At 53.8% G+C, this 57791-nt stretch overlaps 4 protein-coding genes across 6 annotated transcripts; 2 read left to right on the top strand and 2 right to left on the bottom strand.

The window, feature by feature from the left end:
* Positions 1-18633: 18633 nt before the first annotated feature.
* On the top strand, positions 18634-43885 carry KCP (kielin cysteine rich BMP regulator). Its single transcript, XM_081038719.1, has 40 exons — positions 18634-18757; positions 21053-21204; positions 21762-21951; positions 22037-22113; positions 22757-22841; positions 25322-25404; positions 25636-25729; positions 26695-26777; positions 29158-29251; positions 29383-29462; positions 29539-29632; positions 29977-30062; positions 30134-30215; positions 30459-30611; positions 30701-30807; positions 30885-30978; positions 31621-31794; positions 31928-32010; positions 32169-32262; positions 32352-32540; positions 33565-33735; positions 34997-35173; positions 35950-36035; positions 36309-36399; positions 36531-36613; positions 36692-36785; positions 37204-37377; positions 37607-37689; positions 38282-38402; positions 39345-39424; positions 39612-39711; positions 40205-40293; positions 40638-40740; positions 40833-40975; positions 41191-41363; positions 41445-41556; positions 41648-41749; positions 42528-42692; positions 43112-43418; positions 43555-43885. The coding sequence occupies exons 1-40, from the start codon at positions 18679-18681 to the stop codon at positions 43836-43838; spliced, it is 4911 nt and encodes a 1636-aa protein (XP_080894845.1). The 5' UTR covers positions 18634-18678; the 3' UTR covers positions 43839-43885.
* Positions 43886-46129: 2244 nt separating this feature from the next.
* On the top strand, positions 46130-51393 carry LOC308492771 (uncharacterized protein). Of its 3 annotated transcripts, none has more exons than XM_081038154.1 (6): positions 46130-46227; positions 47067-47128; positions 47501-47604; positions 49158-50859; positions 51084-51175; positions 51258-51393. In XM_081038154.1, the coding sequence occupies exons 4-6, from the start codon at positions 49441-49443 to the stop codon at positions 51358-51360; spliced, it is 1614 nt and encodes a 537-aa protein (XP_080894280.1). In that variant the 5' UTR covers positions 46130-46227; positions 47067-47128; positions 47501-47604; positions 49158-49440; the 3' UTR covers positions 51361-51393. The 3 variants fall into 3 exon arrangements, with proteins under 3 accessions (XP_080894280.1, XP_080894281.1, XP_080894279.1); XM_081038155.1 differs by lacking the exons at positions 46130-46227; positions 47067-47128 and having other exon boundaries at positions 47565-47604; positions 49158-49225; positions 49528-50688; positions 50770-50859; XM_081038153.1 differs by lacking the exons at positions 46130-46227; positions 47067-47128 and having other exon boundaries at positions 47565-47604; positions 49158-49225; positions 49528-50859.
* Positions 51394-51500: 107 nt separating this feature from the next.
* On the bottom strand, positions 51501-53933 carry SPMIP1 (sperm microtubule inner protein 1). Its single transcript, XM_081038156.1, has 2 exons — positions 53188-53933; positions 51501-51646 (listed from the first exon to the last, which is right to left on the bottom strand). The coding sequence occupies exons 1-2, from the start codon at positions 53606-53608 to the stop codon at positions 51537-51539; spliced, it is 531 nt and encodes a 176-aa protein (XP_080894282.1). The 5' UTR covers positions 53609-53933; the 3' UTR covers positions 51501-51536.
* Positions 53934-54163: 230 nt separating this feature from the next.
* On the bottom strand, positions 54164-56886 carry ATP6V1F (ATPase H+ transporting V1 subunit F). Its single transcript, XM_081038152.1, has 2 exons — positions 56657-56886; positions 54164-54630 (listed from the first exon to the last, which is right to left on the bottom strand). Exons 1-2 carry the CDS (start codon positions 56812-56814, stop codon positions 54429-54431), a joined length of 360 nt encoding a protein of 119 aa, XP_080894278.1. The 5' UTR covers positions 56815-56886; the 3' UTR covers positions 54164-54428.
* Between the last annotated feature and the right edge of the window lie 905 nt (positions 56887-57791).

Here is a 57791-nt window from a genome sequence, read left to right as displayed (position 1 = left end):
TTAGTTTCAAGCGTACAACATAGCAACTGGACATTTATATAACTTACAAAGTGATCCCCCCAGTAAGTCTAGTACCCAGCTGGCACTATACATAGTTATTACAATAGTATTATCTACTATATTCCTTACGCTGTATTTTATATCCCTGTGACTGTTTTTATAACTGGTAATTTGTACATCTTAACCAATGGGACTTTATTTTTACTGCACTATTTTAAAACCACGGAATTCAAATTTATATAAAATGCAATTACACTGCGCTAAGAACTATGTTACTAGTTACCTCATGTAATCCTCCTGAAAGCTTTATGAACTAGGTATTATTTTTTTTCTATTTTGCAAATGAAAGCAATGGTGCTTGAATAAGCAGGTTAAATCACAGTGGTATGGTTTTGTTTGTCTCAAGTTTGTCTGACCGAACAAGCCTTTCAACTTTGTAGAGAGTGTGAATGATACCCCCTAATATTTGGATGAAAATAAATGTTGTATTTATTATTCTCCAACATCAGGTCCCTGTTGCATGTCCCCAACTATTTGGCAGCTAGTAAATTCAATCTCAATTGTGAAATTCACTTCTAATCCCCCCTGGCCCCTGCTCCACGTTGGGCACGTCTCAGAGGTCTCTCAGCCCAAGTACCCAAGAAGAGCACTGAACTTAAGTTCACACTGGCCCTCACACCTGTGCTTCCTAAGCTGACTCAGTCCCTTGAAACCAAGAGGCTCCACAGTTTCTAAGTCAAGCCTGGGCACAGGGACCTTCCCCATGGCACTCAAGGCAGACTTCTTGGTGGTCAGCTGTGGCCTCCCAACGGTGCCCGGGACAGGTCCAGTGACTTCTTAGGAGGGTCTGCATGGGAATGTAGCACTGGCATCTGCTATAAGCTTCCACTCTTTCCCAAAGGCTCCGAAACTCTTGCACCCCAGACAACCCTTCCACAGACTGATCCAATTCCTCTCTCTAAGACTAGGTGTTTATATGGGGCTTGTTTGGCTTCTGGTGGTTGGCAACTTCTGCTTTTGACTCTGCCACGTAAATGTCATTAAAGGACTCAAACATTAACACACAAACCTTGCCTTCCCATTTCTTCTGGCAAGAACAAAATAAAAATTAATAGATTATTCTCCAAGTGCTATGACATGCTCAATGTGCGTCATTTTGTTAATCTTTACAATTTAGTGAGTTTGCTGTTATACCCATTTTTTTGTAATTTTTATTAAAATACAGCTAACGTACAATATTATATGAGTTTCAGAGGTACATCATAGTTATTCAACATTTCTATACCTAAAGAAGTGATCACTGTAAGTCCAGCAATCATCTGACACTGTACCATGTTATCACAACATTATTGACTATATTCCTCATGCTGTACATTATGACCCCAATGACTTATTTGTTTTATACCTGGAAATTTGGACCTCTTATTCCCTTTCAACTTTTTTCCTCCTTTTTAAATTTTTCAATTACAGTTGACATTCAATATTATTTTATATTAATTTCATAGTGGTTAGGCATTTGTATAATTTAAGAAATGGTCCCCCTGACTAGTACTCACCTAGCACTATATATAATTATTACCATAGTATTAACTATATTCCCTGTGCTTTACTTTACATCCCCATGACTATTTTATAACTACCAATTTGTACTTCTTATTCCCTTCACCTTTTTAACTCTGCCCCCAGCCCCCTCCAATCTATCAACCTGATAAATCTAGTACCAATATGACACCATACAGAGTTATTACAATATTACTGACTATATTCCTTTATGCTGTAGTTTACATCCCCATGATTACTGTGTAACAACCAATTTGTGCTACTTAATCCTTTCCCCTTTTTCACCCATTCCCAGCCCCTCTCACATCTGGCAACCATCAAAACGTTCTCTATATCTATGAGCTTGTTTCTGTTTCTTTGCTTGCTTGTTTGTTTGTTTTGTTATTTAGATTAGACATATAAGCGAAATCACATTGCATCTGTCTTTCTCTGTCTGACACTCCATTCAGCACAATACGCCCCAGGTCCATCCATGCTGCCACACATGGCAAGACCCATTCCCTTCCCTGGCCGAGCAATATTCCATTGTATATATGTACCACCTCCTCTTTATCCATTCTTCCATTGACAGACACCCAGGCTGCCTCCACATCTTGGCCATTGTAAACAATGCTGCAATGAACATATGGATACACACATCACCAAGAAGTAGTGTTTGGGTTTCTTCAGATAAATACCCAGAAGTGGGATTAGTGGGTCCTTCTTTGACTCTTGTTATAGCCTTTGTTTTCAAGTCTGTTTTGTCTAGTATAAGTATTGCTACCCCAACTTTTGTTGTTGTTGTTGTTGTTTTCATTTCCATTTCATGCAAAATCTTTTCCCATCACTTTATTTTCCATCTCTGTGCATCTTTCAGTCTGAAGTGATTCTCTTGTAGGCAGCATAGATAAGTGTTTTGTTTTCTTATCCATTTAGGCCTCCTATGTCTTTTGAGTGGAGCATTTAATCCATTTACATTGAAAGTAATTGTTGATAGATACGTAGCTATTAACATTTTATTATTCATACTTTTTGAAAAAGATTTTATTGGGGAAGGGGAACAGGACTTTATTGAGGAACAGTGTGTACTTCCAGGACTTTTTCCAAGTCAAGTTGTTGTCCTTTCAATCTTAGTTGTGGAGGGCACTGTTCAGCTCCAGGTCCAGTTGCCATTGCTAGTTGCAGGGGGCGCAGCCCACCATCCCTTGCAGGAGTCGAGGAATCTAACAGGCAACCTTGTGGTTGAGAGCACACTGGCTCATGTGGGAATCTAACCAGCAGCCTTGTCTTTAGGAGCACGGAGCTCCAACCGCCTGAGCCACCGGGTTGGTCCCCTATTACTAATACTTTTGATCTTTCTTTCTTTCCATCTTAAAGAAATCCCTCTAAAATTCCTTGTAATACTGGTTTAGTGATGATGAACTCCTTTAGCTTTTTCTTGTCTGGGAAGCTCTTAATCTGTCCTTCGATTGTAAATGATAGCCATGCTGTTTAGAGTAATCTTGGTTATAGGTCCTTGCTTTTCACCGTCTTAAATATTTTGTGCCAATCCCTTCTGGCCTGCAAAATTTCTGTTGGGAAATCATCTGACATTCTTATGGGAGCTCCCTTATCAGTTACTAGCTACATTTCTCTTGCTGTTTTTAGGATTCTCTTTGTCTTTAACTTTTTCCATTCTAATTATAATGTGTCTTGGTGTGGGCCTGTTTGGGTTCATCTTGTTTGGGACTCTGCATTTCCTGGACTTGTATGTCTATTTCCTTCACCAGGTTAGGAAAGTTTTCAGTCATTATCTCTTCAAATATGTTCTCAATCCCTTGCTTTCTCTCTTCTCCTTCTCCTCCCTATGATTCGTATGTTGTTGGGCTTGTTGTTGTCCCAGAGGTCTCTTAAACTAGCCTCATTTTTTTTTTTTTTTGGATTCTTTTTCTTTTTGCTGTTCAGTTTGGGTGTTTTCTGCTACCTTGTCTTCCAAATCACTGATTCAAGTCTCTTCTTCTAGTCTGCTGATGATTCCTTCTAGTGCATTCTTCATTTCAGGTATGGGATTCTTCACTTCTGACTGGTTATTTTATATGGTTTCTGTGTCCTTTTTTAAGCTTGCTATCTCTTTGTTCTCACTAAGTTCCTTAGTATCCTTATAACCATTGTTTTGAACTCTGTCTCTGGCAAATTCCTTGCCTCCATTTCATTTAGTTCTTTTTCTGGAATTTTCTCCTGTTCTTTCATTTGGGATGTATTTCTTTGTTTCCTCATTTTGGCTGCCTCTCTGTGTTTGTTTCTCTGTATTAGGTAGATCTGTGATGTCTACCATTCTTGGCCAGGTGGCCTTATGTAGTAGGTGCCCTGTGAGGCCCTGGCACAGTCTCCCTGGTTACTTCCTTCAGTTTCTCCAGGAGTGTCCCTTGTGTGGTTTTTGTGTGTCCTCCTGTTATATTTGAGCCTTGATTGCTATTGGAATGTCAGCAGGTGGGATTGACCCTCATGCTGATTGGCTGTAGGGTTTGGCCACATCCACAGCTTACAATCTGCTGTGCCAGGGTGGGGGACTTATCCCACTGAGTGGGGTTCACCCTATCAGACTCTGATGCCTGTTGAGACCACCTTTTGTGTGTGCCGCTTGTGGGGCTAATTGGGTGATGCTCCTGTGGTCTGAGCCGACCCCCAAGTATGTTGGTTCTGGAGCTTCTTTGGAGGGGCTCTGGTATGGACTCAGGTCACCCATTCCTTGTGACTGGCCAGGGACTACCTGGTAGAAGCCACAAAACCATCTGTGGTTGTTCACTCCCTGTGCTACCCTGTTCGTGCATGGAAGAGGACGTGAACTGAGGAAGGCTGCCACCAGTACCCGGCCTGGAGTAGCTCCACAAAATGCCAGGACATCCCAAGGCCTGCTGCCACCTGCTGGCTGCCTTAAGATTTAGCCACCAATAAAGCTTCATGCAGTACACAAGTTGGGTGAGGTGGAGAGTCACTAGAGTGGGAAGAGTCGTGATCAACAGGTTGTAGACTCTAGTTTGGTGCCAGTGCTGAGCCTGGAGCTACTCAGCAAAAGTCTCAGAGCACACCAAGGGGCCCATGGACTCTGATAGTTTTCCAAGAAAGAGTGCAATGCAGGTGAGACCAGCTGCTCCCAGAGAAAGTGCCTCCGGCATTAGGGGAGTTGGATGGGGTAGGCTCTGAGTAAGTTAGCAGGGTGGAGCTCCAGAGCTCGCCAGACCAATCAGATTCAGATTTGGCCATAAGTGTAGGGGGCAGGCTCAACACATTAAAGATGGCGGCTGCCTGCCTGACTACACAGGAGAAGGATCTCACACAGGGAAAATGCCAACTCTCCCCCAGCCCCGGCCTCAAAGCCACATACCTCAGTCTGCTCCCTGTGTGCTTCTGATGCCCTCTGAATCACCGTTCCACCACTCGAGCCCAAGGTGAGTGCCTGTGAGCAAGTGAATCTGTGCATGGGCCTTTTAAGAGAACGTTTGGGTTTCCCACAGCCTTCCATTTCACCCAGTCGGTTGGAATCCCCACTTTTTCACAGCCAGATGTTGTGGGGGCTCTTCTTTCTAGCACCAGTACGCTGGGCTGGGGAGGCCATTATGGGGCTGGAGAGGCCGTTATGGGGCTGGGGTCTCTCACTCCTCCTGGGGAAACATCTGTGTCTGAGATATCCCTACTAGTTCTCAACCAACACACGGAGGTTTGGAGTCAGCTCGTTTCACATCTCTGCTCCTTCTACTGGTCTGACGTGACTTCTTCTTTTTACCTTTAGTTATAAACTTCTGTTCAGGGAGACTTTAGATGGTTCTCCATGTTGATGGTTCTATAATTTAGTGGTAATTTTAATGTGTTCACAGAAGGAAGCAGGCACAGTGTTTATCTACTCCACCATCTTGGATCTGTTTGAACCTCAGTGTTTTGAAGCTCTCCAAGCCAAGAGACATCTGAAACCCTGATGCCCATCCAAGACCCCATGCTGGGTGGACTGGGCCATCTGGGTACTGGTGGGCATGTGGGATTCAGGGGTCTCTGCTGATTTGTGCCAGTCTGAGGACTAGGTCTTCCTGTTTCTCTCAGCCTATCCTCTTCTCTCTCTCTCTCCTGGGATACGCTGTTTCCTGAAAATAAGACCTAGCCAGATAATCAGCTCTACTGCGTCTTTTGGAGCAAAAATTAATATTAGACTCGGTATTATATTATTATATTATATTATATTATATTATATTGTATTATATTATATTATGTTATATTAACCCCGTCTTATATTATATAAGACCCAGTCTTATAGTAAAATAAGACTGGGTCTTACATTAATTTTTGCTTAGATGCATTAGAGCTAACGGTCTGGCTAGGTCTTAATTTCGAGGAAACACAGTAATGGCTGATTGCGGCAATTAAACACAATAACATGTGAAAAGTGCTTAGTGGTGTCTAGTGTATATTGAAGCCATATTAGCATTATCTGGTTGTATTTGCGCCTCTGGTCAGCTCAGCATGTGGCCTGCCCCCTCCAGAATAACACATCCATAACGAATAGGGCCTTAACCAGCATGGCCTTTCAGCCTTGAGCTGAGCTGCAGCCTGTCAATGAGCACTCCTGGCTCATCTCCTCAGCTTAGGATGGGCTGTTTCTCTTCAAGGGGCCCACTGCCCTACGCTCTCTTTCTAGACCCCTGTGCCCTCAAACTGCAGTGACAACACAGGATTGAGCACACTTGCTCTCTAGACATCTGAGTTCCAGGTGGGACCCAGTGCGCCTGGGTTCCCTGTCCCCTTCCCCAGTCCTTTTGGAAACTCCTGTGACCTATTATTGCAAAGCAAAGCCTTCTCAGTGAGTTGGGAGCCAGTGAAGAAGCCCCCATAAGCTCTTTCCTGCCTGAGCAAGTATCCCTTTCTTCTTCCTGTCTCACCCAACCTCCACCCCCATGATGGCCCCTGGACAAGCTGTCAGTCCATGTCAGCTTTGCAGCTTTGGAAGTGCTACAGTGTTTCCCCGAAAATAAGACCTAGCCAGACAATCATCTCTAATGTGTCTTTTGGAGCAAAAATTAATATAAGGCTTGGTCTTATTTTACTATAATATAAGACTGGGTTTTTATAATATAACATAACATAACGTAACGTAACGTAACGTAATATAATATAATATAATAATACCGGGTCTTATATTAATTTTTACACCAAAAGACGCATTAGAACTGATGGTCCGGCTAGGACTTATTTTCAGGGAAACACAGTATGAAGTCGGCATTATATTAGTATCTCCATTTACAAAGAAGCAAGCTAAGTATCTTGCTAACCTTTTGAACTTGAACAAGTTAGTCAGCATACTTCTTTGTATTCTTAGTATTATCTTTGATATTCCTTAGCTTATAGAAGCATCACCGTGATCTCTGCCTTCATCTGCACATAGGGCTTTCCCTTTGTCATACCCTGTGTCCAAATTTCCTCATTTTATAAGGACATCAGTCATATTGGATTAGGGCCCACCCTAATGACTTAATCTTAACTCGTTACATCTGCAATGACCCTATTTCCAAATAAGGTCACATTTTGAGGTATTAGCAGTTAGGACTTCAACATATACATTTGGGGGGACGCAATAAAACCCATAACACTATTTAACAAGTAACCTACTCTGCACCAAACACTGGGGTCACATTTGATTCTCACAACAACTGTGCAAGGCAGAAATATCTATTATCTTCCTTTTATACATGAAGATACTAAAGTTCAGAAAGGTTAGGCACACAACAAACTAGTAAAATGAGGCCCTGGTATTTGAATCAGATTAAACCCTGAGTGACATGTGATGATTTGAGAGTCTGACAGACCTGGAATCAGGTCCTAGCTGTATGACCTTGGGTAAGGCATTCAGCTTTTCTGAGTCTCGGGTCCTAATTTATAAATACTGGGGTTAGTACTGTACTGTCAGCAACACAGAGCTGCTGTTCAGTGGAGAGGGTGGGGTCTAGCCCCAGGCCTGGCCTGCAGGAGAAGTGATAATAATAGAAACACAGCAGTCACTGCTCCATAGGGCACATCCTGTCTTCTGTTGGTTCTGGGCAGCTGCCTCACTATGACCAGCTGTCCTCCCTGAGCCCCTGGAGCAGACAGAACCAGGAGGCACGAAGATTCCTGCTCTGGCAGCCCAGAGCTCCCTGGGGCTATTCTCCACCTAAGAGGCCCCCACACCCTGACATGCCCCTCACTCTTTCCCTCCACTGGGAGGGTAGAGGGAGTTGTCTACTGGTGGCCTCCCTCCTTGCGCTCAGGCCCTGGGGTGTTTGTGTAGACATGGTGGCTGGTGTGCCCAGGAAATGATCGTGGCCCCTGAGAGAGGTTGCCCACTCCCCAGCTGCCTCACCCTTCGGGGCAAGCCCACGAGAAACTATAGGATCGGAGAACAGCCCAGGGGCTGGGGTATGGGCAGGGGTTGACCACAAGGTGCAGTATGAGGTGATGGGAAGCGTTGATTGTGGTGGTGCTCGTACAGCTCTCTCTGCATTTGCCCAATCTCAGATCGATACACTAAAAAGCGTGAATTTATTGTATGTAAATTAAAAATAAATAAAAATGTAAAAAGCGATTCAGAAGATCCAAATTCTAAATGTCAAGAAGTTTTAGCACCAGCTCAACAAATGTAGTTTGTTGTTTCCTTTTTATTCAAGCCTAAGACCAATACTACACTCATATATGATAAATATGTCTTGAAAAACTCTTTAAGCCTAAAGTAAAACTTCTAAGTAATTAGAAAAAGAAAAGAGAAGAGAAAGAACAGGCCCTTCACAAAGAGGCGGGGGCCTTGCCCCGACCCTCTCTGTTTCATCCTCCCAGCTCTCAGGGCTGAGCATTGTCTCTGAGGGTTTGCTAACATTTGTCAGGCTCCTTGACTGCCTCAGGGACCCAGAAAACGGGGCCACTCTCAGTGTGGTCAGTTCCAGGTGAGAGGTGTATGAATCATGGTCCCAGCAGGACACAGGTGACATGTTTAGAACATTTTCAGAGGTGCAAACAGGGTTACAAAAGCCACTAGGGAACTTCCACCCAGGGTTTAGCATCAGCAGGGAGCCATTAGCACCCCCAGAGGGGCTGCCCTCAGCAAGGTCAGGGATACTGTCTGTTCCACCCTCCTACTCTCATTTTGCCAATGCCTCTCATTAACCAAGTCTACACAGAATCCAGAGGCCAAGGGAGCCAGGGTCATGCAGTTCAGGAAGTCAGCTGCTTTAAGGCCCAGAGTAAGGCAGAAAAAAGCGGAGGATGGATGGGGGAGGAGGTGGCTTGTGAAGAGAAACCAGAGCCACTGGGAAGGAAGGACTCTCATGGGGAAATGGGGGGACAAACCCTGGGCCCATGGCTACCTCAGGCTTCTCCCCAGGGACAGCCAAGTGTCCCAGCTCCTCTTCTGGGCAGGGAGCTCCTGAATGAATGAATGAATGAATGAATGAATGAATGAATGAAGAACTTGAAAATGGTTGAATGACAGAACGAACGGTGAGGGAATGGTTCCTACCAGCACTAAGAACAAGGTGCTCATTTTCCCCAGGATTCCCACCCTTCCAGAACTTTCAGGACTAGATCTTAAGCACCCACTTTAGGGCACTACATAGGACCCTGAGCAAGAGAAGCAGAGGCACGGGGTGGGCAGGATGGGGGCAAGGTAAGCCACCAGGCACTGGGGAACTTGCACAGTCCTGCAGGGTAAGAGGCCTGGTTCCGCCTCACCCATCCCTGAAAACCTACTCAGGGGCTGCTCCCTCCAGGCCATACCTTCTCCATCTGGGCTACTCAGGGATATAGGTCAGGTGCACGGGGTTCAGTCAGGCGTTGGTGCTGCAGGGGAGGGTAAGGGACTTGTCACTCTGATTAGTGTAGTGTGCACATCTGCAGAACAGCTGCTATGCTCCCCAGTGTGGGCTTCCTGGTGGGAGGAGCAGAGCCGGGCCTTGGGACTGAGCTTTGTTTTCAGAGTGCCCTGGGAGTTAGGGCTGGGGGCAGCTCAAGGGGAGTGGGAGGCTTTCCCCTCAGTAACTGGGGGGCCAGGAGGGACCTGACACTGTACTGGGTACATGCACCCCTGTATGTGTGCATGCCACCCGGCATGCTCACACCCAGGGTCCTGGTCCAGCTGTAAACCACCCCTCCTGCATCCTGCACACCCCTCAGTGGGGATTTGGCAAAGGCTGTTATGAATCCAAGGGTGTCGAGGAAGAGAGGTGGGAAACCCCAAACCTCACGGGGAAGATCTTATGAGGACCTTAGGATCCCTGAGGTCCAAGAGCCAGCACTGGGGTTGGGGTGAGAGTGAGGGTAGGAGGCCAGGAGGCCTAAGGCAGATCCCTCCCTGAGGGTCTCTTCTGGAGGGTCCTCCGACATCATACCCTCCACCTCTACTTTGGAGCTTGGCAGACAGAAACTCCTGCTACTGGGCATCAGCTGGGATGAGGGTTAAAAGGCAGGGTGCCTCTCATTATACTTCAGTTTTGCCCCCACCAACCAGGAGCTGAACTCTAATCCCCAAAGCCCTCAGGCTGGGCCCCCGTGGAAGTCTCATGACGTAGCACGAGGCTGTATCCCCAGTGAGTGAACTGATCTTTGGTGTGTAGGAGACCCTGGGTCTTCACTTGTTCTGTGCTCTACCTGCTCCCCGCTCTCAGGTTTAAAACTAAAGATTTCCAGATGTACTCACAGTGGGATTCCAGTAGTGCTGCTGGCTGAACCAGGAAGGCAGAAGCCTTCAGCATCCCTCCACTCCCAGTGCTTTCTCACTTTCATATCCCCCCACTCCATCCCTTTGTCTGCCCTCCAGCAAATTGCTCTAGAGCAGGGCAGGGTAGCCACCATTCCCACAGCGTGTGGGTCCCTGGGGGCAGAGGGGAACGTGCACCAGTTCTGGAGTCCACACTGGGAGGTAGTCAGGTGCAGGATGGATAGCAGGGGCAGTTGCCAGAGAATTCCGACCACAGAGCTATCAATAAGCTGTGCCCACACCTTAGGACACTTGTTTTCCTGGACCTGGACACCTGTCCTGACTCATAGAATCCGAGGTGCAACTCCACACAGCTCCATTAAAGCTGCAGCCTCTCTGACGCTCACGGGGGCCACCGTGCAGCTAGCTCAGTGCCTCGGTCCTGTCTCCCTGTGACCCCCTCGTCCAAGGCCATTCTTCCTTAGTCGACTTTCCTGCTCACACGCTCTACCCAGGCCCTTTCTTGGAGACAGTTTACCTGGGAGGCACAGGAAGGCAGTATCGTAAGTTGTCCACAGGTAAACCACAGAACCACAGAGCGGCCACTAAGAAAATAAGTAAAAAAAAAAAAAAAAAAAAAGGCAGTGAGAAAAAATCACTGAGGGAATAATTTAAATGTTATACTAGAATATATTCACTTAATGCTGAAGAAAATAGTCTGGGAGAAAGAGAGGAACAAAAAGACATGAGATATTTAGAAAACAAGTAAAATGGCAAATGCAAATACAACTCTGTCAATAATGTGAATGGATCAAACATCCAATCAAAAGGCAGAGATCATCAGACTAGATTAAGAAACAAGATCCAACAATGTACTGTCCATAGGGGACACATTTTACATTTAAAGATACAAATAGATTTAAAGTAAAAGCACAAAAAAAAGTTATATCATGCAGACAACAACCATACAAAATCTGGACAAAATACATTTTAAAACAAATACAGGTTCTAAAGGTAAAAAAGGACATTTTATAATGATAAAAGAGTAATTTATCAGAAAGGTGACAATTATAAACATATATGCACCTAACAACAGAGCAACACATCACACCATATACAAAAATTAACTCAAAATGGATCAAAGACCAATAAGTAAGAGCTAATACTATAAAACTCGTAAGAAAACATAGTGATAAATCTTCCTAACCTTAGTTTAGGCCATGGTTCCTTAAATGTAACACCAAAAGTATAAACAACAACAAAAAAAATTAATTGGACTTCATCAAAATTTAAAACTTTTGTGCTGCAAAGTGAAAAGACGACCCATAAAATGAAAGAAAATATTGGTTAGCCATATACCCGATAAGTGACTTGTATCTAGAATATGTGAAGAACTCTTGCAACTGAAATAGTAGGAAGACAAATAACTCAAAACAAATAACCCGTTAAAAAAATGGGTCAAGGATTGGAATAGTCATTTCTCCAGAGAAGATATGTAAATGACCAATAAGCATGTGGGAAAATGTTCAACATCATGAATCTTTAGGGAAACACAAATCAAAACCACAATGAGACCCCACTTCACATCCACTTGGGTGACTATAATGAAAAGTCAGATAATAATAAGTGTTGCTAAGGGTGAAGAAAGTGCTGGTGGGAATATAAAATGATGCATCCACTTTGGAAAACAATTTGGCAATTACTCAAAAGGTTAAAGACAGAGTTAACCATATGATGCAGCAATTCCACTTTGGGTTATATAAGCCAAAATAGATATTTTAAATATTAGATATTAAAGCACGTGTCTACACAAAAACTTGCACATAAATGATCATAACAGCATTATTCATTGTAGCCAAAAAGCAGACACAGCTCAAATGTCTATCCACTGAAGAATGGATAAACAAAATACAGGATATACATGCAATGGAATATTATTTGGCAATAATAAGAAATAATAAGAAACAAAGAGCTGATACATGGTACAGAATGAACCTTGAAAACATTATGCTAAGTAAAAGAAGCAGACACAAAGGACCACATATTGTATGATTCACTTTATGAAATATCCAGAAGAGGCAAATCCATAGAGAAAATGTGTATTGATAGATACCCATTGCCTAGGGCTGGGGAATGGGTGGTAGTGGGAAATAGGGGCGAATGTTAAAGGGTACAGGGCTTCTTTTGAGAGTGACTGAAATGTTCTAAAATTAATTGTGGTGATGGTTGCACAACTCTGTGAATAAACTAAGCTGTTGAACTGTGTATTTTAAATGGGTGAATTTATGGTATGTGAATTATATCTCAATAAAGCTATTGAAATAAAAAATAAAAAGAGGGAAGCCGGATAGCTCAGTTGGTTAGAGCACGAACTCTCAACAAGGTTGTTGGTTCAATTCCTGCATGGGATGGTGGGCTGTGCTCCCTGCAACTAAAAATTGAAAAGAGCGACTAGACTTGGAGCTGAGCTGCACCCTCCACAACCAGATTGAAGGACAACAACTAGGAGCTGATGGGCCCTGGAGAAACACACTGTTCCCCAGTATTTCCCAATAAAATTAAAAACAAAGAGGGGGAGAGAGAGAGAGAGAGAAAAGAAAGAAAGAAAGAAAGAAAGAGAGAGAGAGAGAGAGAGAGAGAGAGAGAGAGAGAGAGAGAGAGAGAGAAAGAAAGAAAGAAAGAAAGAAAGAAAGAAAGAAAGAAAGAAAGAAAGAAAGAAAGAAAGAAAGAAAGAAAGAAAGAAAGAGAAAGAAAGAAAGAAAGAAAGAGAGAAAGGGGAACCTGAGGTCACTACTGGCACCACAGATGGCCCCAGCTATGGTTTTGATCCACTGGCCTCTGCCACCTCGCTAACTGATTCCCCTTCATATTACCTGGATTGATCGGCTGCCAATCCCCGACCCTCAGCTCCTGTTTGTCTCTAAACTGTGGGGTGGGGCTGCGGTGCTGGTGAGACCAGGCCCTTGCCCCAGGCCCTTTGGCTAGTCTTTGCCCAGATGCCTGCGGAGTAGTGTCTCCTCTGGCCAGCCTGCATGTGAAGGCAAGCGAGCGTTGGCAGCTCAGAGCCTGACTGCCAAGAAAGTCAAGGGCATGCCCGAGGGGTGCTGAGCTAACCCAAAGCAGAGGGCCCTGGGCAAGTGTAGGCAATACCCCTACTCACCAGGCTTCATCCAGCCCTTTAGAACCACAAACAAGGTTGGGCCAGTTCAGAGACAGGCTGTTCCATCCTGCCAGGCCTTGCCTTTGTTTGGGATCTGAATCCTGGGACCCAAACCAGCATCACAAGGACAGTGGTCAAAGGAAACTCTGAGACTCTGTAGCCCTCATCCAATCCTAGGATTTTGCAGCGGGATTGAGGCAAAGGAAGGAGAGACCCGAGTGTGCCCATCTACTTATTGGTACCTGCCACCTCCTGTGGCCATACCCTGAGATGAGAAGGGAGGGAGGGGCAGAGCTGACAAAACGGACCTGCCCTTGGGTGCTCTCAGCTCCTCGAGCAAGGGAGAGTAAGGGTGAAGACCCAGTGCTGCTGGGGCAGGAGGGCGTGGAGACGCAGTTCTCAGTGTGAAGAAAAGTCACGAGCGGTGGGAGAGCAGCTCTTGAACTTTCCAGAATGGTTAGAAGCCAGAGCTGGGTTGGGGTACCAGTTTCTCTACACTCCAGCTGCGTGACCTTGGTTGAGCTGCTTAAACTCTCCAAGCCCCAGTTTCCTTACCCCTAAAATGGGGACCATCATAGCATCTACTTCCTAGAGCACTGTCAGCATGCATTCTGATAATCCATGTGACCTGCCTGGCCAGTGCCTGGCTGCCACTGAATACTCCCAGCAGAGTAATCACTGCCACTGCCATTCAGGGACGGGGGCCTGGAGCCAGGGCTGTGCACCACACAACTCTGGGGCCTCATTCACATGGCAGCCACTGTGGATCTATTACAAAACTTTCCCAGCCAATGGAAGGAAGGAAAGAAGGAAAGAAGGAAAGAAGCTGTTTTGAGAAGCTGCACTTTTCACTAATTTGCACAGTGTTACCTTATGGTCTAAATATGCGCTGTCCAGTACAGTAGCCACTAGCTACATATGGCTATTTCTATTAAAACTAAATTAAAAATTCAGATCCTTAATTTCATTAGTCATATTATAGGTGCTCAGTAGCCTCATGGGGCCATTGTATTGGACAGTACAGATATAGAACATTTCCAGAAAGCTCTGTGGGATTGTGCTGATCTATGTGATCGTGCTGCCGGCAGCCTGCCCAGCAGGCTTTGTTGAAGCTGGAGAGCAGGGCCAGGAGGGATGGGAAGAGGAGAAAAGGGTGGGAAGAATATGGAGTTGCAGGCAGGACGTCACACATGTCTCCTCTCTCTTTTCCCCACCTTCTTAGCTTCTCCAAACCCAAATGGGATCCCTGGGGATCAGTCTTTGAGAAAAGAAAGTCAGAAAAGAGACTGGAGAAGCCAAGGCAGGCATAGGCACAAGAGGCAAGCTCCCCTCCAGGCTGGAGAAACTCAAGAGTGGAGGTCCCTGTGTGGGCACCTGGAAATCTGCTCACTCCCTAAGTTTTGTCCCTGCTGTGGCGTTCAGATTTGCAATCTGATTGCATTGGTCTCTCTCTATGCAAAACCAAAAAAATGCACACACATTCCAAAAACCCCAGCAAATGTAATCACCCAAGGGAGCCATTGCCACCGCCTGGGCTGGGGGACAAAGGGAAGGAATAGGGTTCCCACAGGAGCCCAAGGCTAGCAGGAGGGAAGAAATACCCCAACCCCTCTCCTCTCCTGCCGTCCAGGCTTACCCGTGCCTCTCATTGCCTCTCACGGGCTGACCCATCAGGAAGCCAGAGAGTAATGCAGTCTGTAGGTAGCCGAGAGAGGGGAATGAATGGGAGAGGAGAAGTGGAGAACAACCAGCACAGGCAGTAACTGGTACAGGAGTTGAGCTCAGAACGCATTGATCCTAAGCCCTGAAGCCCTTCTGCTTCCCTACATAGCACCACACTTTAGATGCCCACACACCCCTGGGTCCCCACAGCACTACATACGTGGGGACTCTTCTGCCAAGTAAGGACTCAAGCCTGGGCCCAAGTCGTTCCTTCTTTCTCTAGTCAGAACGTTCTTCTAAAGAAAGGGCGGGGTTTGGGCCAGGATTCAGCATCTGGTTCCACTAGCTCAGCAGAGAAATGTGAGCCCTTTATTCTGAGCCTGACGTTAGTGTATACCTTCGGTCCTGTACTCATGCCCTTCCCTCTTCCAGGGACCCCTGTCCCCGCTTCCCTTGGTCTGTGCAGGCATTCTAGCCAGGCCCATGTTGTGTTCGTCACTGTATTGTTTTATCTGATTCGATAGCGGGCAGAAAAGAAGATCCCAGGGACCACTCACAGGGGAACTCAAATGCCTCTCCAAATAACACCCTTTCCTCAGGGTTCTGGGGTTTTATTTCATAGAGTAAGTTTTCCAGAAGCTTCTCAGCCTCCTGTTGCAGATAAAGAATGTTAATATTCATATTGGCTGTTCAGGTTGGGCCTGAGCAAAAGATGGTGATTATGTTAATAAAAATAATAATATATTTTGGATGCTTAAAATGTGCCGAGCACTGTAAAAAGTTTTTTATGTGCATTGTCCCATGCATTGGACCCCTCTTATGCAAATCTCAGCTGTACCTTATTCCAGTTGTACGCAGGCTGCAAGCAACTCTGCAGGTACAGCTGGCAGTCTTGCCTCAGGTTCTGGCTGCAAACCTCCCCCTTCTTGCTTTGGAATTCTGTGGTGCACGGCATGGGACATACTGGGAAATAATACACTGGGGCACTCACTCATGCTCCAAAGGGCCACCTTGACCAATGGCACACTGATGCCAGGTGATACGTCCTTCCACTTTCTGCCCTGAGCTGCTTTCAGACAGCTCAGATGGTCCCGTGGGATTGGACATGCAGACACCCAGAGCAGTGCCCAGCCCCTCCAAAGCCACTTTGGATTGGAGCTCTATCCCTCCCTGCTTTGCTCTCCCCACCCCTCATTCCTGCTCGCTATGGTCATATTCCAAAGTGAACTTGCATGTAAGCCTTTGTTTTAGGCTCTGCGTTCAGGGAATCCAGGCTAAGACGATCCTTATAACAATCACGACAGAGGTACTATTATTACCCCTTTTCCACAGGGAAGGAACCTGGGGCTTAGAAAGGTTCAATTACCTGCCAAGATCATACAGGGCATAAGGGCGGAATCACTGAGAGGTTTAGGAAGGAGAGGGTTTGAGGTGTTCTTCTCAGGGACTGGGACGTAGGGTTCACCAGGGCTCTGTGGTAGGATTTCTGGCAGTGTTGCATGTTGAGGTTTGGGGCCATGAATTTGAAGTGAAACCGGTCAGCCAAGTGGTGGGTTGTCCTGCAATAGCACTCAGGTGCTCTGATGGAGGCAGGAAAAGGCAGGTGGGGGCCTGGATTAGGCGAGTGGGGGGAGGGCTGTGGGGACACACAGAGCAGTAAGCAGCTGGGAGTAAAGGTGACCCAGATGGCTGGGGAACCTGGGCTCCTGGTGACGAAGTTGACAAGGAGAGGTACCAGAAGGCCAGTCCTGGCAAGTGCTCTGGGAAAGATGACCCCCAAAGCTGCTGGAAGCATGAGCCCCTTTCCTCAGAGTCTGGTCAGGGTCATGCCAAGGGTGAGGCCAGGTTGTGGGGCCAGAGATCAATGTGGACAGGCCTGGTCAGGCCCTGGGATCCCAAGGACCTAGCACTGAATCTGGGCTCCATGTTTTATTCCCAGAGTGACTTGGAGCTGCTTTCCCCCATTTCTCCCAGATTCCACCTCTGTAAAATGGGAAGAAAGACTCACACCTGCATGTGTGGGGTGACCATTAGAAATCACACAAGAGAAAGTAATAAGAGTTAATGCCGATGTGCCACGTGTCATGCTGAGCGTTCTTTCCAGCCTTTGGAGAACTTAACTCTCCTTAACCTTCACGAACATTCTATGAGGTGGGTGCTATTAGAGCTGCATGTCACAGTTAAGAAAAACGAGCCTCTGAAAGTTAAATGACTTGCTTAATGAAAGTCATCCGCAGAAAGCATCAGCTCCAGGGTTTGATTAGCCTCTCTCTCCTCCACCCAGCCTTTCAGCGTGTCTGCCTTATAACAGGCAGCAGTTTCCTTAAGGGAACAGAGCTGCCATTTCCTTGTTCCTTTTCTGCCTGCTGTCCCTGGCTTTCCTCTGCTCCTATGAGCCCGCTGAGGCCAGGCCTCAGCACTGGACCACAGCCTCCCCTCCCCCTGCTGCCAATAGCTCAGGCCTTATTAGAGACCCACACTCCTGGGGAAAGACGCTGCCCTCTTTTAAGGTACAGGGAGAGTTTGCTGGGGGAACCTTTGTTCCTGCCTGGGCTGGGGGGAGGGGTGGCCTGTGACTTGCTGGCCTTTATGGCTGGGGGGAGGCTGCTTTGGCAGGATTCATGGCTCCACCCTCGATGTCTCTTTGCCTGCAAGCTTGGGGCCCATCCCCACCTCCCCTTGCTTCCCAGCTGCACTGAGAAGTTTTCCAGACTGGGGGCCCATGTGGCCAGTTTTCTCACTTCCTCCCAGTGGCCCCCTCCGCCTGCTGAGCCCAGGACCCAGCCCTGATCCCTGTCCAGGCTCACCCCCCAGGCTAGGCCTGAGCTCAAGAGCTGGAAAATGGGCTGGGATCCCCCAGCAAAAAGAGGCTTTGGCATTTGGGGCCAAGCCTGGGACTGCGGAGGTAGAGACAAGGGTGGTGAATAGAGTCCAGGAAAGAATGTATAAGTGGGAAAAGGAGGTGGAGACTGGGAGCCTGATTTCAGAGACAGGGAGTAGCACCTATTTTTGTTATTTACTGAGCACTTAGCATGTGCCAACCAGTACCCTAAATTGTTTATGTGCGTAATCTCACTGACGCCTCACTGCAAGTCTATAAAGTGGATATTATGACCCCTAGTTTACAAACAGGGAAACTGAGGCACAGAGAAGATACAGGTCTAGCTAAGGGCATATGGAATTGGCTGAGCGGGGATTTGAACCGAGATGAGTCTGCTTTTCCTATCAACAGGTGAGAAAGGGAAACCGCTGAACTGGAAACCACAGGGGTTGGAGTAACCAAAGCGGGCAGGGAGACCAGCTGTCCTAGAGCCCCAGAGGGACAAACCTGTGTTTCTTTTCAGGGTCTCCTGTGGCACCGCACGCAGATGTTGCCCCCAGCCCTCCCAGCTTCCTGTGGGGCTGCTCTCCAGGCCACCGCACCTCGGAGCCGGTACTGGACCCCGATGGGACCGGCCCCCAGTCAGGGTGCCCGGCAGGGAGGCAGGCGCCGCCCCCGCAGGGATGACAGATTCCAGAAGCCCTCCCTGAACAAAGACTGGGTGGGAGGCGGCCTGGTGTGTCCCCACCCCGCCTACCCCAGCGCCTGCTGAGCCGCGACCACAGACAGCAGCCAGGCGGAGCGAGCATGGCGGGGTCCGCGGCTGCTCTGCTGCCCCTTGTCCTGCAGCTCATGAGCCTGACTGCAGCCCGGGAAACGGGCAGAGGTAAGTCGGGGCACCGAGGGCTTAGGGGCGGCCGGGCAGGACCCTGCCCTGGCACAGACCAGTCTGAGCAAACGCGCTGGGGCCGCGGCTGCCTCTCCGGCCCTGCCCTGCAGCCTCTGTTCGCCCGTCGGTGCAGGAGTCAGCTTGGGGGGGGAGCTCGGAGGCTGAGGCGTGGGGTCCAGAGGAGGGAGGGGGCTTCCTGCTATGGCCTCCGCAGGAATTCCTGCAGGCAGCAGTGGGGGAGAAACTGCCCTGGAATCCGGGAGTCTGAAGTTAATTATTTGTGTTGAGAAAGGGGAAAGAAAGGAGGCCTGCTATGGGAACTGACTGAGTCTGCGTCTGGCTCTCACCCAGCGGGATAGGCGGGAATAGAGCGGTCAGAGAGGGGAAGTGAGGACAGCTCCATGGGGAGCAATTAGGCTTTGTGTGACCCTCAGGGTTTGTTTCTGTGGGTCTCTCCAGGCAAGGGACTAACCTTATCTTCCCTAAGGGTCCCAGAGGACCCCCGGCTTCTCCCTGACCCCCCAATTGTTCCTGCTGAAGCAGGTTTGGAGGAGGATCATGGGGGATGAGAGTCAAGCTGGGGTGGAGGGTTTAAGGCGCTGAGACCCCCTCTTTGGCCACTCTTCATGGGACTGGGAAGGAAGCTAGGTACAGGAGCTACACCAAGACTAGTTGCCATTCCAGGTGACCCTGTGCGAAGGAGGGAGGGGGATGGCAATGTGCACAGCTGGTTTGGGTGCCTGCATTTGTCGGGGTGTTAGAACCCTGGATGTGGCGGGTAGCAGGGCAGGCTGAAAAGATGGATGGCACTTGTGAAAGGGCCCACTTGGACATGCTGCTGGGAACCTACAGATGTGTGATTTGGAAAGGCCGCGGAGGGAAGAGCAGCAGGTGGAGGCTGGCGGCTCTGTCTTCAGCCCCCTGAGTGGAGACAGAGCGAGAGGAGAGGATTGGGGAATGGGTTGGAGAGGATTGGGGAATGGGTCGGGGGACGACTGGCTGAGACCAGAGACTGATGGGATTTGGGAAGGGTACACACGGAAGGCCGAATCCCAGGTTTCTGAGCAGGTAGGTATGCCATTAACCAAGCCAAGGAACTCGGGCTCAAGTAGGTTTAGAAGAAAAGAGGACAACTTAGGTTTTGGACTAAAATCTCCAATCCCCCCGGGTGGTGGCAGTGGGGTGCTGGGTGGAGTGGGTGACCTTGTTTCCCCTGCCTCATAGAGCTAGTGTCGCAAGAAAGCCTTTTAGGCACCCCAGGCCGGCCTCAGTAATGAGCGAGCTCTGTAGGAAAGACCCTCCCCTCTCCCTCCTCCTCTCCCTCCTCCTCATGCCCCTCCTCCAACAGACCTTCCACTGCCCTGCCCATCCCCATTAGCTTGCCCTGCCTCGTGGCCTTTACTTTCCTGACCCAGGAGAAGGATCTAAGCGAGGTGAAAGTGGCTGTCCTCAACCTCGCGCCTGAACCCAGAGCACCCCACCTTCCCTCAACGTAGTGTCCCCTAGAACCAGGGACAGGCTGTCTTCATTCTGCCCGACACCTTGAAAGTTAGTGGAGGTCCTTCCAGCACCTTCCCCAAACCCTTCAAGAAATGCAGCCAAATCTCACTTTCCGGAGCCCCCCCTGCCCAGGGTGGTATCCCCAGGCCTCTCTGCCACAGGCCTGGAAAGAGTAGCCAGGCTTAAGGGTGGGAACAGCGAGAGCAGTTGCACACACACACACACACACACACACACACTCTCTCCAAAAGTGGTGCCCTTTCTGACAGGTGAAGGCAGGTAGTTGGCGGCACGGTTTGTTCACACCACACCTCAGGCGCTTTCAAGCAGCCCCGCCTCTCACACATCTGTCTCCTTCTCTTGCACTTCAGCCTGTGTGTTGGCTTCTGGGCCTTCCCAGCCTGACACATCAGCTCCCCAGGCCGCCCTTGTCCAAGTCCCTGGCCCAAGTGAGGATGGGTGACCCTGACATGCCACCCATGGCTGAGGACCCCTGCAGAGTCAGGCAGGCTACAGGGAGGCCCTGTGCCCCCAGGGGTCAGGGGCCCTGGGGCTGGTACCTGACTAGAAGGTTTTTGCTACTTGGAAAAGCTGGTTGGGTCACTTTTGTCCACTCAGGGCTCCCTCCTCCTCCTTCCTTACTTTTGCCCCAATACCCTCACAGCACTGTCTCCTTCAAGGGATGGCAGATGGGCAGGCATGGGGCACAGGGTGACATCACCTGGAAGACAGAACCCAAGAAACTTTGCTAACCCCTGACCATAGGCCCACGCTGGATTCTTGTGCCTTCAGATGGGGTGGTCCTCAGGGAGCCCCTGGGGCTGGCTGACATCTATGACTACCAGCACTCCTCAGCCCCTGCTGGGGGCTCCCAGGAGCAGTGGCGCCCCCTGGAGGAGCGGCTGAGAAGACTGGAGGCTGAGGTGACCCAGCTCAGAGAGCAGGTACCATTGGAGGTGGGGCAGGCCTTGTATTGTGGGAGGAAAGGAGAGAAGAGTTGGGTTTGGGGGAGCGGGCCAGGCGACCCTAAAATAGAATTTTGTTTAAATGTACACGGAGACGGTCTTATCTGAACATTCTTAACATCATTTTTCCCCCCATAAAAATGAAGAACCTCCAGGATATCCGTTTTGTCAATCCAGACTTTCATATTCTTTCATGTATTTGCAAACATCATGGAACACCTACAATATGTAAGGCATCATCAGGAAAGGTTTTGGATGGATAAAGGTCTTTAACTGCTGGGACGTGGGGATTGGGTCCCCTTCTGTCCAAAGGAGACGCCTGGGGGCCCCATGCTCCCCTGGGAGCCTGGCCAGTCCCCAGGCCCTGAGAACTGTGAGTGAACTGGATGCTGACCGAAGGGGACCCACCTCTGCTCTGGAACGGTCAAATTTCCTTCTCATCCTGCCTCAGCTTTCACACCCCACTAATCTGCCAGAGATGGTGTGGGAAGCTGAGCCAATGCCTCCAACCCCTTCACCCACATTTTCCCCCCCAGAACAACGACCTGCAGGTGAGGGTGAGGCAGCTGGAGTCCTGTGAATGCCGCCCAGCTTCTCCCCAGTGCTGGGCACTGGGACGGGCCTGGCCCGAGGGGGCTCGCTGGGAACCTGATGCCTGCACAACCTGCATCTGCCAGGATGGAGCTGCACGCTGTAACCCCAACCCTGGCCTGCCCCATTGCCATGGTGAGTGCCATCCCGTCTGCCCGCTGGGACCACACCAGACCTGGACATGGGCTTAAGTGCCAGAGTGACAGCACGATTTCCTCAGGCTGCAGCCACAATGGTCAGGTCTATGGCAACAAGGAGACCTTCTCCCCAGATGCCTGCACCACCTGCCACTGCCTGGTGAGTTCCCTGACCCACCTAAATATCCCATACCTGTCCCCTTCACCTGTCTGCCTCACTTTAGCTACCTGTTGCTGCAGCCTGGTGTGCCTGCTGAATGTCAAGTAATGGGGTCTGCCTGCCTGTCCCCTCAAGCCTTGCTACCCATGGCCTTCAGCTGATTCTGAGTAGTTCTACTTCCTAGAGTTCAAGCCCCATGCACATGGTGGGGGCCCCCAGACCCCTTTGCTTTGGGCCTGGCAAACAGTGGCAGGGAGGACAGAGAGGATGACGTTGCTCATATTCCTACATCACCCCCTCACCCGTGGATGCTTCTCCATCTGCCGCTGTCAGCTTCCTGGCTCCACGTCCACCTTCTTCCAGGCTTTCCTTCCTCACTCCTCCACTAAGGAAGGCCTTCCTAGACTCTTTCCACCCTGGGAATTTGGTGGCACCTGGAAGAGATGATTTCTGGGGTCAAGAGTGGCAGGAGGTGATGGGGGTGGGGATAGGATGTCTCTTTTCTGCTCTTGGACCAAGGGTGGCTCATGTCCCCTGAGCTAATTCAGCCCCTTGCTCCTCTGGCACGTCCCAGCCTGGGGTGAGACTTCGTTTCTGGAGGCCCTGCCCTCCAGGGTTCTGATGCCAGTCTGCCTCCCCACAGGAGGGAGCCATAACCTGTACCCAGAAGCCATGCCCAAGAGGACTCTGCCTGGAACCAGGAACATGCTGCTCACACTGTGAGCCAGGTCAGCCTCCTGCCAGTCCCGGCCCGACCTCTTGCACTTGTTCTGGGGCCCCCAGAGCAGTGGTCTGACACCTGCCACATGCCCAGAGGGTGCCTGCCCACTCACTCTGGCAGTGGCTGGGAGACTTCAGAACTGAAGCACAGGCAGCAAATGCACTCTGGCCTGGGACTGAACCAGAGGCTCAGTATCATCTTTTCCTGCCCTCAGGGAGCTTCTAATCTAATTGAGAAGATAAATTTATAGCTAATATAATGCAAGATTTAAGATCCAGTAAACAGATTAAGAGGAGATGTAGAAAGGCAATACGTGGTGAATTGCCAGAGGAGAGGGCAGGAATGTAGGAGAAGCCCACCCAGACTAGGTGTCTGGGTAGACTTTGCAGACAATTGGCTGGATCTTCTCGGGAAAGTGGAATTTCACCTGAAGGAGACAGTACTTAGGCCCTCGGAGGAAGGAGACCTTGGAAGGAGACCTTGGGCCCTCGGGGCCCAAGGACAGGATGGGGAGAAGAGTGTCGCAGAAAATCAGTCTGGGAAGGCCGGTGAGAACAGACTTGCAGTAAGCCTTGCAGTGTGGCCTTTCTTCTGCGGGCAATGGGAGCAATAGAAGGATGAAGAGCCAGAGTGTGGCATGTTCAAAGAGGTATTTTAGGAATATTCATCTGGTATGGGCTAGATGCAGAGAAAGCAGGTAGGGGGCTATGACAATAATTGTCTAGCTGTGGAGTCGGGGATGGAAGTGGGCTGCAGAAGGAGGGGTATTTCTAAAGAATGGGCAGGAGCTGGTGACTGGTTGGACCCCACAGAATAGGCAGTGGTGCCAGTGACATGAAGAGAGCTGTGAGGAAATGGAGGCCATGCTCTGCTGGGGGTGTCGCCAGCTCATGGTCAGGGAGACGGGGCTGCCAGATTTAGCAAATAAAAATAGAAGATGCCCTGTTAAATTGGAATTTCAGATAAACAGCCTATACGTTTTTAGTGTACACATGCAATTTGAAACATACTATACTAAAAAGGTATGGGTTGTCTTATCTTGTTAACGTAAGAAACGTCCAAATCTGTAGAGAATGTCTATGAGTTTATTTGAGTCAAAACTGACAATTGCCAGAAAGCAAGATCTCAAATGCTCCCGAGAATGCCAATTTTGCAGTTTCTTTTATGCATTTGAAATTAAGGAGGGAACATAAAGCAGATTACATGAAGGTGGAGAAAGCAAGATGGGGATTGGATTCAGGATAGGTAAGGTTATGTGCTCTCTCAAGGGTGGTTATTTCAAAGGTGTGTTAACCTAGATGCCCAGAAACAATGAGCAGGACTTGCTTAAAGAAAGGTAAATGTTTTACTAAAAAGTTACATGTTTAGGTGTGACTCCTCACTATGTCCTTCCTGCCCAGTTAGGAATTTATGATCAGATCACCATGTGAGGTTACTTACCAGAGAACCCTTTTTTTCCATCCACAATCTGAAATTCGAATGTAACTGAGTGTTCTGTATTGTATCTACTCTACCCCGGGAAGAATCTCATCTGGGAGTGGGAAAGGTGGAACAGGCTCAGGAGACAGTGAGGCCTGCACATGCAGCCTCTGAGTTGGCCAGAGATGAAGAGTGAAGTCTTAGGAGTTGACGGATCGTAAAGAAGAGGGGGGGACACACAGTCTGTAGGACATGTGGTGCCTCAAGGCCACTGCTAATCCATATGATGTCTTTGGGGAAGTTAAAAAAAAAAAGGCACCCTTTCCTCAATACTTCCGTCTGTTGTAAAATAATGAAAATCTACTGATTATGTTAGAGTCAGACACTTTACTGCCACCTGTTGGAAAGTTGTAGTAAATACCAAAATCTCAGCCATCTGTCACCTGTCACCTGAATGGTGCCCCTTCCTCGTGGTGCCGTCGGGTACTTTTGCCCCAGTCCTCTGGGTCTCTTACTTGGGGGCTTGGCCTTGATTTTGCAGGCTGTCCTGGAGGTCACAGGGCTGGGGAAACATGGCAACTGGAGCCCTGTGTCACCTGCACCTGCCAGGTAAGGGAATCAGAGCCTGGCCCTAGCCACCACCCATGTCCCTGCTGCTCGGCATACCCCCAGCCTGGCAGTGCCAAGCCCAATCTGGGGGGCAGATAAGACTGCTGCTGCCGCCAGGCATTGAGGCCTGGAGCCTGCGTGTCCTGCTAGGCCGGCCAGCAGAGTAACTCACAGTAATGGGCAGTGGAGAGGGAGGGAGGGCTCAGTGTCTGCCCTGCAGGCAGGGACCGTGCGATGCCAGGGGCCCTCATGCTCAGAGCTCAACTGCCTGGAGAGCTACACCCCACCTGGGGAGTGCTGCCCCGTCTGCCGGCCAGGTGACCTCCCCAACCTGCCTTATCCCTCCATCCCCTCAGCCCCAGAGGGTCCAGTACCTACTGGGGGCATGCCTTCCCTTGGGTGATACCCACCCACCCTGCTCACTGCTGACAAGCCTATCATCCTGGCAACCCTCCCCAGGCTGTGAGTATGAGGGGCAGCTTTACGAGGAGGGGACCAACTTCCTGTCCAGCTCCAACCCTTGTCTCCAATGCTCCTGCCTGGTGAGTCCCCCCACAGCTTTGCCCAGGCCCTGCTCCTCCTTGGACACCCACTGCCCCCACTGAGGCCAGCCTTTCGGCCCCTCACATGCCTTCCGAGCCCTGGTACAGTGAGGTTCACTCTCTGTCCTGCCCCTGTGCTCCACCCCTCCAAGGGTGCCCGACACCTCCCTGCCCACCCTGCTCTCTCTGGGAGCCAGACCCAGAGGCTTTACAGCTGTTGGTGTATTACAGAGGAGCCTGGTTCACTGTGTGCCCATGAAATGCCCACCCAGCCTCTGCCCTGAGCCGGTCCTGAGGCCTGGCCACTGCTGCCCGGCCTGCCAAGGTGAGCCCTGACCCTTCCCTGGTGGAGCTCCAGCAGGGCTGTCACACCATTTTTTCAACTCCAGAGCCCTCTCTGCTGGCTCAGACCTAGGGGTTCTGTCAGGGGGAATGATGCCTGGCCATTCCAGTGATGCCGGGAATGCCTGAGCTCAAATTCTGCCTTTGCCACTTCGTGGTTTTGGGCCTTTAAGTGAGTTACTCTGTGCCTCAATTCCCTGTTTTAAGGTGTGGAGAATGATATTCTACCTTAATAATGTTCACTATTAATTGCTTTGTGCGATTGACTCGGGTTGAGCCCTGGAGGCTGACCACTAGAGGGTGACAGTGAGTCACACACCAATATGGTAGTGGTGGCCAGAATAGAAGCAGCAGGGTGTGTCCTGGAGGCAGTGTGACCTGAGCGAACCTTAAGGATAAAGAGCAGTTAGCTAGGTGAAGGGTGCAGTAAGGCAGAGCGCATCCCAGGAAGACAGGGCAGCTAGAACAAAGGCTTGGGACCAACACTCAGTGTGAAGCGGATGGATGTTAGGTGGGAAGATACAAGAATATGCGATTGGGGAGACACCAGTTAGTTCCATTGGTTAGAGCGCGGTGCTGATAACACCAAGGTGGTTGGTTCGATACCCGCATGGGCCTCTGTGAGCTGCGCCCTCCTCAAAACAACAACAACAAAAGAATATGCGAATGGCCGAAAATGACAATGAGAGGTGGGGAGGGGTGGGAGAGAGGTGGGGGGAAGGATGAGCGTGGCCATGCTGGGTCCTGGGAGGCCTGGAAGGACAGGCTAAGGAGCTTGGCCTGACCCAGCCTGGGACACTAGGAGCCATCAGGGGGTCTAGGCAGAGGCACGACCTGGTCTGGAGCGTCTGGAGAGCTCTCAGAGGGCACGTGGAGGGGCAGGCTGAAGCTGGGCTCCAGGCTGGCTCCCAGCAAGCCTCCTCTCTGCCCATCTCCCCCCAACCCCAGGCTGCACAGAAGGTGGCTCTCACCGGGAACACGGCCAAGAGTGGACTGCACCTGGGGATCCCTGCCAGATCTGCCGGTGCCGGGTGAGTCCCGATGCTGCTCCTGGGCTCCCCTCCCCCGCCCCTCCAAGACCACCATTCATTCCTTCATCCCACTGAGCATATCCCAAAGGCACTGTGAGGGGACAGAGGTGGAGAGGACCTCCTCCTGGGCACTGTGACAGCGGGGAGGGGGTCGTGCCCATCTGGATGCCCAGCTCTGAGCACACTGGGTGTGCAGCATGGGTTTATGAACCAAACTCAAGGAGCTGACAGGCCTCAGAAATGAGGCAGGGCAGGATATGACACGTGGTGCAAGCTCCAGGGAGGGAGGAACGCAGATTGACGTGGGGCTTCCAGAAAGGTGCTGTCTGATCAGTAGCAACTGCACGTGGCCACTGAGCCCTTCACATGTGGCTGTCCAATTTGAGATGGGCTATAAGTATCAAATATACACCGATTTCTAAGATGTAGTACGAAAGGAATGCAAGGTAGCTCATTCGCCCTTGGTGTCGATTCCATGTTGAAGTAACATTTTGCATATATTGGGATACATTGGAATCTATTATTAAAATTTAGTTTCATCTGTTTCTTTTCATTTTTTGCAATGTGACTACCAGAGAATTTAAAATGACCTATGTGGCTTGGGTTATATTTCTGTTGGACAGCACAGCTCTAGAAAATCTTCATGGAGTGGTGATGTTTATCTGGGTCTTAAAGTGTGAGTCAGATTTCCCAAGGGAGAAATGGGGAAAGACACTCTAGGTGTTATAGACTGACTGTCTGTGCTCCCTCCCCTGCCCTCTTCATATATTGAAATCCTAACCCCCCTGGGGGGGGTGGAAGATGAGGGTAAGGGGGATCAACTATATGGTGATGGAAGGAGAACTGACTCTGGGTGGTGAACACACAATGGGATTTATAGACGATGTAATACAGAATTGTACACCTGAAATCTATGTAATTTTACTAACAAATGTCACCCCAATAAATTAAAAATAAAAATAAATTAAAATAAAATTTAAAAAATTTAAAAAAGTAAAAACATTAAAAAAAAAAAAAAGATAGAAATCCTAACCCCCAAGGTAATGGTATGAGGATATGGGGCCTTTGGAAGTTAACTGGGTGATGAGGGTGGAGCCCTCACAAATGGGATCAGTGCCGCCGCACAGCTGCCTTGCCCCTTTCCGCAATGTGAGGACACAGGGAGAAGACAGCCGTCTATGAACCAGGAAGTAGATTCTCACCCTTGAAACTGGCGGGACCTTGACCTTAGACTTCCCAACCTCCAGAACTATGAGAACTAACTGTCTGTTTTTGATAAGCCACCCAGCCTATGGGATTTTATTACAGCAGCCCAAAGGGACTAAGATGTCAGGTGTATGGAACAGTCAGGGCAGAGCCTGGGGGAGGAAAGTGGGGGCGTGGAGGCCTAAATCCAGGCAGGGTACATGCTGAGGCAGGGTATATGCTGAGGAGAGCTGTGTTTCCTGATTTCCTGAGAGCTGAAGCCAGCCCAGAGTGAAAGCCTGCCGACTAAAGACTCCATTGTGAAGGCCTTGGGGGCCCTCTGCAGTCATGTGCTTCCCCTCCTGTTCACACTGACCCCCCTCACACACCTTGACAAGAGTCATGGCTGCCCAGACACTAGCAGAGGGCCCGAGCAATGAGCCCAAATGTAGGCGTGAACTCTAGGGCTACAGTCTGTCCACAGAAGGCTATGGGGAGTAGCAGCAGCTATGGTCTGTTAACTGCCGGCTTCCAGAAGTGGATGCCATACCAGACACCATACCTCACCTCCATAACAAGGCTGCCAGGACGGGAATATTATTGTCTGTTTTTGTTTTCAGATGAGTAAAGTAAGTCACAGAGAACTTACTAACAAACTAGGGTATACCCCTGTATTAGTTTCCTGGGACTGCCATAACAAAGTACCACATGGAGTGGCTTAAACAACAGAAATGGTTGTGGAAACCAGAAGTCCAAGGTCAAGGTGTGGGCAGGACTGGTTCCTTCTGAGGGCTGTGAGGGAGACTGTTCTAGCTTCCAGTGGTTGACTGGCAAGCTTTGACGTTCGCTGGCTTCTGCCTTCATCTTTGCGTGCGTGCATGCGTGCGTGAGTATGTGTGTGTGTGTCCAGATTTCCCCTTTTTACAAGGACACCAGTCATTGGATTAGGGGCCACCCCACCCCAATATGACCTCATCTTAACTCATTACGTCTACAATGACCCTATTTCACAATCAGGTCACATTCTGAGGTACAAGGGGTTAGGGCTGCAACACATAAATTTGTGGTGGGGGCAGGAGACACAATTCAACTCATAACAACATCTAATAAGTGGATAGCTGGGGCTCAAATATTGTTTCCACCACTTGGCTGAGCTCTGATGGCCCCCTTCTCCTGCCCATCTGCCCCCTACCAGGAAGGCCACATCCAGTGCCGCCAGCGAGAATGCTCCAGCCTGTGCCCATACCCTGCCCGGCCCCTCCCGGGCACCTGCTGCCCTGTGTGCGATGGTGAGTCAGTGGGTGAAGGCTGGAGGGGCTCAGAAAGCTGACTGATAGCCCGGCCCGGTCTCCCACGAAGGACAGGACATGGGGCAGTGCGGGGCCCCTAAGGAGGATCTCAGGCACCCTCTTCCCGACAGGCTGTTTCCTAAACGGGCGGGAGTACCGCAGCGGGGAGCCGGTGGACTCTGGGAACCACTGCTCGCACTGCCGCTGTGCTGTGAGTGTGGCTGCCTGGTAGGGAGGGCCTGGCTTCCAGGCCTGCCTCGCGAATGCTGACCAGACCCTGTTGTCAGAACGGGAGTGTCCAGTGTGAACCTCTGCCCTGCCCGGCCATGCCCTGCAGACACCCAGGCAGGATCCCTGGGCAGTGCTGCCCAGTCTGCACTGGTGAGTGGGGGGCTTGAGTCATCCCGGCGCTGGCCATAGGGAGTATTGGGGGAGGGGTTTCCTTCCCTTGGACCTACAGGAAGCCCCCTTGAACTAAAGTGCAGGGAAAATCCTTTATACATCTAAGCTCCTGTCACCGCCGGTGAGGGACAAGTTCTTACCTCGCCTTCTCAGGGCAAACTGGGCACTGTGGTGGGGCCCTTGCTCTGGGGGAAGGGAAGCAGGCAGGGACCCCTGAGGAAATGGATGGCTGTCCTCGTCAAGGTGGGAGGCCGATGTCAGGATGGATGAGGCTTCCCTGTCAGCATCCAGCCCTGTCCTCTGTCCCCTATCCTCCTATCCAGGCTGTGAGTACCAGGGACACCAGTATCAGAATCAGGAGACCTTCAGACTCCAAGAGGGTGGCCGCTGTGTCCGTTGCTCCTGCCAGGTACCGTCTTACTGTCTCAAATCCCAGATTTGTCTTGTCCTGGAAGGCTTCTTATCCCATCTCCCTCCTAGGCTGGTGAGGTCTCTTGTGAGGAGCAAGAGTGCCCAGTCGCCCCCTGCACCCTGCCTGTTTCTGGCCCCCAGCTGTGCCCAGGTGTGTGTGTGGAGGGTGGGGAGAAACAGCTGCAAAGGGGAGCTGCTTCCAGTGACTGGAGACGGGTGGGTGTTCCCTCACAGTAAGGGGGGCATTGCTAAGTCCACCCACCCTTCCAGAGTATATTCAGAGGCTGCCATGGGGATGGCAAAGCTAGGGTCCCAGAAAGGGTCCTGTGGTCTGGGAAGGGTAGGGATTGGTGGAGGTGTCCAGGTTGCCATGGTGACAGCACCCTTGCTATAGCCTGCGTGCTCAATGGAGAGGAGTTTGCTGAGGGGGTCGAGTGGGAGCCTGATGGCCAGCCCTGCACAGCCTGCTCCTGTCAAGATGGGGTGCCCATGTGCGGAGCTGTGCTCTGCTCCCCAGCCCCCTGCCAGCACCCCACCCAGCCCCCTGGTGAGTGCCCCATGCTGATCTAGCTTTCATCCCCTACTTTGCCCAGCCCACCCTGATCAGCTGGGCTTCTGATCAACCTGCCCACCCAGGTGCCTGCTGTCCCAGCTGTGAAAGCTGCACCTACCAAGGCCACGTGTATGCCAACGGGCAGAACTTCACGGACTCAGACAGCCCTTGCCACACCTGCCGCTGTGAGGTACCGACCCAGGCTCACTGCTGCCCTGCTGAGCCCCTCCCAGGGCCCACCTCCATTGCCCTGTCCCCTGTTGCCAGGATGGGACTGTGAGATGCTCCTTGGTTGACTGTCCACGCACAACCTGTGCCAGGCCCCAGAGTGGACCCGGCCAGTGCTGCCCCAGGTGCCCAGGTACGCGCTTACTGCACCTGTCTGGCTTGGGGGGCCCTAGTCCCTGCCCTCCCACGGCCGTGTGAGCCCAATGGTTACTTTAGAAAGCAACAGCCTTCCGAATTATTTTCACTCTGGTGCAGCTTGGAACTCACAGGGTATGGGTAAGAGAGTAGACTTGTTTATCCCTTCGTGTCACCACACCACCCTTTTTCCCATCCTGTATTTCCTCTTCCAATACCCCACCACTCAAATACATTCGTGTATCTACCTGTATAACACCCGTTCATGCACCAAAGTTTGGGTGTACTCTGCGGGGGACTGAGTGCCAGGGTGCAGTGTGTCCTGACCCCTGCCGGCACGAGGAGTGTGTTACATATCACAAACACAGGCATGCACATGCCCAAAGCTCTTTGGCTTTTCACCCTCAGAGGCACACACATCTACCTGCAGGTGAAGGGACACACAGACACACACACACACAAAAGGGTGTGCTCAGAGAAATACCCACGCATGCCTCACAGCCCCCCTCCTCTCCCTCCATGGGGACAGCTTCCAAGTGGCACTTCCACAGTGGCTCTGGACTCCAGGGGTAGAGGAGCTGTCCCTTGGCTCCCAGCACTGTCACTCTTTGCCTCCACTCCTCTCTCACACCCTGTCCAGACTGCACCCTGGAGAAACAAGTGTTTGTGGATGGGGAGAGCTTCTCCCACCCCCGAGACCCCTGCCAGGAATGCCAGTGTCAGGAAGGCCAACCCAGCTGCCAGCCTCGGGCCTGTCCCAGGGCCCCCTGTGCCCACCCACTGCCTGGTCCCTGCTGCCAGAATAATTGCAATGGTGAGGTGGACAGGATGGGGAGGGGTCTCCTGGAGTGGTTTGGCCCCATCTATGGACATTTAGGGCTGGGGTGGGGCAGCATGATCTGGGGCAAGTAGGGCCTCTCTCAAGCCTGTATCCGTCCCCTCCCTAGGCTGTGCCTTTGGTGGGAAAGAATACCCCAATGGAGCAGACTTCCCCCACCCCTCTGACCCCTGCCGCCTGTGTCACTGTCTGGTGAGTCTGCCGCCTGGATGGGAGGAGGAGTCCAGGGGAGTAGAGGTGGGACTTGGAGAGGCCAGGAGAGGTCCAGCCCTTAGGGGTGGGAAAGGGTGAGGGTCATCTGGGCCTCCCACCACTAACCCTGCCTGCCCGTGGCCCACCTGCCCATGCAGAGAGGCAACGTGCAGTGCCTGGCCCGCCACTGCCCTATGCTGCCCTGTGCAGAGCCTGTCCTGCTGCCAGAAGAGTGCTGCCCGCAGTGCCCGGGTAAGAGCTGCACCCCGGCGGCTCCTCCCCAGGGGCCCCTCCACAGTCTTTCCCTGGGCTCCCCCACGATGTGGGTTCTCCTGCTTCAGCCTCTCCCTCCGGCTGTCCGCTGCCTGAGGGCTTGGTCCCCGCGCGCCACCAGGAGCACTTCTCCCTGCCTGGTGACCCCTGCCGCCGCTGCGTCTGCCTGGACGGCTCCGTGTCCTGCCAGCGGCTGCCCTGCCCGCCCGCACCTTGTGCCCACCCGCGCCAGGGGCCCTGCTGTCCCTCCTGCAACGGTAACGCCCTGGCGGCGCCCCCTCCCAGCCCCGCAGCGCCCCCTCCCAGCCCCGCAGCGCCCCCTCCCAGCCCCGCAGGGCCCCCTCCCAGCCCCGCAGCGCCCCCTCCCAGCCCCGCAGGGCCCCCTCCCAGCCCCGCAGCGCCCCCTCCCAGCCCCGCAGGGCCCCCTCCCAGCCCCGCAGCGCCCCCTCCCAGCCCCGCAGGGCCCCCTCCCAGCCCCGCAGCGCCCCCTCCCAGCCCCGCAGCGCCCCCTCCCAGCCCCGCAGGGCCCCCTCCCAGCCCCGCAGCGCCCCCTCCCAGCCCCGCAGCGCCCCCTCCCAGCCCCGCAGGGCCCCCTCCCAGCCCCGCAGCGCCCTCTCCCAGCCCCGCAGGGCCCCCTCCCAGCCCCGCAGGGCCCCCTCCCAGCCCCGCAGCGCCCCCTCCCAGCCCCGCAGGGCCCCCTCCCAGCCCCGCAGCGCCCCCTCCCAGCCCCGCAGGGCCCCCTCCCAGCCCCGCAGGGCCCCCTCCCAGCCCCGCAGCGCCCCCTCCCAGCCCCGCAGCGCCCCCTCCCAGCCCCGCAGCGCCCCCTCCCAGCCCCGCAGCGCCCCCTCCCAGCCCCGCAGGGCCCCCTCCCAGCCCCGCAGCGCCCCCTCCCAGCCCCGCAGGGCCCCCTCCCAGCCCCGCAGCGCCCCCTCCCAGCCCCGCAGCGCCCCCTCCCAGCCCCGCAGCGCCCCCTCCCAGCCCCGCAGGGCCCCCTCCCAGCCCCGCAGGGCCCCGTCCCAGCCCCGCAGCGCCCCTACCACCGGCTTCCTTCAGTTCAGCCTGGAGCCTCGCCCTCACGGTCCCACTCATACTCCGCATCCCCCTTTCTTCAGCCCAGTACGTGGGGCCAGCCCCGGTATTCCCCTTCCTCCTGGCCCGACCCTCCTACATCGTTGTTGTCACAGGGAATGTGTGTGTGTGTGTGGGGGGGGGTAATGCCCACTTTGCCGGGTAGAGAGCCGCCACAGCCCTTAGCCCCTGCTCTCGTCACCTGTCCCCCAGGCTGCCTGTACCAGGGGAAGGAGTTTGCCAGCGGGGAGCGCTTCCCTTCGCTCACTGTTCCGTGCCACGTGTGCCTCTGCTGGGAGGGCAGCGTAAGCTGTGAGCCCAGGGCCTGTGCCCCCGCACAGTGCCCCTTCCCTGCCAGGGGTGACTGCTGCCCTGCCTGTGACGGTGAGGGGCAGAGGAATATAGGGGTGGGGGCGCGGCTGGAAGGGCTGGGCCAGCGTCCTTCTTGTTGCCCTAGAGTGTGTCCAAAATACTTAACTTCGGCGAGGAAAATAAGCCTGGATTCTCTCCTGCCTATAATGCTATTTGGCTGTGTGATCTTGGACAAGTGACAGAACTCTCTGGGCCTAATTTTTTTTCAATGTTTAAAAATACATTTTATAAATGTGAATTTTTGTAAAATGCACATAACATAGAATTTACCATCTTCACCATTTTTAAGTGTAATTCTGGGCCTGATTTTAACTTGTGTAAAAAAAAAAGGAAGAGAGAGATTGAACAAGACCAGTTCCCCAGCCTCCACTCTTGGATTACCTTAGCAATTGTTTCTATGTACCCTCTACCACCTGTAATGTTGCTTAGGTAGTATTTTTCTTCAAATTAACTCACTTTTAAATTTAAAGGTATTTAGAAAGGAGACTTTATATCATACTGTAAATGGAAAATTAGATTTGCCAAGAATAGAATATTACCATAAAAAATGAATACCATTAAAAATAAAATATTAAATTCAAGCCAGATACTTTTGCCTGCCAAGGCTTATGAGCCTGAGACTCACCGTCCCCACCCCTCTCTTTTGTATTGACTTTTTAAAAGAGTTTTAGGTTCACAGCAAAATTGAGAGGAAGATCCAGAGAGATTTCCTGTACGCTCCCTGTCCCCACACAGACACAACCTCCTTGATTATCAATGTCCCCCACCAACTGAGTACATTGGTTACAATTGATGAGCCTGACACATCATTGTCACCCAAAGTGCCCCCGCTTACAAAAAGGAGGTCAGCAAGTGTCAGCTGCTAAGGGCAGACTGCCACCACTCTGGTTCCCCCTCCCCCTCCTTGACAGAGCAGAAGGCTGGAAAGAGCATTGGAAAGGCCATACTACAGGCCACCTAAGCCATTCCCAGTTCTCCTCAAGTTGGGAAAATTGGTGACTTCTGGCCTGCTGAGTATTTAACCCAAGGGAGATTCCATGTGGGTTTTCCCTAGAGGTTGGACAAGGAGATTTCTTGCAGGTGGAAGGGGACAGTTTGCTCTCTGCCCCTCCCCTCATTTCCCACTCCTTTGCCAACCAGCCTGGATTGAACCCTCCCTCCCCGCCATGGCCAGCTCTCTGAGGCCTTGGATTCAGGCCAGGCGCAAGGCCAGAACCTGTGACTGCTGTCCTCTCACCCCTTTCTGCTGTCCTCTCCCTGTCCTCTCTCCAAGGCTGTGAGTATCTAGGGGTGTCCTACCTGAGCAGCCAGGAGTTCCTGGACCCCCGAGAGCCCTGCAACCTGTGTACCTGCCTCGGAGGCTTTGTGACCTGCAGCCACCGGCCCTGTGAGCCTCTGGGCTGCAGTCACCCGCTCACCCCATCTGGACACTGCTGCCCCACCTGCCAGGGTAGGAGAGCACCTCCCTCTGGACTTCCCACTGCCCCTTCTGGACTCTCAGCAGCCCCGCGTCCCCTGGTCTGGCCACCATCACCTCTCCCCTGAGAGAGCCACAGCAAACCCACACCCTGTGTTTTCATCACCTCTCACACTGTGTCCACGCCCTCCTCTCTGATCCTGCTGTCACCTCACTGACTGTTGTACTCACCAAATAACTGGTCCCTGTGCTTCCAGACGGTCCTGCTCTTACATGGTCTCACTGACTTCCTAAAATAGGACATCAGCAGACTTAAAACGGTTCAGTGGCTCCCACTGCCCTTGGGTGGGTCATGAGGGGCAGCTTCCTTCCCTCCTGCTTCCCTAGTCCACCCTCCCGAGCCCAGCCCATCTCTCACCTTCCTGCCCAGGTGTGTCCATCCGCTCACGTGCTCATCCCACACTGGCCCATGCAGACAGAATGTTCTCAGCAGTCTGGGATCCACCTCCAGTCCTCCACTGCCTTCATGCCTACAAATCTGACCACTTACAGCCTCACTGAAGTCCTTCCTCCCACCCCTCACCTTCCCAGCCACTTCTCTCTCCCTCTCAGTCTCCTTTAGGTTTGTTAGAGGTCCCTAGGCCCGGCTATGTGTGTGTGTGTATGTGTATGAGTGTGTATATATGAGTGTGTTGTCTGTGTCTGTAAGTGTCTGTGTGTATGTGAGTGTGTATAAGTGTGTGTATCTGTGAGTGTGAGTATGTGTTCTGTTGATAGCGACCCTTCCATTGCCTTTCCCACTCTGCCAGGATGTCTCTATCATGGGGTCACTGCTGCCACTGGAGAGACCCTTCCTGACCCACTTGATCCCACCTGTTCCAGCTGCACCTGCCAGGTGAGGTGGCCCTTTGGGAACTTGGTAACCTCCCATCTCCTCTCTGGCCAGGGGTTGTTTCCTTCACCCAGGTCTCATGGGGTACATTCTGCCTGTAACATCTAATGGGAAAGGATTGGATTCAGTTCAGGTCTTTGGGGCCAAGGAAGGGGTGTTTGGGCCTGGCAGGCTTAGGAGGGGTGTGTGTCTGGTGTCTTGGGGCAATGTGTAGCCTGGTTTGAGGATGTGAGGACGTGGGAGTCAGGAAGTGGCAGTGTGATCTCTCTCCCCCAGGAAGGTTCCATGCACTGCCAGAAGAAGCCATGTCCTCCAGCTCTCTGCTCCCATCCCTCTCCAGGACCCTGCTTCTGCCCTGTGTGCCACAGTGAGCTGCCCTCCACACGCACCAGCTCCCCATACCCTTCCCTGTCCCTTCCCTCTCCCTTTCTGCCAGGCCTGAAGTTGGATAGGGCAAGATGACACGGCCTCCTGACCCAGAAAGCATGTCACCCACAGGCTGCTTCTCTCAGGGCCGGGAGCACCAGGATGGGGAGGAGTTTGAGGGGCCCACAGGCAGCTGTGAGAGGTGTCGATGTCAGGTATGGTCAGGAGATGGCAAAGGGGGCTGGTGTAGGGCTGGCCTAGGGAGCAAGCCACTGACCCTGTATCTCCTGCAGGCTGGCCAGGTCAGCTGTGTGCGGCTGCAGTGCCCACCCCTGCCCTGCCCACTCCAGGTCACAGAGCAGGGGAGCTGCTGCCCACGCTGCAGAGGTATGCCTGGCCAGTGGGGCTGCCCCCTTGCTTTGGCCCTGGGCCCCATGCCCCCCCATCTGCTCACCTCCCTCCCCTCCAGCTTTCCCACCTCCCTGTCTACCCCTCTGGCCCTCCCATACCTCAGCCCCTGAGGAGACGGGCTTGGAGAAATTGAGTTAAATTGGGCACAGGGTTAGTGATGGAACCTTTCGTTCGTTGCACATGCATTTATTGGATCCTGCTGTCCCCGACTCAGCATCTTTCCCCTCCATCACAGACAGACGTTCTGCCCAGGCCACCTTCCCACCTCATCCTGCAGACCCCCTCCCTTGCCAGACCCACATGCCCTGCTGAGGACCCTGGGTGGTGGTCATGGACGTATAGACGTATAGAACCCAGCCAGACTCAGAGCTTATCCCTACCCATCTGGACACAGGCTGCCTGGCTCATGGGGAAGAACACCCTGAAGGCAGTAGCTGGGAGCCTCCCAACAGCCCTTGCTCCTCCTGCATGTGTCACAAGGGCATCGTCACCTGTGCCCACATCCAGTGTGTCAGCTCCTGTGCCCAGCCCCACCAGGGGCCCAGTGACTGCTGCCCTCAATGCTCTGGTACTGGGAATGGGGGGTGGGGCAGGGATGGCACAGAGGCAGCACCTCGTCAGCATCTTCTTGCCTATGTACTGGTATGGGTGGCAGAGAAGGGCTGTCCCAGAAGTGGCCCTCATTCTTATACACCCTAATCCTGAGGGCTGGGGCTGCTGGGGGGCAGAGAACCCCACCCCTGTCATTGCTGCCAGCCTGAAGGCTCCCTGGTCCTGTTCTGCTCTTACCCCGCAAGACTGTGAGCATGACGGCCGGAAGTATGAGCTAGGGGAGAGCTTCCAGCCTGGGGCAGACCCCTGTGAAGTGTGCATCTGTGAGGTGGGTGAGGGCCATGCTGAGGGGTTGGAGCATCATTGGGGGGACAGCCTGGCTGGTATGAGGAGCAGGCATTATGGGGGTCAGAGACAAGAGGTGATCAGGGCTTGGGGTGAAGAGCCAGGAAGTCTGGGGTTAGACACGGGGCACTGGTGCTGAGTGTGGGGAGGCAGTGGGCAGGTCCTCCTGGCTGCACAGTAGGGTGGGTGTGTCTAGGAAGTCGTGGGGAAGACACCTGGGAAACGGTTGGGGGCCATATTGGGGAAATTCCATTTGAAAGGTAATGGAGAGCCAATGGAAGGGTTTGGAATAGGCAGTGACATCATAGGTTCGGAGATTAGGTAGTGGGTTGGGGAGGAGGCTGGCTGAGTGTGCAGGAGGGTCAGAGGTTACATGACGTTTCAGGCCCAAATAATAGGAAAGGGAGACATCATCTCTGGGGATAAGGAGCGAGTTTGGGGAGACGCTGAGTCTCTGCAGACGAGCCTGACCTGCCAGAGAAGGCAGATGGAGCAACCTGGGCTCCAGAGGAACAGGCTGGCACTCGGCTTTCCTGTCCTGGGACCCACATGCTGCTCACTCCTTCCTGTTGTAGCCGCAGCCTGAGGGGCCTCCTCGCCTTCACTGTCACCGGCGGCAGTGTCCCAGCCTGGTGGGCTGCCCTGCCAGCCAGCTCCTGCCCCCTGGGCCCCAGCACTGCTGCCCCACCTGTGCCCGTGAGTCCCCAGATATGGGATAGATAAAGAGGTCAGGGCTGCCACCCAGAGAGATGCTGGGAGAACCAGCTAGCTGTCCTCCGCGGTCAGCCCTAGCCCTTCCTGAGTCCAGTGGACTGTTCCGGAAGCCCACGCCCTGGAGGGGGAGGCTTGCACGACCCCACGAGGAACTGGGGAAGCTGGCAGGGACCCCTTGACTCTGAAGCTGGGTGCAGTTGGTGGAGCATCTTGCCCAGCAGGTGGCACTTTGGGGTGGCAGTTGTGCCAGCTGCTGGCTTCTTGAGGGCAATGATGTCAGGACCAAAGGGGTAGTGAGTGGCCCAGCTACAGAGATGGGGAGAGCTTTTCTTATCAACACTTGCTAGGACGAGGTTAGGGAAAGAGGACTAACATTTATTAAGCACCTACTGTACACTAGGCACCGTCCTTGGTGCTTTTAATAAACAGTATCTCATTTAATTCTGTTACTCAGTGAGGTTGGTTATTATTACTCCCTTTTTACAGATGAAGAAACTGAGGTTCAGAGAGGTTGGTTGATCTGCCTAAAACGGCATAGGCACTGAGTGCTGGCCAGGATTGGAACCTGGGATATCTGGCTCTTTGTGTTTTCTTGTGCTCCCTTAGCCAGGCAATATGAAGGAAGTGGGAGAGGGAGAAGTTCGGGCAGCTGGGTGGTCTTTGGAGATCTCAAGCTCAGGAAGCCAGTTTGTCAGTTTGCAGGTCCCCCACACAAGTAGCCTCGCAAAGTTCCTTTTCAAAAGTCTAAACTTTTCTGTGCTGAATCAAAGGGAAAGAGGATTTATTCTTCCTGAGATCAAGGTGCTGAGGATATGGGGATGCCCCGGGCCCAAGAAGTTTGGGGTTAGAGTGGGGAAGTGGGATCAGCTGGGCTGTCCTGCCCTGCTACCCCCTTCTACCCTCCACATGATGTTGTCTCCACAGAGGCCCTGAGTAACTGCACAGAGGGCCTGCTGGGGTCTGAGCTGGCCCCACCGGACCCCTGCTATACCTGCCTGTGCCAGGTGAGCCGTCCTGCCTTGGGGACTCCCAGACCCCCCTCTTCTTCCTCCTCTGTGTGCTTTCCTGCAGCAGCTCCAGGCTTCCTGGTCACCCTGACATTCACCCACTTGTCCTGAATGTCACCTTCTGCCGAGGCCCTGCTCTCTCCCTGCCATTCTCTACCCACAGTGTTCTCATGACCCTCCATAGGACCTGACGTGGCTCTGTGTTCACCGGACCTGTCCTGAGCTCAGCTGCCCCCCATCAGAGCACCACACCCACCCTGGGAGCTGCTGCCCTGTGTGCCAGGGTAAGTGCCCAGGCTTGGCACTGCACCCGCAGAGCCTGAGCCCAGGAAGGAGGCAGAAGGGGTGGCATCCCTGGGCCAAGTGGGCAGCCCAGGGTCTGCGCTGTGAACGCAGGCTTAGTTCTTTCGTAGAAATGGAGGGCTATTTGTTGGGGCAGAGTAGAGACCATGAAGCAGATGAAGGCAGGGAGTGAAGCCTGGATTCCGAGGCTTGTCCGTGGGACTGAGGGACCCAAGCCCACTCGCAGGGTATTGCCCTGCTAAGCTGGCAGCCAACCAGAGGAGGGCTCCAGCCTCTGGCTTTCTGGGCTTCCAGGACCCTTTAGACGTCTCTAGCTCTGGTGCAGAGCCCACCCTCTGCATGCTGGTTGAAGAAATCAACACCTTCAGCGTGCTAATTGGGTGGGGTGGGCACCCCCTGCTGTGTGGTGAGCTCCAGGGAAGAGGGATGCACCTGGAAGGACCGTGCTCTCCCAGCCCCATTTCTTCCCATCAGAATGTGTGGTGGAGGCCGAGGGCCGGATAGTGGCAGATGGAGAGAGCTGGCGGGACCCCAACAATGCCTGCATTTCTTGTACCTGCCATGTGAGCTGGGGGTGGGGGGGTAGGGGTGGGGTGGAGGACCTTATAGATGGCAAAGTGAGAAGCCCCAGGACCCTGGACTAGCGAATATGGGGGTCTTCAGTTAATTAGGAGAGTGAGAGGGTGAGAGGTATCACCGGGTGAGAGGGCGGAGGTATCTCTGTGCTGGGACAGGGAGCTGGGGGCTCGACTTCATCCCCCAGTTGAACATGAAGTGAGTGTCCTTGTGGGCAGGGGCAGAGAGAGAAGGGGCTAATGCCTCACACTGTGACCCAGATGGCCCCAGAAGTGTGAGGTCAGGGAACCCAGGCCCTGCCGGAACTCCACAGAGCAATGTCTGTCCTCAGCGGGGCCGTGTGGAGTGCCACCTTGAGGAGTGCCAGGCCCTCTCCTGCCCTCATGGCTGGGCGAAGGTTCAGGAGGCCGGCCGGTGCTGTGAGCGATGCCAAGGTGCGGGCTAGGGTGATGGGGGAGGAGGAGCGAGACCCAGTGTGAGAGTAGGCAGCTGATCCTCGCCCCCCACCCCTGCAATGTCCGCTCAGCCCCCTCCCAGTCCTGTACGCACCAGGGCCGAGAGGTGGCCTCCGGGGAGCTATGGGCCGTGGACGCCTGCACCAACTGCTCCTGTGTGGCTGGCACCGTGCGTTGCCAGAGCCAGCGCTGCCCATCGCTCTCCTGTGGCCCGGTGAGTGCTGCGGTCTAAGGCGGTAGGGCAACACAGTGGGAGGGAGGAGGCTGGCCTTGGGCCGGGGCCTGCAATTCCCGGAGTGGCCACGAGGTGGTGCCCTGAGACCGCCCTCAGTGAGTCCAGGAGCCCAAGAGCTCCTGTCCTCAGGAAGGCTCTGCGTGGGGCTCCGCCCCGAGTGCGGTGGTTCTGATCCTGCCTGGGGCTGAGGCCAGGACGAGGCCCCCGCCCTGAATCCCGGCAGCTGCTGCCCCCGCTGCCTGCCCCGGCCCGCTTCCTGCATGGCCTTCGGAGATCCGCATTACCGCACCTTCGACGGCCGCCTGCTGCACTTCCAGGGCAGCTGCAGCTACGTGCTGGCCAAGGACTGCCGTGGAGGGGACTTCAGGTGCGCAGCCCCCTCCGCCTTCTCCCTCATCCCCTACACCCGTCCCTGCTGACCGCGGCACCCGGGCCTCTCACATGGCAGCGTGCACGTGACCAATGACGACCGGGGCCGGAGTGGTGTGGCCTGGACCCAGGAGGTGGCAGTGCTGCTGGGAGATGTGACCGTGCGACTGCTGCAGGGCAGGGTGGTCACGGTGAGCAGAGCCTAGGACTCGGGGAAAGGTTGGTTCTGCGCTGTCTGCCCTGCGCACCAAGATCACCCGTCCTCCCGCCTCCCTCTTCCAGGTGGATGGACGCCCCGTGGACTTGCCCTTCCTGCAGGAGCGGCTGCTGTACGTGGAGCTGCGGGGACATACTGTGATCCTGCACACCCAGCCGGGGCTCCAGGTGCGGCCAGGGCAAGTGGGGCTGGGGGTGCTCGGGCCTGCTCAGGCTTCTGTATCTCTGGAAGGAGTGGGGAGACCAGCTATGGCCCGAGCCAAACAAGGTCACGGAAGTGAGAGAGTTCTGCTGGATTCTGAGGGGAGGAGAGCAATCAGGATCAGAGGCCTCCGGGTGCAATGAAAGGAGCTCTGAGCTTGTTTTCTAAGCGTGGCTCGGCCACCAGCACACGGGGGCTCTTAGGCCGTTTCTCTGCACCTACGTGTCCTCACTAGTAAAATGGGGAAAGTTTAGTGGGGAAGGGGGTGTCAACTAAAGTTTCCTAGGTGGTTCCAGGATTCCTTCCATGTCAAAGAGTAATTCACTCCCCTGCCTCCGGCAAGAAGCACACTTTGTAAATTCATAAAATAAGACTTGTCTACACTTACAATCCAGATTCTAATTGCGCTTTTTCTTCTAGGTATAAGGCCTGAATGTCCATGACATAGTGAATCTCTGGAAGTGGGTTGCATTTCACTTGGGGACTCAGTTCAGGGATGCCTACAGGAGAAGGTGCTTTCCGGGGAGCCCCGGGGAGCGGGTGGCTCTTGACAGCTCCCATAACATGTGCAGACTTGGCTGTGGCCGGAGCAGCCTGGCTTCCGTGGAGAGCCTCCACCCGCCCATTTTCCTCCGCTCCACCAGGGAGCGTGCGGACACACTGCATGCGACCAGGATGGACAGTGAGCTTCTTGGGGTCCCTACTTTTTTCCCCCCACACCCCAGTCCCAGCCTCTCTCCACAGGTGCTGTGGGATGGGCAGTCCCAGGTGGAGGTGAGCGTGCCTGGCTCCTACCGGGGCCAGATTTGTGGGCTTTGCGGGAACTTCAATGGCTTTGCCCAGGACGATCTGCAAGGCCCCGAGGGGCTGCTCCTGCCCACCGAGGCTGCATTTGGGAATAGCTGGCAGGTAGGTGAGTGGTGCAGCAGCCCCAGTGGGTAGGGAGGGCACAGCTGAGCATGTCTCAGAGCAGCCCTCTGGTATGGAAACGAGTTAGCAGGTGGACACAAGATGGCTTTTGGGCTTTCAGGGTAGTCTGGGTGCTCTTGCCTTTCATGGAGCTGGGGAAGACAGGATGGCCTGTTGAAAGAGGCCTCATCATCTGACTCCCCAACCCCTGTTTTGCCACTCATGGGCTGTGCGACCTTGAACAAGTTACTTGCCTGCTCTGGGCCTTGGTTTGTCCCCAAAATGGGAACAAAGGAAAAGTAGCCAATGCTTCCTTTGCTGTTCTTGTAGGGAGGTTTTTGAGAAAACTTTTGAAGAACAGTACACAAAGGTCCGCTGCCAGTGGATGTTGTCACAGTAGGGCTACTTTCCCCACCTAGGTTCTAGAGGGGCCGGGACCTGGTCGGCCCTGTTCCAAGGGGCGTGAGGTGGATCCATGCCGGACAGCAGGCTATCGTGCCAGGCGTGAGGCCAATGCCCGGTGTGGGGTGCTGAAGTCCGCCCCATTCGGTCGCTGCCACGCTGTGGTGCCACCGGAGCCCTTCTTTGCTGCCTGCGTGTATGACCTATGTGCCTGTGGACCTGGCTCCTCAGCTGACAGCTGCCTCTGTGACGCCCTGGAAGCCTATGCCAGCCATTGTCGCCAGGCAGGGGCAACACCTGCTTGGCGGGGCCCCACACTCTGCGGTGAGGGGGCAATGCCCAGTGCCAGATTGGGAGGGGCGGGGCAGGGCTCAGGTCTGGACAGGGTAGGTAGAGGGAAAGCCACAAGGGGTGAGCACAGCGCCTGGAGCACTGTGCCCTGCCTTCACTGTGCCTGCAGTGGTGGGCTGTCCCCTGGACCGCGGATTCGTGTTCGATGAGTGTGGCCCGCCCTGTCCACGTACCTGCTTCAACCAGCACGTCCCCCTGGGGGAGCTGGCCGCCCACTGTGTGAGGCCCTGCGTTCCTGGCTGTCAGTGCCCTGCAGGCCTGGTGGAGCATGAAGCCTACTGCATCCCACCCGAGGCCTGCCCCCCGGTCCTAATCACTGGGGACCAGCCACCCGGTGCCCTGCCCAGACCCAGCTGGGAGCCCCAGGGGCACCCTGATCCAGGACGACACTGACCGGGACTCGTCAGGCCAGAAGTCGCCCCCCGGAGAGCAGCGCCCACCCTGACCAGAGCTCCAGGCAGAGTGCCCCCTTGGGCACTGGGAGCCGGGACCTGCGTCCCGCAAAGAACCCAGCCATGTTGGGTCAGAAGCAGTAAACTTGGGGCCTGCCCTAAGGCTGCCTTGTGTGTGTGTGTGTGTGTGTGTGTGGTGTGTGTGCTTCCTGCTGGTGCTGGGGTGGCAGCATGGCCTGCTCGGAACATGGGGGCCAGAGGTCAGCGTCCCCACAGTCAGAGGGGCAGCAGCTGTGGGGTTCAGCCCTGGACCTCGCTCACTCCTTGTGCCTGCATCCTGGGCTGCCTGCCACCTGCCACACCCTGGTGCTGCCTGCAGGGGGCAGACGGAGGACCAGGTGTCCTGGTCCCAGCCCTGTGTTCACATGTAGCAGACATGGCCTGTGCCCCCCCACCCCCGTGGGACCCTCTGGATCCATGTGGGATCCTTCAGGAGCTGCAGAAGAGGTTTGGGGCATACCGAGTGCTCAGTTGCCTTGTGGGCCGCTCTGAGAACTGGTGACACAGGGACTCCATGCCTGGGGTGGGGACCAGGACCGTGATAAAACACAGACACGTGCCTGTGCACACACAGACACCTGAATAAACACGTGCAGTACATGTGTGCACAGCTCTGTGCCTTCACAGCCACACCCACCCCTGATGGCCGTATGGGCAGGGGACACACATGCAACTTGCGGAGACATCCTTGTAGGACAAAGAACATGGGTTTCAAAGTAGAGAAACTCTTTCTTTGAAAAGAAAAATCTCTTTTTTAAAGAGAACTCTAGTTTGAATTCTTTTTGTCACCTGTTGGCTGCGTGACCTTGGTGTGTTAGGTGTGTTAGGGACCTTGGTTAAACAATCGGGGGACCCTGTTCTCATTGCTGGGTTCCTAATATTTCAACAGAAGTGAAGGGGAAAGTGTTGGGCTGAATTGAGCTTACCTGCCTGCTTGCTCAGCCCACTTCTGCTGCAGCTGCTGTCTGGGGCCCGGAGAAGAGAGTTGGCTGCCTTCTCTCCTGGAGCAGCAGGCAGGCAAGGCTGCTCCAGGAGAAAAGGAGGCTGCGAAGATTACAGACCATCTCTTGTGTTCATTTTCTCCTCCAGTTATAACTTATACAAACTGTGTCCTCATTTGATGTACCTGGTGTGTGGCAAGGAATAAGCAGAGTGACCTGTGATCAGGGCTCTGCATGTGGACAGCTTGGAGCCAGCACTAGGGAAGCACTCGTCATTGTCCCCTCCTGTCACCATTGTCCTGCCTGTTAGGATTTGGGGACCATGTTTTTCCAGGACCTGTTGATCATGGCCATCTGCTTCCAGATGTGGGAGACAGTGCCACATGTTAGTTAGGGCAGCTTATTCTCTGAGGCCCAGTGTTTTGATATGTAAAATGGGGATGAGAATGACAGCCCCTACCTTGTAGACTTGCTGTGAGGATAGGTCACATGCACGGAGCATTTGTGTCCTGGCATAGAGTCAGCTATTGGTGGCTGCTGCCCACATTGGGCGTATTACATGCCTGTATGACACACCTTCTTGTATATGTACGTATGTAGACGTAAAAAAGATACTCATTCGGGATTGCCAACAAACACACGCACACACCCCTCTCTGGCAAGATCACACTCCTTACCCCATGCTGTCACCCCCACGGCCAAGAAATCCTTTTCAGGGTCTGGCCAGAGTCTCTGTGAGACTTGGCTGGGGTCCAGGCCCTGGCTCAGATGTCTGTGTCCTGCATTATTGAGCTTAGGAGCTTTGTTTCCTCCTTGCTCCTGTGCTCAGCTTCTGGTTCTGTCTCTAGGCTCCAGCCCCCTTCCCCATGGCGCAGGCAGCCACACCTGGGGAGCTAGGGCTCCCTTGTAGCCCCAAACAGGCCTTGGCTCTGTACAAGCACCTCTTCTGGTGCCCTGCTGGCCTGGGCCAGCTCAGGGCTGCACTGCGGCAGCTGAGAGAGGCAAGGCCCTGTCTCCAAGCGGGCAGGCTCTCCGTGGGGCCTGACTCCAGCCTGCCTCCCGGGGCACACGAGGGTTGGGCCTGTCCCTCAGGCCTGGAGTTGCCCACCCTGCTGCTGGAGATGGAACGGAGCCGGAGGGCCCAGGAGCAGGTAGGGCCTGCCTGGGGGGTGTGGCAGAGTGCAGAGCGGGTACCCCCTCACATCCTGGTGCCCCATCTTTCTGCAGCTCCTGTGGGACTTGGAGCTGCTGACCGGGGCAGGGCTGGGCCTCTTCTGGCCTCCCCGGGCCCAGTTCTGCGGTCTGAGGGACCAGGCCCAGAGTGCATGGAGCCAGCACAGCAAGCCCCGTGGTAGGACAAGTGGGGGCTCTGAGCAGCAGACGAGTGGGGTGAGCAGGGGCTCGGCTGAGGCAGGGGGGGGTCGGTGTGATGTTGGGCGATCATAGTGGTGAGGGAAGTGGAAAGAGTGTGGGCACTGGAGACAGATGGATCTGGTTCAGATCTCTGTTCTGACACTCTTTGTGGACTGTAAGCCTCTATTTCCTCAGCTACAAAATAGGGAAGAGAACAGATCTTTCTCTGATGGCTTTTAGAAAGACGGGTGAACTCATCCATGTAAAAGATTTAGTACCGTGCCTGCAGCACTGGACCAGCTTGTTCTGTGCAGGCTATTACCATTCCACGGCTAACAACCCTCTTAGTCAAATCAACCTTGTAGTGATCCCTAGAACCTTTAGACATGGCTGCAGTGTGGGAGGAAAGCAGGCCTGGCAAGGCCCCAGAGGGCAGAGGCACTGATGTGCAGAGTGCCCCGAGATGAGACTATGAGCGGCCCCCACCACAGGGCTGTAGGCTGGGCCCACCCCTCTAGGAAGGAGGGTGCTGTGCCTCCAGGCCCAGCTTAGCCAACTGCTGAGGCACTTTGGGCAGGTTGGCAGCCCTCTCTGGGCTGAGGCATCATCAGCTGTAACGGGAAGGGGTCTCATGTGATGACCACTAAGGAACTGTCCAGTCAACATTGTCAGCCAGAACTGCAGGCTCATCTGAAGGCTCGACTGGGCAGGAGGGACCCCTTTCCAAGCTCCTTCACCTGGACGGGAAGGGGAAAGGGTCACCCAAGGGCATGGATGCCAGGAGGAGGGGTGGTCCCTGGGGGGTTGTCTTAGAGGCTGCCTGCCATACTGGGGGATGGGGCCATGGGGACTAGGCCACCTCCCAACCCTTCCAGAGTTCCAGGCTGTGCCCATCGCCCCAGGCTGGGGACTCTCTGAGCCAGAACCGTCCAGAGGGGTGAGTCTTTCTCCCAGGGAATTCTGTTCACTCTGTTTCCACACAAAGTGACCAAACACTGGCTGCTTTCCTGATCTCCTTCCACGGCCCTGCCCCGTGCCCCCTCCTCATGCCTGAGGCTCCTTTTGGGGCTCTCACTCAGCTGCACCCATATGGTCACTGCAAGCCCCTGGAAAGTGTAACCCCCAGTTCCAGCTCCCAGGATCCAGTGGTGGGTACAGGGGCTGTGGCAGGCCGCCCTGGACTGAGTTTGGGTGTTGGGGTGAGCAGGTTCCGCAGCCTGCTGGTGGTGGGGAGACTGGCAGACAGGCTGCCCCCCTCCAAAGCCCAGGTGCAAGAGGTGCATCTGAAGCAGCCTTTGCGCTCCTGCAGGGGGCAGGGGGCAGACCCATCATCAGCCCCGGATGTGGACAACGCCAGGAGTGAGACAGACCCAAGGTGGGAGAGCCCTGGCATGTCTGCAGAACCCACACCTGGTAGGTTAACAGGAGAGGTCGGCAGCCAGGACAGCAGGAGTCCCTGGGCTGGCATGGCCAGAGCAAATTGAGAGGAGGCAGGGAAGTCCTTGCCCGAGTCCCAGGATTCCAGTCCACTCCTCGCTCATTCTGCGTCTCATACCTTTTTATTGGGTATTGGGCCACCCAGGGACAGCAGGGAGGTTTTCTTTTATGTGCCAGTCCCCTCTGATTGGGAGCAGCTGTCTCAGGCACTGTGTCCAGGAGGATTCTGAGAGGCCAAGCTGGGGTTCAGGGTAGGGAGCACAGGAATAATGGGAGCAGGCCATGGAATAGCAGCTCTGTGCTGCCCGTTGGCCACCCTGACGCCAGACACTACGGATACACAGAGCACAAGAAAGTCTTGGCTCCATCACTCGGTCCTCTTCTCTGAGGAGACCACAGCCTAGTCAGACAGCATGACAACAAATAGGCAGTTAGAATTCAGTGGGATAGACGCTGTGAGCCCTGGACCTATTCATTTAAATGAAACAGACTCTCAAAGGATTTGTTAAATAATAAACCCAGCAAGTCCATAAGCTTTTAATTGTTCCATCCTGCATATGAGAGGAGGAAAGTGACAATGATTATGTTCTGATTGACAGAGCAGTTTTTACAAGTATATGATCTCTGAGGAATACAGGGATATCAATTACAACATTATTACCAGAGAAATAAGGGATCTAATAAGACAACAGACCAGAATTACAGAGGTAGGGGGTTAGGGGTTATTTTCACAATTCATGGCAATAATTTCTAAAGGCTTGGGAATCTTATCAGAACCCCTTTGTTCAGAAACTCTTCAAAAGAAAGATTTATTTTCACAGAGAACATACTCATTTTGTTACTGTTATGAATATTCACACTGAATATCCATATTGCATAAAGATGAAATGTTCTTGTGAAAGTTCTCAATTTAAGACCTTATAAAATCAAATTCTTTTAACTAGTTTTATGGATGCTGAGCGACTCTCCTTCCTCCACAGCTGCAACGGAGCAGTGACATTTCATCTCCTTTTTTAGATTCCTTTTGTTAATTGTGAAGACTTGCAGTTTTGAGGCCTGGCTCTGGCCTAAAATTTCACTTCTTGAATTTCATTTGGTTTTGCTGTCAGAAACTAAGAAAGAGCTAAAGAGGATTTTTCTTGATAGTAGTAGGGACGTAAGGTGCATACAGTGGCTTTCTTTATGGGCCTGGAAAAGCACATCAGGACAAAGTGGGGATGTCCTTATGAGGCCCTTCCTGCTCCCAGGCATACCATAGTGGAGGAAGAGGGTGTGAAGGTTCCCATAAGGTGGTCTGCCTGGCTGGGAAGATAGAGAAAATGGGCCTGGCTGCTGGCAGGCAAACCTGACAAGCAGGCACATAGTAGGCTGTGTAAATAAAGGTGGATCGATGGGCAGCTCTCAGTACACCTCCTCCCTTCCCCTATGTGCCAGGGACTCCCTAGGCTTCTTGGTTCCAGTTCAGGTGGAATGTGTGTGAGGGGTTGGGACATGAGCTAAAGCTCCCAACACCAATCTTTCTTCTTCAGGTTGCTTGCAAGAGCTGAACCCCACCATCAGCAGTAGCTTTGGGGAACCAGGAAGCTCAGAGTTCAAGGTGAAGAGGTTGAAGTGTCCTGGACAGGGGCCTTCTCACATTGGGGGCAGCAGGGGTGGAGTCTGCTTCCGAGGAGGCTGCTGGGGTGAGGCATGGCCACTACCTGTCGCCAGGTGGGGCCATCAGTGAAGCACCTTTTATACTATATTACATGGTTTTAACAAATTTAGGAATCCGACAAGAGCCATAATGGAAGTGAGGCCCAAAGGGCAGCCATGGGTGTTTCCAGGCTCTCCTGGGGGAAGTGGCCCTGGCACAGGGATTCCCTCACAAGCCTGGGACAGAGTGCTTTTCTTTCCCAGGATCTGGACCAGAAGGAAGAGAGGGGCCAAGCAGAGCCCACAACCCAGAGGCCCCTTCGACCATCATCAGGGAGCCTACAGGGGAGAAAGCTCACTCAGGAAGCCCCAGGGCTCTCAGGCATGCCCTCCCGGGGTCTGCCAGAACCCCAAGGTCCCCCTGAGGGACTGGGCTGGAGCCTGGGCCAGGACAGAGCTGACCTTCAGAAACTGCTGATAGAGATTCCTCAGGGTCAGAGAGAAAAGACAAACCAGGGTCAGAGTGGGGAGGCTACTCAGTCTCTGATGGAAGAGGTCTCTGGGGGTCCAGGCTGGGAGACACCTCAGGGTGAGAACAAAGATGCTCTTCAGGGTCAAAGAGGAAATCACCCTGAGTGCCAGAGAAAGGAGGCCCTCCTGGAACCCAGTAAGGAGACCCCTCAGGGTGAGGAAGTGAAGATCCTTCAATCTTCTGGAGGCGGAGGCCAGATCTCACAAGCCTGGGAGGTGGCTCAGGGAGAGGCGCCTACACAGCCCCAAGAGGAAGGCGACTCCCTGGGGACTCCGGGGGACTTCTGCAGGTCTCTGGGAGAACAGGTGCCACAGCCTGGGGGAAGGGAGAGCCCAGGTCCCTCGGGAAGGAGCACCCAGCTGATGCAGGACAAGAACGATGGCCAGAGACCAGAGTCAGCACTGGCCTTGGGAGAACAGGGGGCAGGCCTGGAGGGTCCCCTGGAGGAGGCGCCCGCTCCTCCGTCTCCGAGGCTCCCGCCCCAGCCGCTGCTCCCAGGCCCCAGAGCGGTGATGCTAGCGCCCCTGAGCACCGGGGCCTCTGGGAAGCAGGAGCGCCCTGCAGCTCTCCCAGGGCACCCAGGGCTGGTGAGCAATCGGCACGGGCTGCAGGACTTGGGGGCAGGCCCGGGTCCGGCGCAGCAGCAGGTGGGCGAAAAGAGGGGGCCGAGGGCGGGTGGCTCCGCGAAGCTCCCGGGCGCCCTCGGGGAGCGGAGGGGCGGTGCTGAGGCCCCGAAGGCCTCCAAGGCCGCCTGGTCCGAGCCCCCCGGCACGGAGGAGGCATCGGTGGGCGTGAGCACCGCGCAGCGGGAGACGGCCCTGCAGCGACTCCTGGAGCTGCACCGTGCGGCCAAGCGCCGGCGGCGACAGGACCGCGAGCAGCAGCGGCTCCGGGTGCGTCCCCGAGCCAGGCGGGCCAGCTGGTGGACGGGGGCCGAGGGCGGCCGGCTGGCCGCTGACAGCTGCCTCCCCCAGGTCCTGGGACGGCTCCGCATCGCCAGAAACCGTCACTGCCGAGTGCACCCTCTAGCGCCCCCACCCAGCCCGGCTCAGCTCGCGTCACAGGTGAGGCCCCCAGAGGGCGGTGAGGGGCGGAGCGGAGCTGGGCACCACCTGGGCTCCGTTGAACGCGTGCATCACACACTTGCGCTGTCATCCACCCAAAGCAGGTGGGGGGCGATGAGCGGAGGGGGGGGCGGGGACGCGAGGCTGTCCCGGTGCCGCCCTCTGCTGGCCCCGTCGAGCCTTGGGCTGCGAGGCGAGGGCGCTCAGCGCTCCACACTGCGCAGGAGGACGCGGCCCGGCAGCGGCGCGCCCTGAGGGAGCAGCTGGAGCACGTACACCGGGAGCGGACTGGACGGCTGCGGGCCCTCAGGGCCAGGTGAGGGGGCGAGGGGAGGCTTGTGGGGTAACGGCAGGCCCCTTTCCCTGACAGCTGGGGTGACAGGCCACTCTCTCCGCAGGAACACCCAGAACTTTCAACAGCTACTGTGGCCCCCTGGCGCTGAGGAGCCTGCGCCTGGAGAGCAGCGCTCACCCTTCTCAGCCCCCTCTAACCATTGCTGAATCCTCAAAGGGATAATCAGAGATAGGGGGTGAGGAAAAAGCAAGAGGGCAACCTGCAAGTATGAGGTCGTTTCAAAGGCCCAGAGCCAAACACACAGACGCACACAGCAGCTTCTTCCCACCTGGTGGGGCATGATTTCTTCTTCCCTTCCCTAAGCCCACTGCCAGGCCCAAGGTCAGAGGGCCAGGTCCCTGGGGTCAAGCAGTTCAAAGGCCCCGTTCTTGCGAAAGAAAGATTGAATGCCGCACATCTTGCAGGAGACCAGTTCTTGCTTCACAGAGGGGCCTGGAAAAGATGTCATAGGCCAGTAATGGGTTCCTGAGAAAGCAACTGGCAGAACCAGGCAGCCCTCCTGCCCAGCCCTAGAAATCTGCCCGTGTTGTATACACTTTGTCAGTGTGAAGAAATAAAAAGAAGTGCTTCTGAAGAGTTGGGACTATGGGAAAATGGAGTGCGCTGGGTGCCCAGATCAGGAATGATGGCAGAATACCAGTCAGCCGTGTGCCATTGTGCCATCACTGCTCCCAGCTTTAGGATCCTCCAGAGTGGGATGGCGGGACACCCAGCCCTCCTCACCACAGACCGAGCAAGACTTCTCTGGGACGGCTGGAGTTTTCTACCTACTGCTCCCCATCTGGAGCTCACCTCCTGCTTTCGTTGGAAATTGCTCCCTTCACTGCCCCTTTAGAGCCCTGGGGAAAGTAGGGGGACTTTGTGGGAAAACTTTCAACTCTGTGCATCCCCAACTGTCCACCTGTTCTGTGCAGGCAGTCCAGCAGCTGGAGAAAGGGACATGATTGAGTGGTTTGCTTGACATTCATGACCACAAAGAGCAAAGGGACACTCAGCATCACCCAGCAATCCTGCAACGCTCCCTGGCATGTTCCTTCTCCCTGGAGTTTCATCTCAAACTACACCACTGCCTTTGCTCCTCCCACCTCCCCGCCCGCCCCCAGCTGATGACCTTGACTCAGCCTAACAGAAAAAGCAGACTCAGTCCACATGGACAGCTTTCCCACCAACACCATGTCCCTACCCATGTCCCCTGCCTCCCTTCCCGTCCCACTCCTGAACCTGGAGCTCCCTAGGTGAGCTCATCCAACCTCACGGCTTTAAAGGGCACCTATTTTCTAATGACCCTAAATTTGTATCTTCCACTCTGACCTCAATCCAGAGGGCAACTTCCGTAGTCACATACCTGACACCTCCAGCACATGGCCAACACTCTCCTGTCTTCACACACCCTCCAGCCCTGCTCCTCTCCACTTACCTGTCGCAGCTGCTCCAGCCAAACAGCTGGGCATTGCCAGTGCACCCTTTCCCCTTTCTCTCACTGACTCCATCAGAAAGTTCCACTGATTCCTCCTCCTCCTCCTGAATCTAATTCAGCTGTGCTGCTAATCACCCTAGCCCGAGCCATTGTCCTCTCTTGCCAGGAAAATTCAAAGCAGCTGCCTAACTCATGTGCCAGTCTACGCCTTCCCCTGCAAAAGCCATCACCTACAGAACAGTCAGGGTGATTTTTTTTTAAGTCACCTGCTTAAAACCTCCCACTGGCTGCCCCTCACACTGAGAATCAACCCTGAACTCCTCCTCGTCCTTGTTATTTAGCTCTCAGCCTTTCGGTCCCCAGGGGCATTTTTCCTGCCCCGACCGCATCCCTCCCTAGTCTCCTGGTGGAACTTGTCCCTCCGGGACATTTCCTTGCGTTTATGGACACCCCAGAGAGGAGCGTCCATGTCTCTCTCACACCTCGTGCCCAGAGCACTGCCTAACTCATGGCAGGTACCCATTTGTGAGGTGATTTCCAGGAGGTTGGGGCTCACCCAGCTGCCAGCCATATGTGAAGTTGCTGGTGATGGGGAAGAGGTAGCGCATCTCTGGGATGTCCAGTTTTCGGGTGTTGAGGTAGTTGTAGCGCCCCTGGAAGTCGTGGGAGATGCCTTCGTACAGCAGGGCCCGAGTGGCAGGCAGTACTGGGTACATTTCTGACTGAATAGGAGCCTTCAGGGCAGGGCTAGGGGCCCTGTGAGGGGCTGCTTTGGGGGCGCGTGGAGGTGAGAGTGGGGTTTTGGGGTACAGGGTGGGCAGTTTGAGGGGTAGGTGGGCCGCGGCCTTAGCCTTCTGCTTGGCCTTCACCATCGACCCATACTTGCGGTACCATTCACAACGCAACATCTTCTCCCTCAGGAGGTCCTCCTTCCAGAAGTTCTGTTGCACCGTATCCATGTTGAGTTGCCGTAACATGGTGGCAAGGGAAGGAACGGTACCAGGGTAGCTGCAGCTGAGGGGTGAACACAGCCAGCAGAGTGCTTCTGACAGCAAGTGGCTGCCCAGGGACAGTCACCAGGCAACCAAGGCTCACCTCACACAGGGCCAGGGTTCTACTTGCCATGCCCTCAGCAGACCTCACATGCCTTGCTTCCTGAGGCAGCCTCAGGCCACGGCCCACTGGCTAAGAGCCCTGATCCCCAAACCTCTTGCAAGACCCATGCCTGGTCTAGTATCACAAGCTTCCAGGTTTCCTGTGCTTTCCGCTTCCATCCCTGAGGTCCCCTCCCAGCTAATACAGACTGAAGTAGGGGAGCCAGGGTCCCAGGCTCAAGCCTCCTTCTGTTCCTTTCTGCCAGAGCTGGCTGTCACTGATTCAGAGGACCAGCCCTGGAATTATGGCCTCCTAGCACAATCTTCCTGGTCCAATCCTCTATGCCTGGGTCTTTGGCAAAACCTTTTCCAGCCCTGCCCATCTAACCCACCCCAAAGCGACCTCCCCCATGTGTCCTTTCTAGCACCAAGCCTGGGTTTAGAGAGAAGAATATTATTTTAATTTAACATCAACAATGACACTGTAACAGCCCAGGGAAGAGGTAGTGGAAAGAGAGGACACTCAGCTTCCTGTTCCCTACCCAGCCTTGATTTTAATGGCAGAGCCCCAGTAACCTGGAAGCACCTCATCTGGCCTCTCGATGGAGTGGGAAGGGACAGGGAAGTGGACATTAGTGGCTCAGAACTTAGAGAGGGGCTGATGGCAAGCCTGGGGAGAGGCGGCAGGGCTGTAGGGAGTCCCCTAGCGCAGGTCTTCGGCCGTGAACATGCCCCTGGCCCTGCGCAGGATGGAATCCTTGGCAGCGTCATAGGGGTGCTCCTTGGACGGGATCTCCAGGACGGCCGGAATGGAGCGCTGGTGGGCATCAAGCGCGTGCCGCACCATCTCTGCGATGTACTGGTTGATGAGTATGATGCCAATGTCGTCCCGGTTCAGAAACTGCCTGTTGGGAGAGGTGAGAAGGGAGTCCAGGGCAGCACACTGGTGGGCTGGGCAACACAAGGGCACGGCCTGACCCAGACAGCAGAGGACAAGGGCAAAGGCTGCCACTGAGCTCTCCATTCTCTCCAGAATCAACGGCACTCAGAAGCTAAGGGCCCTGGTGGTCAGGCGTCTACCTCCCCTGCCTGGAGGGCTCCCCAGGGAACTGGTAACGAAGATTAGGGTACATGCCAGTGTATTAGGTTGGTGCAAAAGTAATTGAGGTTTTTGCAATTTAACCTTTTGAACCGCAATTACTTTTGCACCAACCTAATAAGGAGAGGGTAATAGACATGTCTGTCCCTTTGCTTTTGCATAAAGGAAAAATGGAAAGATAAGGAAGAAGCTAAGCGGTTATCTGTAGGGAAAGAGGAGGGAGGTAATGAGGTAGAAGAGGACAGGAGCGGGAGTGAGACTTCTCAATGTGTATACCATTTAAGTATTAATTTGCAAACCACATGAACACATTAACTTTTCAAAGGAAAACAAATTAAATGTTTTTAAAAAGAAGGCTGTCTAAAGTCCTAGAGGTCTGTGTTAATAAGGGCAAGGATGAATCAGAGGGGAAGTTTGGCATAAGCCAAAAGCACAGCATAGGAAGAGGAAGATCGTAACAAAGGAATCACACTTTCTGCACAGAGAACCTGGCAGTGGGATCTTCCTTTCTTGTGATTAATATATTTATTCATTAAAAACGATTTACTTTGTATTACAAAGATATACATCTGAAATTTATATGATATCATTAACCAATGTTACCCCAATAAATGTACCATGTTTCCCCAAAAATAAGACCTAGCCGGACAATCAGCTCTAATGCATCTTTTAGAGCAAAAATTAATATAAGATCCAGTATTATTATAGTATTATACCGGGTCTTATAGTAAATTTCTAAAAACTATTTATTGTCAGACACTAGGGTAGGTTAGACTTGAGGATCGCTGAGGTCTCTTTTGGTTGGAAACATAGCAAGTTCTTAGAACACAACGTGTCCTTCTCCCGTGACAACTTGGGTCACTTTACCAGACTGCTTACAGAGCAGCAGCGATCAGCTTCCCAGGTCAGGGCCTATCGTGCTCCAGGCAGCAGGAACCTGTCTCAGCCGGCAGCTCAAGGGCTGGGCTGTTTAGGGGAAAACAGATGACAATGCTTTTTTCCTGAGACTTGGCAACAGGGGCCCTAGAGAAGGAGTGAGGGGAAAAACAGGGGGCTGGCACCCTCAGTTCTCGTCACCAGGCCACTGCCTGACTTAAGGGACATGCCTGCAGAAGGTGGGACACAGTCTTCTGCCCACTGTGCTCAGGACCATGGGAAATTCCCGGATACACTGGAGAGAGCAGCACAAGCAGAGCGTGGACCCGGCTTAAGCGGCAGAAAGGTTTGGGACAGGGCTCAGACCCATGTGACTTTGGTATGTGCCTTAACCTCGCTAAGCTTTAATTTTCTTCTCCATAAGTGGGAATAATAACTCTTAACCTTCCAGGACAATTCTAAGTCTCTAAGGGGGACGAAAACACAAGAAAGCCCGAGCCCGGGGCCGCCTAGGTGCTCACTGGGTGTGCGGTTCCGTTAGGGGTCAACTCGCAAACCACCCGGAGCCGCAGTGCTGGGACCTGGGGGAGGCCTGCAGAGGGGCGGACCCGGCGCCTCCGGGCCTGGGCTGCGGACGCCCAGCCTTGCAGGCGCCAGGGGCAGGCGGGGCCGAGGCGCCGCGCCGCCGCGAGCTCTGTTCCCCTTCTTTCCTGACACGCGGTCACGTGCGCGGGGGCTCGTGCACCTGACGCAGCCCCGGTCCCACCGAGCCCTCAGGGGGAACTTGGGGTGCGGAGGCGTCTGTTCCCGAAGGGCGGGCGGGCCGAATTCCCTGCCCCTCGAGGCCGAGACCTTCACACTTCGGCCGGTCCGGAGGCCCCGCGCCGCCCCCGCCCTCTCCCGGCGCTCCCACCAGGCAGCAGAGGGGCCCGTTCGGGCCTCGCGGGCTACCGTACCGGAAAGTGTCTTCGATCTCGTTGATGGTGGTGTCCTTCTCCACCACCAGGAAATTAGGGTGGCGGTTCTTGTTAAGCTCCCCTATGCCGCCCAGCAGGAAGCCGGTCACCGTGTCTTCGTCTCCGATCACCGCAATTAGCTTTCCCCTGCCCGCCATCCTCACTGACGGCAGAGCTCAGCAGCGACGGCCGGACGTAGCCAAAGCCCCGCCCCCGCGGCGACCGCCGGACGCAGCCAAAGCCCCGCCCCCGCAGCGCACCGCCTTTGGGGCCGCACCCCCACCCTGTGGGCATGCGCAGTTCCACCATTCCGTCTCCCGGGACATGCGCATGAATAGCGAAACTGCCCCAATCTGAATACGCCTGCGCCACACAGAGAAGCCGGGATTCGGAGACTACGATACCCAGAAGTCCGCGCGGCATCACGGGTTCGCTCGGGCGCTGGCGATCGTGCCTTCCGCAAACGCGTTGCGCCTACTGCTGTTTGCGCAGGAGAAGACGGTGTCTGTTCCTGAGGACACGTCTGGGTCTGTGTCGTGAATGTGTGTGTGTGACGATAGCACGTAGTTAACAGTCACGTCTTTGTTCGGTTAATAAAAGGAGGAACAAGTTGATACTGTCTGGTGAAGTCAAGTGAACAGGCGAGTATAAAGCGGTGTGTTAGTGGCTAACATGTGAGACGCACGTGGAAGCGCACATCAGGGGTAACTAACCCGGGGGCAGGGGGCGCCCGAGAAGGTCGCTAGTAGGATAAAGGCGGGCGGAAGTAAGACGAGCAAGGGCAACAGCCTGTGCACAGACTTAGTGACTTGAGAGCACAGGTGCCATCGAGAAAGTTAAAGATGTCACCCCAGTGAACTTGAATTAAAAAAAAAATGTAAAAAAAAGAAAGCTAAAGAATCTGGAAGTGGCCCTGAGGACAGAGGTATCCTGAAGCCCCCAAAGGATTTCAGGCGACAGAGTGATGGCGTCGGACTTAGGTTTCAGAGCTAACGTTGTGCGGAGGCAAGACTGAAGCAGAAACCGTTGTGGTGAGAGATGGCGGTGGCCAGAACTCCGGTAGTGACCCTGGGAACGTGGAGAAGCTGATGGAGTTGACGGACTGGTAGACAGAAGGGACAGAACCGGCTTTGGG

This window comes from Rhinolophus hipposideros (assembly GCF_964194185.1).
Source record: "Rhinolophus hipposideros genome assembly, chromosome: 25".
NCBI classification, from domain to species: domain Eukaryota; kingdom Metazoa; phylum Chordata; class Mammalia; order Chiroptera; family Rhinolophidae; genus Rhinolophus; species Rhinolophus hipposideros.
The sequence above is the reverse complement of the archived record's forward strand: the minus strand, read 5'-3'. Positions and strand labels throughout refer to the sequence as shown.

Excerpts from the sequence above, each read along its gene's own strand:
- LOC308492771 (XM_081038153.1), top strand. The coding sequence starts at position 47,583 with ATGTCTGCAGAACCCACACCTG. Across the intron at positions 49,226-49,527 it reads CAGGAAGCTCAGAGTTCAAG|GATCTGGACCAGAAGGAAGA; the intron begins GTGAAGAGGTTG and ends TTTCTTTCCCAG. Across the intron at positions 50,860-51,083 it reads CGGCTCAGCTCGCGTCACAG|GAGGACGCGGCCCGGCAGCG; the intron begins GTGAGGCCCCCA and ends CACACTGCGCAG.
- ATP6V1F (XM_081038152.1), bottom strand. The coding sequence starts at position 56,814 with ATGGCGGGCAGGGGAAAGCTAATTGCGGTGATCGGAGACGAAGACACG. Across the intron at positions 54,631-56,656 it reads GAGATCGAAGACACTTTCCG|GCAGTTTCTGAACCGGGACG; the intron begins GTACGGTAGCCC and ends CTCTCCCAACAG.
- SPMIP1 (XM_081038156.1), bottom strand. The coding sequence starts at position 53,608 with ATGTTACGGCAACTCAACATGGATACGGTGCAACAGAACTTCTGGAAG. Across the intron at positions 51,647-53,187 it reads CACATATGGCTGGCAGCTGG|GCCCCTCTGTGAAGCAAGAA; the intron begins GTGAGCCCCAAC and ends CATCTTTTCCAG.
- KCP (XM_081038719.1), top strand. The coding sequence starts at position 18,679 with ATGGCGGGGTCCGCGGCTGCTCTGCTGCCCCTTGTCCTGCAGCTCATG. Across the intron at positions 29,633-29,976 it reads GTGCTGCCCAGTCTGCACTG|GCTGTGAGTACCAGGGACAC; the intron begins GTGAGTGGGGGG and ends CCTCCTATCCAG. Across the intron at positions 32,263-32,351 it reads GTGCTGCCCGCAGTGCCCGG|CCTCTCCCTCCGGCTGTCCG; the intron begins GTAAGAGCTGCA and ends CTCCTGCTTCAG.